Genomic DNA, 72,089 nt, shown 5'->3' on the forward strand with positions numbered 1-72,089 from the left:
ACTCCAAAAATGTACCAAAATAGTCACCCGGGTCCGTATCGGCTTCCACCACTTGGATGCTTAGAATGGGCTTTGTATCTTCAAGTATGGACATGCTCTGTTGAGATTGATTACCCTCTGTATAAATACTCCCAGGTTGCCCTTAAATTTCTTAATTTGAGCTCTTGTGATTGGCCTAGTCTTCATCCGTGTCGAGTCAGCACCCCAACGGGGTTATCGGTGGATCGGGCTCGGGCGGAATCACATCACTATGGGTCTTCCCTCTTGCATTAAGACAGCTCCAATACCTACACCCGACACATCACACTCAATTTCAAAAGTCTTAGAAAAATTTGGCAACACTAAAAAAGGTGCATTACACAATTTTTCTTTCAACAAATTAAAAGATTTTTCTTGTACTTCTCCCCATTTAAAGCCAACATTCTTCTTGAAAACTTCATTCAATGGTGCTGCTATGGTACTAAAATCCTTGACAAATCTTCTATAAAAGCTTGCCAAGCCATGAAAGCTCCTCACTTGGGTGATAGAAGTAGGAACCGGCCACTCTTGAATTGCCTTCACCTTAGCATGGTCAACTTTGATTCCTGCAGCACTTACTACAAACCCTAGAAACACAAGCTCATCTTTGCAAAATTCACATTAATGTTAGCAAACAATCTTTCCTTTCTAAGAACTTGCAAAACTTGTCTAAGTTGGTCCACATGGTCATCCAAATTTCGGCTATATATTAGAATGTCATCAAAATAAACAACCACAAATTTACCAATAAATGGATGCATTACATGATTCATAAGCCTCATGAAAGTACTAGGTGCATTGGATAATCCAAATGGCATAACTAGCCATTCATACAGCCCATATTTAGTTTTGAATGCGGTTTTCCATTCATCACCTTCTTTCATCCTAATTTGATGATAACCACTCCTAAGATCAATTTTTGTAAACATGCAAGCACCATGCAACTCATCAAGCATATCATCTAATCTAGGAATGGGATGCCTATATTTGATGGTAATGTTATTTATAGCCCTACGATTAACACACATTCTCGAAGAACCATCCTTTTTAGGTACCAACAAAACAGGAACAGCACATGGACTTAAACTCTCACGAATGTATCCTTTGTCAAGCAAATCACTTACCTGTTTTTGCAGCTCCTTTGTTTCTTCGGGATTGCTCCTATAAGCTGGTCTATTTTGTATGGCAGCCCCTGGAACAAAGTCAATTTAATGTTCTATCCCTCGAATAGGTGGTAGTCCAGTTGGAATCTCATTTGGGAAGACATCTCCAAATTCCTTCAAAAGAGAAATCATTGAACTTGGCAATTCAAGTTCTTCAAAGTTAGTTGATCATTAAAATAATTTTCTTTATAAATCATGAACAGCAAAGGTTTCTTACACTCAATAGCCTTATTAATATCCCCTAAACTCAAATAAAAATTGCTACTTAACCTTTCTTTTCTTTCTTTTTCTTTTTCTCTCTCAGATTGGAGCAAACCTTCAGATTTCCCTTCCTTCTCCAAGCTCTCGGGTTTTCCACTTTCTTTCCCCTCTATTTCAGTTTTTCCTTGATCTTTCCACTCAATATGAACCTTAGAAACCTTACCTTGGTCAGCAACCTCAACCTTACCTTCTTGAATGGATGGTGAAGCCGTTGGTGCCATGCTTGCTTTTTCCTTGAGCTTTTCGGCTTCTCTCCTTTGTTGCATTTGTAATTGGTCCTTGTAAACCTCTTTAGGAGATAATGGTTCTAGCTTGATCTTCTTCCCTTTAAACCTGAAAACAATACTATTTTCTCGACCAAAATGAGTAGCATCTTTATCAAATTGCCATGGTCTACCTAATAGTATATGTCCAGCAATCATAGGCACAATATCACATAAAACTACATCCTCATATCTACCTATATTAAATTTTACTTTGGCTTGTTTATTCACTTTTATTTCACCACTATCATTAACCCATTGTAATCTATAAGGTTCTGGATGTCTAATAGTTATTAAGCCTAATTTATCAACTACAATGTTACTAATTACATTTGTACAACTTCCACTATCAATAATCATACTACAAATCTTACCTTGAATTTCACATCGGGTGTGGAAGATGTTCTCTCTTTGAATTTCATCCTCATATTTGTATGCAGCAAGTACTCTCCTAGAAAGCAAGTTTAATTCAGCATTGGATGCTTCCAAGGTTTCGGGTTCATCCTCCAAGTCCTCCTCCTCTTGCTTGGCTTCATCCTCACTTTCTTCACTTTCCGATTCTAGCTCGTCATTGCCCCTTAACACCATGATTCTTCTATTCGGGTATTGGCTAGCCATGTGTCCTCCTCCCTAGCACTTAAAACACACAAAATCATGAGTTCTAGATGGTTTAGGTCTAATTTTACCTTATTCTTTGGTGCTTGGACAGATTCGGTTCTAGTCTCCTTCCTTGGCCAATTTGAACTTTCTTCTTTGGCTTTCGGCTTTGGCTTGCTTTCATAGATGGGATTGTTCCTCCAGCCACTAGAATTGGACCTTCCACTATTGGAAACACCTCTAAACCATGAGCTTACACCCCTCCTCTTAAATTGGTGCTCACGCTTAATGGCAACATGCAACATCTCCTCCAACTCCAAGTATTGTTGCAAATCTAGTTGGTTGGCTATCTCACGATTCAAACCACCAAGAAATCTTGCCATGGTTGCTTCTCTATCCTCATTCATGTTTAACCTCATCATAAGCATCTCCATCTCCTTGTAGTAATCCTCTATGGACATACTTCCTTGAGATAGGGATTAAAGCCTTTGATGCAGCAACCTATGATAATGTGATGGCACGAACCACTTCCTCATGGCTCCCTTCATTTGGCGCCATGTAGTGATCAAGTCATCACCAACTCTCCTTCGGGTGTTTTGCTCATTCGTCCACCATTGGAGTGAATAATGGCCAAACTCCATTACTGCCAACTTCACCTTTTCACCCTCCGAATAATTATGGCAATCGAATATCATCTCCATCTTTTCTTCCCACTCCAAATACGCCTCGGGATCACTTTTTCCCATGAATGGTGGGATGTTGATCTTGATATTTTCCAAATCATCATCTGTATCTTCCCTCCTATATCTTCCATGGCCAGCTCTATCTTGAACAGCAGAAGTTTCATCCATACCTTCCTCAAAGTCTCCACCGAATGGCTCCTCATCAAATTCCTCTCTTGGTCTCTCGCGACCTCCTCGTCCTCGGCCTCACTCTCCATGGAATTCTTGCTTATTTCTTGTATTCAGAATTCCTTATAAGGCTTCTAGTCTTCCCACTCTTTGATTCACATGCTCAACTTGAGCATTAACCCGCTGTATTGACTCCAAAACAGCTCTCATGTCCACTTGGTCTCCACTCCCGGCAGCTCGGGCATCGCCATGGAATGCTACGGACTCCTCCTCATTGATCCTCAAGGGTGGATCTCCTCTCCTCATTCTTGATTCTGTCATGTTAGTATAATAATGCAATAGAAATAAAATAGGACCTTACAATTTCACTCCCTTACGTGTTTTACTCAAATGAGAATTCGACACACGTGTTTGCACACTTGTTTCGGCTTTTTACCCTCTTTTAAGCTCAACACTCTTGCCTTTTTCCACTTAATGAATTATCTCAAAGTTCTAATTAAAACACCCACAAAACAGCAATTAGATCACTAGTATGTTTTAATTAAACTTATCAACAAAATAGTAGCAAAAAGTAGGCAATACCGAAAGAATCCAACAAATCCTAATTTTTTGGCTTTCTAGACAAGAAAACACAAAATAACGGGAAAACGTTGGAATTTTTGAAAACTGCACCAGATGGTAGTAGATTTTGAGTTCAAGAATAAAATTCCAGAAAAGAAAATCAATTACGAAGAAGAATCAAATTGAACTAAAATATAGAATAGTTGTTGGTTGTTGTGCTTTTTAATTCAAGTTTTGCATCAAATCCTTTAACTGATTTTAATCCAAATAATTTAAGCACCCAAAATCCAAATATCCAGCAGCAAAAATAATTTCCCAGCAACTCAAATATTGAAAAAATAATCAAAAAACCCAGCAGCTCCAACAAATTTCCAGCAAACAAATCAAACTCCAACAAACCGAAATATATTATTTTTTTTAGTCGGCTTTACCTGTTCTTTTTTTTTTTTTTCACTCACAGAACATAAACAACTGCAGTAGCAAGAATAATTACCAAAATTGCAATTCCAATTCCAAAGCAAACACCAAACCCGTGACCTCCAAATAAACACAAATGTGCAGTTTTTTTTTTTTTTTTTAAATGTTGCCGCAAACTTCTTTTTTTTTTTTTTTTGAATATATGAATGCAAATATTTAAGACTAAAACAGCAAAGAAATATCAACAAAAACCAAAATCAACAAGAACAATGATGAAAAACAACCAACAAACTAAGAAACAAAAATATGATAAAACTAGGAAACCTAATTCAACTAGGAATGATATTTTTTTTTTTTTTAAAGAGGCAGAACGTGTATGGGATGGATACAACCTTGACCTAATGCTAAAATTGCAGAATAACACACAAACAAATAAAGCAAATAAAGATAGATCAAACCTGAACAAAATTTAGCTCTGATACCAAATGATACGAACCTAGGATGACCTGCTCCTAAACTCATATTATATTAGCCCGGATCTCAATTAAGTTCAAGTTCTAATGGAATGGACCTCAACCCTAACCAACCTGTGGTTAGAAACCTTAGTATAATGTAGACGCCACAATAGGGGATGGAAAACCTATTGATAAGTCAAGCTAAAACAACCAATTCTCTAATGGTGTTTTAGATGTTCTCAAAGAACAAAGAGATAATTAATCTCACAAGTATTTTCTTAATCAAATCAAAGTTGTTTTCTTATTGATAGCTAAGCCTTTTTTATCAAGTTGACTTTGATCAATCTTTGACCTCTTTAAGCTACAAATCAGCTTCTAGATTCTTTTTAAGATGCCAAATAAGCTGAATATGAAGGCCCACACGTTGCCCATGCTTGGAAAAATAAGAAAAGGCTAATACAGTAAAATACAGTAAAGCCAGCAAGTAATACAGCAAATTCGGCCAAATTGTTGATGCTGTCTGTACAAGCCCTTTTTTATTGCATTTGAGGCTGATTTAACTTGATTCCATGACCTCTTAGGCATATGTATTGAACCCATAAAGCATTGGAACCATGCTTCCCGGACTCCAAAAATGTACCAAAACCGTCATCCAAGTCCTTATCGGCTTCCACCACTTGGATGCTTAGAATAGGCTTTGTATCTTCAAGTATGGACAAGCTCTGTTGAGATTGATTGCCCCCTGTATAAATACTCCCAGGTTGTCCTTAAATCTCTTAATTTGAGCTTTTGTGATTGGCATAGTCTTCATCCATGTCGAGTCAGCACCCCAGCAGGTTATCGGCGGAGCGGGCTTGGCCAGAATCACATCATGATGTCTGTCCGAGCTAAGTTGCATCCGATGTCCGAAGTCCAAGATCAGATGTCCGAGGCAAGGCTCCGATGTCTGAGACAAGGGTATCCAATATAAAATGTCCGATGTATGGGTATCCGATGTATCAGCCTCCACCACTTGGATACTTAAAACAGGTATTTTATCCTCAGGTATGGACAAGCCCATTTGAGAATGAATTACTCTCTGGATAAAGGCAGTAAGGTTATCCTTAAACCTCTTAGCTTGAGCCCTAGTGATCGGTCCAGTCTTCATTTGTATCGGATCAGTACCTCAGTGAGTTGTCGGTGGTGTGAGCTCGGGCAGGTTCGCATCATTGTCCATATCCAAAGAGCCAAGACCTGTTTTGAGCATACAAGCGGTTGCGGTACATTTAAGGGATCTGGGCAACATGAAATTGTTCCTATGCTTCATGGATTCAATGCATATGTTTAAGAGGATATGGAATCAATTCCAGGAAGATTCAAACCCATCCAAATAGGGGCTATACGCATAACATGAAGAATTGGCCGGTTTTGCTGTATTTTCTGCTGACTTTACTGTACTTTGCTGAGTTGGCTTTTTCTCTTGCTTCCAGGAAAGGGTAACATGTGGGACTCCAGAATAAGCTTATTTGGCATCCTAAAAAGCATATTGAAGCTGATTTGGAGTTCAAATTGGTCAAAGATTGGTCAAAGTCAACTTAGTCAAAAAGCTAGTATTTTAGTTTCCTAATTTGATTCTACTTTTTGTTTTAGGAAATTACCATTACTTTTTGGGTTTTATTTATTTATTTGCTGGAAAAATAAGTTTGGCAAGTTATGACTTTAATATTTTCATTGTATATTAATTAATTAATAATTCAAAATAAAGGAATTAATTAATCAAAATTAGATTAGGAAAGGAGTGAGAAATTTGACCACTATAGGAAACCACATGTATGGCCGGTTTTTCTCTTTAGTTTTTAGGTTTTTATTTTGTTTCCTTAGCCTATGTAAGGGCTTGTTTTTTAGGAAGAACACACCATTAATAATATTTAGAATTTATTTTGTGAGATTGAATTTCTCTTTGTTCTTTTAAACCCCTAAAACACCATTAGAGAGTGAGTGTTTTAGTTTTGACTTATCAATAGGACTTCCATCACCTATTGTGGCATCGTCATTATATACCAAGGTTTCTAATCACAGGTTGGTTAGGGGTAAATGTGACCATTAGAACTTGAATATAATTAGATTCGGGCTAAGATAATACGGGTTTCAGAGTAAGTCATCCTAGGTTCATATCATTTGGTATTAGAGCCGCCTTTTGTTCAAGTTTGATCTATCTTTATTTGTTTTTTTTTTCATGTTATTCTAGAATTTTAGTATTAGGTTAAGGTTCCTTCTATCATCATACACATTTTTCATATTAAAAAAAATAAATAAATTTCATTCCTAGTAAAATTAGGTTTTCCTTGTTCTACCATATTTTTGTTTCTTAGTTTGTTGGTTGTCTTTCATTATTGTTCTTGTTAATTTTAGTTTTTGTTGACTTTTCTTTGCTGTTTTAGTCTTACATATTTGCATTCATATATTCCCCCCAAAAAAAAAGAGAGAGGGGTTTGCGGCAACATATAAAGAAAACAAAAAAATTGCACATTTTTATTTTGTTGGTGGTCACGGGTTTGGTGATTATTTGGTGTTGGAATTGAAATTTAAGTGTTGATTCTTGCTACTGCAGTTGTCTTATATTCAGTTTAAAAAAACAAAAAAAAGAAGAAGAAAAAGCCGAGTTAGAAATTTTTTTTTTCCGATTTGTTGAATTTGGTGTTGAAATTTGTTGCTGGAAATTTGTTGGAGCTGCTGATTTGTTGATTATTTATTCAATATTTGGAGTTTTTCGAGAATTATTTTGATGCTGGATATTTGAATTTTGGGTGCTTAAATTATTTGGATTAAAATTAATTGAAGGATTTGATACAGAACTTGAATTACAAATACAACAACCAACACTATTCTATATTTTTGGTCGATTTAATTCTTGTTTGAGTTTGAAATTATATTTCCTAAATTTTATTCTTGAATCCTTAATCTCTTACCATCTGGTCCAGTTCTTCCTAATTCTGAAAATTTTCTTATTATTTTGCTTTAATTTTCCTAGAAAGCCAAAAAGTAGAATTTGTTAAATTCATCAGCATTGCTTGCTTTTTGCTATTGTTTTGTTGGTAAGTTTAATTAAAACATACTTCTGATCTAATTGCTTTTTTGTCAGTGTTTTAATTAGAACTTTGAGTTAATTCTTTGAGTGGAAAAGGGCAAGAGTGCGTGAGATTAAAATAGGGTAAAAGCCGAAACTAGTGTGAAAACATGAGTGGCGAGACCTTGATTGAGTGAAACACGTGAGGGAGTGATGTTTGGTGAGAATATATTTTATTTATGTATTTTTCATACTAGCATGGCCGATTCAAGGGTGAGATTGACACGAACCTAGGATGACCTACTCCTAAACCCGTATTATATTAGCCCGAATCGAATTATGTTCAAGTTCTAATGGTCACCTTGACTCCTAACCAACCTGTGATTAGAAACCTTGGTATATAATGAAGATGCCACAATAGGTGATGGATGTCCTATTGATAAGTCAAACTAAAACACTCATTCACTAATGGTGTTTTAGGTGTTCAAAGAGAACAAAGAGAATTCACTCTCACAATTAATTTTCTCTACAAAATTCAAACTCCCTTCTTATTGAAAAATAAGCCTTTAAATAGGCTACAAAGTCACAAAATAAAACCCTAAAAACAAAGGGAAAACCGGCCATACAAAGTAGTTTCCTATGGTGGCCGAAATTCTCACTCCTTTCCTAATCTAATTTGGATTAATTAATTCCTTTATTTTGAATTAGGAATTAATTAATTTACAATGAAAATAATAAAATAATAAATTTCCTAAACTTATTTTTCTAGAAAATAAATAAATAAAAACTAAAAAGTAATAGTAATTTCCTAAAACAAAAAGTAGAATCAAATTAGGAAACTATAATACTAGCTTTTTGACTAAGTTGACTTTGACCAATCTTTAACCAAATTGAGCGCCAAATCAGCTTCAATATGCTTTTTAGGATTCTAAATAAGCTGAATCTGAAGTCCCACACGGTTCCCATGCTTGGAAGAGGAAGAAAAATCCAACTCAGCAAAATACAGTAAAACCAGCACAAAATACAGTAAAAAACAGGCCAAATTTGAAGCTGACCGTACAACCCCTTTTTGAATGCCTTTGAAGCTGCCTTGACTTGATTCGATATCCTATTAGACATATGCATGCATCCATAAAGAGTTGGAACAATTTCATGCTGCTTGTTGTCCATATTTGCACCAAAACTGCTACTTGGGTCCGTATCGGCTTCCACCACTTAGATGCTTAGAATAGGCTTTGTATCTTCAAGTATGGATACGCTCTGTTGAGAATTGATTACCCCTATATAAATGCTCCCGGTTTGTCCTTAAATCTCTTAATTTGAGGTTTTGTGATTGGCCTGGTCTTCATCCATGTCAGGTTAGCACCCAGTGGGTTATCGGTTGAGCGGGCACGAGCGAAATCACATCATTCCCCGCCTTTTGAAAAGGATTTGTCCTCCAATCAAGATCATCACCTGCAGCAAAAGGAGTTAAATCAGCAACATTAAATGCAGCACTCATGTTATACTCACCCGGTAAATCAAGCTTGAAGGCATTCTTGTTGTTCGGCTCCAAAACTTGAAATGATCCAACCACATAAGACATAGGCTAGTACTTTTTTTGTTTGGGGAACCTCTTGTTTCTTGAGTGCAATCAAACCAAATCTCCTAGGTCAAACACTATCTCAACAAATAGTAGAAATACAAGTTCATCACACTTTTTAATATTAGCAAATAATATCTCCCAAATTTTTAAATTTCCACTAAGTAAAGCTTTTAATAATGCAGATAAAGTTTTATACAACAAAAACATTTTTAATTTCGCATCTATATAGTTCATAACCAGCAATGGTTTCTTACCCAAGATAGCCTTATTAACATCCCCCAAACTCAAATAAAATTTTTTACTTTTTCTTTCTTTCCTTTCTTTTCCTTTCTCTCTCTCGGTTTTCTCATCATTTCTCTCGAGTTTTTCCATTCTTCTCACCCCACTTTCGGCCTTCTCAAGGTTTTTCCACTCAATTTGTGTTTTAAAATGCTTACCTTGGACAGCAAGCTTGGACTTACCTTCTTGGATGGATGGTGAAGCCGTTAATGCCACACTAGCCTTCTCCTTGAATGTTTCAGCCTCCCTCTTTTGTTGGATTTGTAATTGGTCTCTATATACTTCCTTTGGAGTTAATGGCTCTAGCTTGACCTTCTTGCCTTTGAATCTAAAAACAATACAATTCTCTCGACCAAAATTAGTAGCATCTTTATCAAATTGCCATGGCCTACCCAACAAAATATGACCCACATGCATAGGAACAACATTACCCAATACAACATCCACATATGTATCAATGCTGAATTTTACTTTGGCTTGTTCATTTACTTTTATCTCAGCACTATCATTTAGCCATTGTAATCTATATGGTTCTAGATGTTTAATAGTTGTTAGGCCTAATTTATCAACTACCATGCTACTAATTACATTTGCACAACTTCCACTATCTATAATCATACTACATATGTTACTTTGAATTTCGCATCGAGTGTGAAAGATGTTTTCTCTTTGAATTTGTTCCTCATCTTTGTATACAGTAATGACCCTCCTTTCAACCAAGCTTAAGTCATCCCTTGAAGGCTGGAGTGTTTTGGGTTCCTCATGCTCATCATGTCCGACTTCTAGATCTTAAATTTCAGTTTCAGCATCACTTTCTTCACTTTCGGATTCTAGTTCTCCATTACCTTTCAACACCATAATCCTCCTATTCAGGCATTGGCTAGTGATGTCTCCTCATCCCTGGCACTTAAAACACACAATTTCATGAGTTTTAGAAGGATTAGGATCATATTTACCTTCACTTTTGTGTGCTTGGATAGATTCCGTTCTAGTCTCTCTCCTTGGCCGACTTGAACTTTCTTCTCCCATTTTTGGCTTTGGGTTGTTTTCAAAGGTAAGATTGTTTCTCCAGCCACTTGGAATTGATCTTCCACTGTTTGAAACTCCTCTAAACCGTGACCCTACACCCCTCCTCTTTAATTGATGCTCTAATTTAATAGCCACATTCAACATCTCCTCCAATTCCACATAATGCCAAATGTGTCCGAAGAAAAAAAGCAAAGCAAACGAAGCATGTCTAAAAGTAGACCAACCCCTCCGACTACTACAAAAAACACCGTCGAATTCAAAGTAGCAACATCTAATTCAAAAAGTTCACCCAATTGAGCATGTCTAGCATATTTTTTCATAGTACCAGGATCACTATAACTGACTCCATTGAGTTTGCTGCCATAGAACTGAATAGTTACACCTACTTATTTGACATTGTACTTCGATTCTGCCTTTCTAAAAGGAGCATCGACTCAACAACAATTTCGTCTCTATCTATAGAACAATCATAAATGTTTAAGCAAAAGTAGGTATACGATGTACAAAAAGTTCACGACCCTCTTTATCTCTAATAATAGGGTGTCCTAACCACCCAACAGCAATTCCATCCCCATTGTCCATTGAGCCCGCTTTGAATAAGCCATCTTTTGCTGGATTATTGCCGATGTAATCATAAAAAGCTAATTTTTCAGGAATTTTATACTAAGCTTTGGATAAACTTTGATTTTTGGCTAGCCCAGCACCAACTTGTCAATATATTTCTTGTTGAAAGTATCCTTGATCCCATTGACAACGAGTGGGACCAAATAATTCAATCGAGGTAGTTGCCGAACCATACCACATAGTTCCAACAACCACAAAAGCTACAAAAAAGACTGCAATGATACTACTAGAATGGACGGTTTCAATATTTCCCATACGTAATCCTTCGTATAAACGTTGGGGCGGACGGACGCTAAGATGGAATAGACCCACCAATATGCCCAAGGTCCCTACTCCAATATGATAAGAGGCTATTCCTCCCAGAATAAAAGGATCAAAACATTCCACACCCCACACCAGATTTACAGATTATACCATTCTGATTAGTCCATAAGGATTGGATACCCATATTCACAGACCATACAATCCTGTTACATGAAATGCGCCAAAACCAAAGCAAGCCAGCCCTGAAATAAATAAATGAATTCCAAAGATTTTGGGCAAATCCAAAGAGGGTTTTCCTGTATGTTCATCACAAAATATTTCTAGATCCCAATACACCAAATGCCAGATTCATTATAATCCTTCCAATGATAGTCTAACCGCCCCATGAATTGGTTATTCCTAAACGAGTCATGAAGAGTATAACAAACTGATACGAACCTAGGACGACCTGCTCCTAAACCCATATTATATTAGCCCGAATCTTATTACCCCTAACCAACCTGTGGTTAGAAACCTTGGTATAATGTAGACGCCACAATAGGGGATGAAAAACCTATTGATAAGTCAAGCTAAAACAACCAATTCTCTAATGGTGTTTTAGGTGTTCTCAAAGAACAAAGAGATAATTAATCTCACAAGTATTTTCTCAATCAAATCAAAGTTGTATTCTTATTGAAAAATAAGCCTTTAAATAGGCTACAAAGCCATAAAATAAAACCCTAAAAACAAAGGGAAAACCGACCATACAAAGTTGTTTCCTATGGTAGTCGAAATTCTCACTCCTTCCTAATCTAATTTGGATTAATTAATTCCTTTATTTTGAATTAGGAATTAATTAATTTACAATGAAAATAATAAAATAATAACTTTCCTAAACTTATTGTTCCAGAAAATAAATAAAGAGAAACTAAAAATTAATGGTAATTTCCTAAAAGAAAAAGTAGAATCAAATTACGAAGCTATAATACTAGCTTTTTGACCAAGTTGACTTTGACCAAATTTTTACCAAATTGAGCTCCAAATCAGCTTCAATATGCTTTGTAGGATGCCAAATAAGCTGAATATGAAGTCCCACACGTCGTCCATGCTTGGAAGAGGAAGAAAAAGCCAACTTAGCAAAATACAGTAAAGCCAGCACAAAATACAGTACAAAACAGGCCAAATTTGAAGCTGTCCGTACAACCCCTTTTTGAATGCCTTTGAAGCTACCTTGACTTGATTCCACATCCTCTTAGACATATGTATTGAATCCATAAAGAGTTAGAACCATTTCATGCTGCCCATTGTCCATATTTGCACCAAAACTGCTATCCGGGTCCGTATCGGCTTCCACCACTTGGATGCTTAGAATAGGCTTTGTATCTTCAAGTATGGCCAAGCTCTATTGAGATTGATTACCCCCTGTATAAATGCTCCTAGGTTTTTCTTAAATCACTTAATTTGAGCTCTTGTGATTGGCCTAGTCTTCATCCGTATCGGGTTAACTCCCCAGCAGGTTATCAGTTGAGCGGGCTCTGGTGGAATCAGATCATTCCCCTCCTCTTGAAAAGGATTTGTCCTCAAATCAAGATCATCACCTGCAGCAAAAGGAGTTATATCAGCAACATTAAATGCAGCACTACCACTATACTCACCTATTAAATTAAGTTTGTAGGTATTCTCGTTAATCCGCTCCAAAACTTGAAAAAGTCCATGAGCTTTGACTTTCTTTGTTTAGGAAACTGTTCCTTTTGTAAGTGCAACCAAACCAATTCTACTGGGTCAAACACTATTACAAAAAAATCTAGAAATACATGCTCCTATGGTAAAAATTACACTTTTTAAAGTTAGCAAACAATATTTTCCAAAATTTCAAATTTCCACTAAGTAAAGCTCTCAACAATGCAGATAAAGTTTTGTACAACAAAAGCATTTTTAAATTAGCATCTTTATAAATCATAACCAGCAATGGTTTCTTACCCAAGATAGCCTTATTAACTTCCCCAAAACTCAAATTAAAATTTTTACTTTTTCTTTCTTTCCTTTCTTTTCCTTTCTCTCTTTCGGACACACTCTTTTTATCATCACTTCCGGCTTTTTCTCTTAATTTCTCTCTTTTGGTTTTGTCTTTGTCTTTCTCCTCACCCTTGAGTTTAGAATACCAAGCAAGTTCGGTCTTGACCTCATGGGTAGGTGGTGTAACCATTGGTACCGTACTAGCCTTCTCTTCGAGCTTCTCGGCTTCCCTCCTTTATTGTATTTGAAGTTGGTCTCTAAATACCTCCTTTGGAGTTAATGGCTCTAGCTTGACCTTCTTCCCATTAAATTTAAATACAATGGCATTCTCTCTCCCATAGTGTATGGCATTCTTATCAAATCCCCATGGCCTTCCCAATAAAATATGACTAGCATGCATAAGTACAACATCACACAATACAACATCCACATATTTATCTATACTAAATTTTACCTTGGCTTGTTTATTCACTTTTATTTTACCACTATCATTAAGCCATTGTACTCTATAAGGTTGTGGATGTTTAATCGTTATTAAGCCTAATTTATCAACCACAATGTTACTAATTACATTTGTACAACTCCCATTATCGATAATCATACTACAAATTTTACCTTGGATTTCACATCGGGCGTGGAAGATGTTTTCTCTTTGAACATGGTCATCCTTGTATACAGAAAGTACTCTTCTAGACACCAAGTTTAATTCGGCATTGGATGCATTGAAAGTTTCGGCCTCATCCTCTAAGTACTCTTCCTCTTGCTCGGCTTCATCCTCACTTTCTTCACTTTCCGATTTCAGCTTGCCATTGGTCTTTAACACCATGATTCTTCTATTCGAGCATTGACTAGTGATGTGTCCTCATCCTTGGCACTTAAAGCAAATTATTTCTCCTGATCTTGAAGGTTTAGGATCATATTTTACCTCATGTTTAGGTGCTTGGACAGATTTGGCTTTGGACTCCTTTCTTGGCCAAATGGAGCTTTCTTCTCCTAGTTTTGGTTTTTGTCTTACTTCAAAGGTGGGATTGTTTCTCCAGCCACTTGGAATTGATCTTCCGCTGTTGGAAACTCCTCCAAACCGTGAGCCTACACCCCTCCTCTTGAATTGATGCTCCAATTTAATAGCCACATGTAACATCTCCTCCAATTCCACATATTGTTGCAATTCTAGTTGGTTGGCTATCTCACGATTCAAACCACCAAGAAATCTTGCCATGGTTACTTCTCTATCATCATTCATGTTTAACCTCATCATGAGCATCCCCATCTCTTTGTAATAATCCTCCACGGACCTAGCTCCTTGAGATAAAGATTGAAGCCTTTGATGTAGCAACCTATAGTAATGGGATGGCACAAACCGTTTCCTCATGGCTCCTTTCATTTGACGTCATGTCGAGATTAAATCATCATCAACTCTCCTTTAGGTATTGTTCTCATTGGTCCACCATTGGAGTGCATAATGTCCAAACTCCATTGCTGCCAACTTCACCTTCTTACCTTCCGAACAGTTATGGCAGTAAAAAATCATCTCCATTTTTTCTTCCCACTCCAAATAAGCTTCGGGATCACTTTTACCCATAAAAGGTGAGATGTTAAGCTTGATATTTCCCAAATCATCATCTGTATCTTCCCTCCTATATCTTCCATGGCCAGCTCTATCTTGGACAGCAAAAGTTTCGTCCATACCTTCCTCAAAGTCTCCACCAAATGGCTCCTCATCAAATTCCTCTCTCGGTCTATCGCAACCTCCTCGTCCTCGGCCTCGTCCTCCATGGAATTCTTGCCTATTTCTTGTGTTCGGCATTCCTTTTTAGGCTTCTGGCCTTCCCATTCTTTGATTCATATGCTCAACTTGAGAACTAACCCGCTATATTGACTCCAAAACAGCTTTCATGTCCACTTGGTCTCCACTCACAGTAGCTCGGGCATCGCCATGGAATGCTACGGACTCTTCCTCATTGATCCTCAACGGTGGATCTCCTCTTCTTATTCTAGAATCTGCCATGCTAGTAAAATACTACAAAAAATAAAATAAATCCTCACAATATTCACTCCCTCACGTGTTTCACTCAAACAAGGTCTCGACACTCGTGTTTGCACAATAGTTTTGGCTTTTACCCTCTTTCAAGCTCACACACTCTTGCCTTTTTCTACTAAATGAATTATCTTAAAGTTCAAATTAAAACACCCATAAAACAGCAATTAGATCAATAGTATGTTTTAATTAAACTTATCAACAAAACAGTAAGCAAAAATAAACAAATACCGAACGGAATGAAAATACCTATTTTCGGTTTTCCTAGACAAAATAAAGCAAATTAATGAGAAAACTTTGGAATTTTGAAGAACTGAACCAGATGGTAATAGATTATGAGTTCAAGAATAAAATTCTAGAAAAAGAAATTCAAATACGAACAAGAATCAAAGAGAACAAAAATATAGAAAAGTTGTTGGTTGTTGTTCTTTGTAATTAAAGTTTTTGTATCAAATCCTTTAACTAATTTTAATCCAAATAATTTAGCACTCAAAATCAAATATCCAGCAGCAAAAATAACTCTCCAGAAACTCCAAATATGGAATAAATAATCAACAAAGGAGCAGTTACACGAAATTTCCAGCAACAAATCAAACTCCTTTTTTTTTCTCTTCACTCACAGATCATAAAAAAAACTGCAGTAGCAACAATAATTACCAAAATTGAAATTCCAACTCCAAAACAAACGCCAAACCCGTGACCTCCCAATCAAAAATTCAAACTGTGTGAATTTTTTTTTTTTTATATATGTTGCTGCAAGCCCTTCTTCTTTTTTTTCTTTCTTTTTGAATATATGAATGCAAATATTTAAGACTAAAACAGCAAATAAAAATCAACAAAAACCAAAATTAACAAGAACAATGATGAAAAACAACGCACAAACTAGGAAACAAAAATAGGATAAAACTAGGAAATCCCAATTTAACTAGGAATGAATTTTTTTTTTTTTTTTAAGATGCAGAACATGTATGGGATGGATGCAACCTTAACCTAATTCTAAAATTGTAGAATAACACAAAAACAAATAAAGCAAATAAAGATAGATCAAACCTAAACAAAATTTAGCTCTGATAGCAAATGATACGAACCTAGGATGACCTACTCCTAAACCTGTATTATATTAGCCCAGATCTTAATTAAGTTAAAGTTCTAATGGAATTGACATCAACCCCTAACCAACCTGTGGTTAGAAACCTTGGTATAATGTGATGTGATTCCGCCCGAGCCCGCTCAACCGATAACCCGCTGGGGTGCTGACTGGACACGGATGAAGACTAGGCCAATCACAAGAGCTCAAATTAAGAGATTTAAGGACAACCTGGGAGTATTTATACAGGGGGTAATCAATCTCAACAGAGCTTGTCCATACTTGAAGATACAAAGCCTATTCTAAGCATCCAAATGGTGGAAGCCGATACGGACCCGGGTGACAGTTTTTGTACATTTTTGGAGTCCGAGAAGCATGAAATGGTTCCAATGCTTTATGGGTTCAATAAATATGCCTAATAGGTCATGGAATCAAGTTAAATCAGCCTCAAATGCAATCAAAAAGGGCTTGTACGGACAGCTTCAACAATTTGGCCGAATTTGCTGTATTGCTTGCTGGCTTTACTGTATTTTACTGTATTAGCCTTTTCTTATTTTTCCAAGCATGGGAAACGTGTGGGCCTTCATATTCAGCTTATTTGGCACCCTAAAAAGCATCTAGAAGCTGATTTGGAGCTCAATTTGGTCAAAGATTGGTCAAAGTCAACCTAGTCAATAAGCTAGTATTATAGTTTCCTAATTTGATTCTACTTTTTGTTTTAGGAAACTTCCATTACTTTTTAGTTTTTATTTATATATTTGGTTGACAAATAAGTTTAGGAAAGTTATTAATTTATTATTTCCATTGTAAATTAATTAATTCCTAATTCAAAATAAAGGAATTAATTAATCAAATTTAGTTTAGGAAACTTAGTTTAGGACATATTAGAATTCGGCCAAGTTTCCTAATTCCTATAGGAGTCCGGTTTTGAATTAATTTTTTAGGGTTTATTTTGTTTCTTTTAAAGCCTATTTAAAGGCTTATTTTTCAATAAGAAAAAAACTTTGATTTGATTAAGAAAATATTTGTGAGATTAATTATCTCTTTGTTCTTCGAGAACACCTAAAACACCATTAGAGAATTGGTTGTTTTAGCTTGACTTATCAATAGGTTTTCCATCCCCTATTGTGGAGTCTACATTATACCAAGGTTTCAAACCACAGGTTGGTGAGGGGTTGAGGTCCATTCCATTAGAAGTTGAACTTAATTAAAGATCCGGGCTAATATAATACGGGTTTAGGAGCAGGTCATCCTAGGTTCGTATCATTTGGTATCAGAGCTAAATTTTGTTCAGGTTTGATCTATCTTTATTTGCTTTATTTGTTTTTATGTTATTCTGAAATTTTAGCATTAGGTTAATGTTGCATCCTTCCTATACACGTTCAGCATCTTAAAAAAAAAAAAAAATTCATTCGTAGTTGAATTAGGATTTCCTAGTTTTATCGTATTTTTGTTTCCTAGTTTGTTGGTTGTCTTTTATCATTGTTCTTGTTAATTTGGTTTTTGTTGATTTTTCTTTGCTGTTTTAGTCTTACATATTTGCATTCGTACATTCAAAAAAAAAAAAAAAAAAAAAACAAGAAAAAAAAAGTTTGTGGCAACATTTAAAAAAAAAAAAAAAAAAAACTGCACATTTTGTTTATTTGGAGGTCACGGGTTTGGTGTTTGTTTTGGAGTTGGAATTGCAATTTTGGTAATTATTCTTGCTGCTGCAGTTGTTTATGTTCTGTGAGTGAAAAAAAAAAAAAAAGAAGGTAAAGCCGAATAAAAAACAAAAAAAAAAAAAAAAGAAGAAAAAAAATATTTCGGTTTGCTGGAAATTTGTTGGAGCTGCTGGTTTTTTATTATTTATTCAATATTTGAGTTGCTGGAGAATTATGTTTGCTGCTGGATATTTGGATTTTGGGTGCTTAAATTATTTGGATTAAAATTAGATAAAGGAATTGATACAAAACTTGAATTACAAGAACAACAACCAACACTTTTCTATAATTTTGTTCTCTTTGATTCTTGTTCGTATTTGAATTTCTTTCTCTGGAATTTTATTCTTGAATTCATAATCTACTACCATCTGGTGCAGTTTTAAAAAATTCCAATGTTTTCCCATAATTTTGTGTTTTCTTGTCTAGAAAGCCGAAAAATTAGGATTTGTTGGATTCTTTCGGTATTGCCTACTTTTTGCTACTGCTTTGTTGATAAGTTTAATTAAAACATACTAGTGATCTAATTGCTTTTTTGTGGGTGTTTTAATTAGAACTTTGAGATAATTCATTGAGTGGAAAAAGGCAAGAGTGTGAGAGCTTAAAAGAGGGTAAAAGCCGAAACTAGTGTGCAAACACGAGTGTCGAGACCTTGTTTGAGTGAAACACGTGAGGGAGTGAATATTGTGAGGATTTATTTTATTTTTGCAGTATTTTACTAACATGGCAGATTCTAGAATAAGAAGAGGGGATCCATCCTTGAGGATCAATGAGGAAGAGTCCATAGCATTCCATGGCGATGACCGAGCTACAGGGAGTGGAGACCAAGTGGATATGAGAGCTGTCTTGGAATCAATACAGCGGGTTAGTGCTCAAGTTGAGCATGTGAATCAAAGAGTGGGAAGACTAGAAGCCTCACAAGGAAGGCCGAATACAAGAAATAGGCAAGAATTCCATGGAGGACGAGGCCGAGGACGAGGAGGTGGTGCGAGGCCGAGAGAGGAATTTGATGAGGAGCCATTCGACGGAGACTTTGAGGAAGGTATGGACGAAACTTTTGCTGTCCATGATAGAGCTGGCCATGGAAGATATAGGAGGGAAGAAACAGATGAAAATCTTAGCAATATCATGATCAACATCCCACCATTCATGGGAAAAAGTGACCCCGAAGCATATTTGGAGTGGGAAGAAAAGATGGAGATGATATTTGACCGCCATAATTATTCAGAGGCTAAGAAGGTGAAATTCGCAGCAATGGAGTTTGCCCATTATGCACTCCAATGGTGGACTAATGAGCAAAACACCCGAAGGAGAGTTGGTGATGACTTGATTACTACATGGCGACAAATGAAAGGAGCCATGCGGAAGCGATTCGTACCATCACACTATCATAGGTTGCTGCATCAAACACTTAAATCTTTATCTCAAGGACATGGATCCGCGGAGGATTATTACAAGGAGATGGAGATGCTTATGATGAGATTGAACTTGAATGAAGATAGGGAAGCAACCATGGCAAGGTTTCTTGGTGGTTTGAATCGTGAAATAGCCAATCAACTAGAATTGCACCAATATGTGGAATTGGAGGAGATGTTGCATGTGGCTATTAAATTAGAGCATCAATTCAAGAGGAGGGGTGTAAGATCATGGTTTGGAGGTGTTTCCAACAGTGGAAGGTCCAATTCAAGTGGCTGGAGGAACAATCCCATCTATGAAAGCAAGCTAAAGCCGAAAGTCAAAGAAGAAAGTTCAAACTGGCCAAGGAAGGAGACTAGAACCAAATCTGTCCAAGCACCAAAGAATGAGGTAAAATTAGATCCTAAATCTTCTAGAACTCATGATGTTGTGTGTTTTAAGTGCCAGGGAGGAGGACACATCACTAGCCAATGCCCGAATAGAAGAATCATGGTGTTAAAGGGCAATGACGAGCTAGAATCGAAAAGTGAAGAAAGTGAGGATGAAGCCAAGCAAGAGGAGGAGGACATGGAGGATGAACCCGAAACCTTGCAAGCATCCAATGCTGAATTAAACTTTCTTTCTAGGAGAGTACTTGCTGCATACAAAGATGAGGACGAAATTCAAAGAGAGAACATCTTTCACACCCGATGTGAAATTCAAGGTAAGATTTGTAGTATGATTATTGATAGTGAAAGTTGTACAAATGTAATTAGTAACATTGTAGTTGATAAATTAGGCTTAATAACTATTAAACATCCAGATCCTTATAGATTACAATGGTTTAATGATAGTGGTGAAATAAAAGTGAATAAACAAGCCAAAGTAAAATTTAATATAGGTAGATATGAGGATGTAGTTTTATGTGATATTGTACCCATGATTGCTGGACATATACTATTAGGTAGACCATGGCAATTTGATAAAGATGCTACTCATTTTGGTAGAGAAAATAGTATTGTTTTCAGGTTCAAAGCGAAGAAAGTCAAGCTGGAACCATTATCTCCTAAAGAGGTTTACAAAGGCCAATTACAAATGCAACAAAGGATAGAAGCCGAAAAGCTCAAGAAAAAAGCAAGTATGGCACCAACGGCTTCACCATCCTTTCAAGAAGGTAAGAATGAGGTTGCCGATCAAGGTAATGTTTCTAAGGCTCATATTGAGTGGAAAGATCAAGGGAAAGCCGAAAGAGAGGGGAAAGAAAGTGGCAAACCCGAGAGCTTGGAGAAGGAAGGGAAATCCGAAGGTTTGCACCAATCCAAGGGGGAAAATAAAAAAGAAAGAAAAGAAAGGTTAAGTAGCAATTTTTATTTGAGTTTATGGGATATTAATAAGGTTATTGAGTGTAAGAAACCTTTGCTGGTCATGATTTATAAAGAAAATTATTTTAATGATCAAACTAACTTTGAAGAACTTGAATTGCCAAGTTCAATGATTTATCTTTTCAAGGAATTTGGAGATGTCTTCCCAAATGAAATTCCAAGTGGACTACCATCCAATCAAGAGGGAAAAGGTGAGCTTGCTGTCCAAGGTAAGTCTTCTAATACTCAGGTTGTGTGGAAAAATTTTAATAAAACCAAGAGTGAAAAATTTGGTGCAAAAGCCGAGAATGAGGAAGGTGAGATTGCCGTGAGTGAGAAAGGAGAAGGAAGACAAGAAAGGAAAAATATAAATTTTTATCTTAGCTTTGGTGATGTTAATAAAGTAATTATGAATAAGAAATCATTGCTGACCATGAACTTTAAAGATACTTATTTAAAGATGTCTTTATTGCATAAAACTTTATCTACATTGTTGAGAGCTTTACTTAGTGGTAATTTGAAAATTTGGGAAACATTGTTTGCTAACTTTAAAAAGTGTAATTTTTACCATAATGAGCATGTATTTCTAGATTTTGTTGTAATAGTGTTTGACCCAGGAGAATTGGTTTGGTTGCACTTACGAAAGGAAAGGTTTCCTAAACAAAGAAAGTCAAAGCTAATGCCGCCTATGGATGGACTTTTTCAAGTTTTGGAGCAGAATAACAAGAATGCCTACAAGCTTGATTTACCGGGTGAGTATAACATGAGTGCTGCATTTAATGTTGCTGATTTAACTCCTTTTGCTGCAGGTGATGATCTTGATTTGAGGACAAATCCTTTTCAAGAGGAGGGGAATGATGTGATTCCGCCCGAGCCCGCTCAACTGATAACCCGCTGGGGTGCTGACTCGACACGGATGAAGAATAGGCCAATCACAAGAGCTCAAATTAAGAGATTTAAGGACAACCTGGGAATATTTATACAGGGGGTAATCAATCTCAACAGAGCTTGTCCATACTTGAAGATACAAAGCCTATTCTAAGCATCCAAGTGGTGGAAGCCGATACGGACCCGGGTGACAGTTTTGGTACATTTTTGGAGTCCGAGAAGCATGAAATGGTTCCAATGCTTTATGGGTTCAATAAATACGCCTAATAGGTCATGGAATCAAGTTAAATCAGCCTCAAATGCAATCAAAAAGGGCTTGTACGGACAGCTTCAACAATTTGGCCGAATTTGCTGTATTGCTTGCTGGCTTTACTGTATTTTACTGTATTAGCCTTTTCTTATTTTTCCAAGCATGGGAAACGTGTGGGCCTTCATATTCAGCTTATTTGGCACCCTACAAAGCATCTAGAAGCTGATTTGGAGCGCAATTTGGTCAAAGATTGGTCAAAGGCAACCTAGTCAATAAGCTAGTATTATAGTTTCCTAATTTGATTCTACTTTTTGTTTTACGAAACTTCCATTACTTTTTAGTTTTTATTTATATATTTGGTTGACAAATAAGTTTAGGAAAGTTATTAATTTATTATTTCCATTGTAAATTAATTAATTCCTAAATCAAAATAAAGGAATTAATTAATCAAATTTAGTTTAGGAAACTTAATTTAGGACATATTAGAATTCGGCCAAGTTTCCTAATTCCTATAGGAGTCCGGTTTTGAATTAATTTTTTAGGGTTTATTTTGTTTCTTTCAAAGCCTATTTAAAGGCTTATTTTTCAATAAGAAAAAACTTTGATTTGATTAAGAAAATATTTGTGAGATTAATTATCTCTTTGTTCTTTGAGAACACCTAAAACACCATTAAAGAATTGGTTGTTTTAGCTTGACTTATCAATAGGTTTTCCATCCCCTATTGTGGAATCTACATTATACCAAGGTTTCTAACCACAGGTTGGTTAGGGGTTGAGGTCCATTCCATTAGAAGTTGAACTTAATTAAAGATCCGGGCTAATATAATACGGGTTTAGGAGCAGGTCGTCCTAGGTTTGTATCATAATGTAGACGCCACAATAGAGGATGGAAAACCTATTGATAAGTCAAGCTAAAACAACCAATTCTCTAATGGTGTTTTAGGTGTTCTCAAAGAACAAAGAGATAATTAATCTCACAAGTATTTTCTCAATCAAATCAAAGTTGTATTTTTATTGAAAAATAAGCCTTTAAATAGGCTACAAATCCATGAAATAAAACCCTAAAAACAAAGGGAAAACTGGCCAGACAAAGTAGTTTCCTATGGTGGCCGAAATTCTCACTCCTTTCCTAATCTAATTTGGATTAATTACTTCCTTTATTTTGAATTAGGAATTAATTAATTTACAATGAAAATAATAAAATAATAACTTTCCTAAACTTATTGTTCCAGAAAATAAATAAATAAAAACTAAAAATTAATGGTAATTTCCTAAAACAAAAAGTAGAATCAAATTAGGAAACTATAATACTAGCTTTTTGACTAAGTTGACTTTGTTCGATTTTTGACCAAATTGAGCTCCAAATCAGCTTCAATATGCTTTTTAGGATGCCAAATAAGCTGAATATGAAGTCCCACATGTCGCCCATGCTTGGAAGAGGAAGAAAAAGCCAACTCAGCAAAATACAGTAAAGCCAGCACAAAATACAGTAAAAAATAGGCCAAATTTGAAGCTGTCCGTACAACCCCTTTTTGAATGCCTTTGAAGCTTCCTTGACTTGATTCCATATCCTCTTAGACATATGTATTGAATCCATAAGGAGTTAGAACCATTTCATGCTGCCCGTTGTCCATATTTGCACCAAAACTGCTACCCGGGTCCGTATTGGCTTCCACCGCTTGGATGCTTAGAATAGGCTTTGTATCTTCAAGTATGGACAAGCTCTATTGAGATTGATTATCCGCTGTATAAATGCTCCCAGGTTGTCCCTAGATCTCTTAATTTGAGCTCTTGTGATTGGCTTAGTCTTCATCTGTGTTGGGTTAGCACCCTAGCGGGTTATCGGTTGAGCGGGCTCGGGCGGAATCACATCACAAACATCCCTTGTCTTCACATTGGATCCAGAACTGGTTAGAGGTATCAAAAACTGCTAATTCGTATGGAGCCATCGAACCGACCTAACCAGCAACCAGAGCTATATGCATTATATGGACAGCAAGGAAACAATTGAGATCATTCAATATGAAAGTATGAACATGATACCAAGGCAAACCCATGGATATACCCCTCTATCAACAAAAAATAGACACTATGTAACTTTATTACACTCGAAAAAAACTATACTATAGACCTTCCCTTTTGAGTGGATTATCTCAGGGAAAGGATTAATATTTGTTCTATTCTTTTAGTAATAATGGAACAATTTTGTTTGTAGGAACAAAAGGAAGCATACCTATTCTACACTCGATAAGTACCAATATGCAATGGTAAGAGGTTGATACCTTTTATATGAGTGATTGCATTTATATTTTTTTTTCCATAATTCAAAGGACCTATTTGAAAGAATTTTCCTTTATTATTTTTGTCTTCCTTTTTTATAAACTTATTAGATCTATGGACAAAATAGGATAAAGAACAATATTATGAAGACAATAATACATTGTTACTCTTCAACATCAAGTGAACTATAGTAATTAATTTTTATTTCATTTAATGCCTATTGGTGTTCCAAAAGATCCTTTTTGAAACTTTGGAGAGGAAGATGCATCGTGGATTGACGCGTAGTGCGACTTGTCAGATATATTTGGTCATATGGTATTTCTCCGTTCTCTTACACGATCGAGATATCCTCTCTTTCGCCCTAGAAAGGTTGATTGAATCATTAAAAAATTGGAGCGTAAAATACAATGAAGTGCAATTCAATCTATTTTTTAACGGGGTATACAGATTAATATTCTTAATTATAATAATTTATAATTTATGGTTGGCTTGGTTAGACCAAAAAAATTAAATATAATATTAATATACAGGCTCCGTTTAAAAAAAAAAAAGGGTAATATATCCATGATTACCACTTATATCATATTCTATTTATAAAGATTTTCCACTTATAATATATAATGATGATATATAATAATCTCAAATTGTTAATCAATCGAGTAAGGTGAAGAATGGATTGAATATTTACTATTTGGCGGGAGACATGGAATTAAAAAAAAAAAGGTAGTCGTAGCAAAAGGACGTGGTATTGGGGTATTTGTCCTATATGTGCAAATCCAAATCGGGCAGATCTTTACTTGGAGTAGAGCCTAAACCTAAAAAAAGTTGAAGAAGACCTTTTAGGAGCAAGAGAATTACATCGTGATTTGGATTGGATCCCGATGAAACAATGCATCAATGAGAAGTTAGTCCGATAAGTTTAGTGAATTTTTTTTATTTATTTATAGGCTTTTAATTTATATATAAATTAAAACAGGCCAAACTTCATCTTTCTTGAAAGATGAAAGAAAAAGCCCCTCTTTGTTACAAATTAAAAAGAGCCTGCTATGAATATAAAAAAAGAAAGAAAGCTGGAATCTACACATTGATTCTTTTTTTTTTTTCGCAATTTGTGTTGAACCGTATGCATCGAAAGGTGCATGTACGGTTCATAAGGGATACAATTTTATCCCAATCAACCGACTTTATAGAGAAAGATCACTTTTTTTAGGCCAACCAGTTGATAACGAGATCTCGAATCAACTTATTAGTCTTATGGTATATCTCAGTATAGAGGACGATACCAAATATCTGTATTTGTTCATAAACTCTCCTGGCGGATGGCTAATATCCAGAGTATCTATTTATGGTACTAAGCAATTTGTTCGACCAGATATATAGACAGTATGCATGGGATTAGCCGCTTCAATGGCATTTTTTATTCTAGTCGGGGGAGAAATTACCAAACGTCTAGCATTCCCTCATGCTTTGTGCCAATGAGCTTTTTGTTGGATTTGAGTGAAGACCATGCCTTCGTGCAATAGGAAATATAAGTATTAAGTAATAATAGCATGGCACTTCAAATTCAATATAAAAACAAAAGATTTTCAAAATACTTACATTATCTATCGAAAGAGTAGTATGAGATAAAGAAAGGGTATCTCCAATTTTATCTTATCTATTAGAAGATCTATTTCAGCGTCACAAACTTTTTTGTTTTCACACCGAAGATAACAATATTTATGTTATGAAGAATACGAAAAAAAAAAAAAAGTTAAAAAAAAATCTTATTTATTTGTATTGAAAAAAAAGAAAAAGAAACTGTGAGATTGCTAAATAACAGACGAAATAATAAAGCAACGGAGCCATCATAGTATTTTTTAACTCCTCAAAAAAGAAGGGTGGTTAGTGGATTGACCTATGTAAATTTGACAGACTCCAAAAGATAAAAAAAATAAGGATATAACAAGAAGTCTATAATATAAGAGTCTATAGACTAATATATATATTTTTAATATATTTAATACATATTAAAAAAATATTTAATATATATTAAATAAATAAATAAATATTATAAGCCTGTAAAGTATATAATAAACTAGAATATACTAAGTATGTATACAACATAATTAATGTAAATCAAAAGTGTAAATATGTAAATAAAATAAGTAAATAAATGGGCTTATTCATCTTTCTACGTGAAATATATGTATGATAATTCACTTTTTTATTATGTTCTTTATTTATTTTTATATCTCTTCATTTTTGTTTTTCCCTTCGCAAAAAAATTCATTATAATATGATTCGACAAAAGATATCCTTAGTAAAATTGGGGATTCTTGAGGGATATAGAAAGATGCAAGACCCCCTTGCCCAATTTCATGGACGAAAGAAACAGAATTTGCTCTTTTTATTTTGTTTGATAGAGATTTCCTGACTTGATTGTTGAAGTGTGGCAATTTTGCCACTTGATGGTGCATGTCACCGGCTAGCATGCACACCTTGGTATCAAATCCTTTCCTTTTATGAGTTTATATTTTTTTGTATGTTTTTAATTGATTCAAGGTATATTTTGATAATGTTTTGTGCCTAAGTTATGTATGCAAAATTATAGGCAAAATTATGCACAAAATAGTAGGAATGTTATGCTTGAAGTGCCTATGGTGCTGGATTCATAATTTCCAGCAACATAGTTCCACTATTTATCTTATATCTCAGGTTGTAAATGGAGTTTTGGGCTGAAATTTTGAGGGATGTCTACAGACATATATACAAGACTATGGTTCAAATTTCAGGGCCAAATGACATGGGAAAGTCCATTGTCTATTCCAAACAGATTGCTGTATCTGATGGGCCCAGTATGCAGAGTATGGGTCAGTTTTGGAGCTGTTTGGCCCATGATCCGGTTCCAGAACTTTCCTAGCTCTTGGAACAATATTTATTGATGACCAAGGATGCTTCAAACCAAGTTTCATAAGCAGATACAAAGGGGAACTAAGTAGGTGAAGCTAGTTTGGTTGTTTACCCAAACTAATTAAACAATAGGAACTTAGTTCAAACCATGTGCCACTTTTTACTATATTTGGAATAGACATGTTGCAGCTGGTTTTTGACTCTTTTGTGTATGAAAAGTTAGGTGTTGACCATTTTACTTTTTAAATTTCAAATACTTTACTCATTTTGTAAGCTCACATGCTTGGCATGTGTGAACTAGTTGTAATTTCAAGCTTATATTGTAAAATGAATGAAATGGCTACACATTTAAGCCTCATTTTTCAAAAGCAACGTGGTCCCCTTCTTCTTATCTCTTCTTCAACACCTTAGAACACTCTAGGAACCCTAAAAACCAGAAAACACCATAACCAAAACCTAAAAACACAACTCACACACAATCATTCCCAAGAGCATCACCAAAAGCTTGCTTGTTGCTAACACTTCAAGCTAGCTTGCTCTTGGTCATAACCTTCTCACCCCAGCAAAGTGGTATCAGAGCAAGGCACATTTTTGTGAGATTTGTGAGGTTTTTAGGCTGGTTCGTTCCTTGAGAGTGAAGAGATACTTGAAAGCACAAATATATTTTCATATTCCTTCATACTAGAAAGCAACATTCACATGGCTTCTTCAAGTTTTTCAACTCCTTCTCCTCCTATCTTCAATGGGGAGAACTACAACATTTGGAGTATCAAGATGCAAGCCTACTTGAAGGCTTATGGTCTTTGGGAGGTCACCATAAATCCCCAAGAACCCGAGCCTTTGAGACAAGGGGCAACGGTCAACCAAATCAAGCACCATGAGGAGGAATTGGCTAAAGGTTTCAAGGCTCTCACCGCCATTCATTCTTGTATTAGTGATACCATTTTCTCAAGGATAATGGCATGTGAGAGTGCCAAAGAAGCTTGGGACAAACTTCAAGATTTGTTCCAAGGGAGTGCAAGGACAAGGCAAATGCAAATCCTTAACCTAAGGAGGGAGTTTGAGACCATCAAGATGAAAGACAAAGAAACGGTTAAGGAGTTCACCACAAGGCTTCTTAATGTGGTGAATCAAATTAGGGTGCTAGGTGAAAGATTAAGTGACCAAAGGATTGTGGAGAAGGTTTTGGTCTCCTTGCCCGAGAGGTTTGAAGCTAAGATATCTTCATTGGAGGAGTCAAGGAACCTAAATGAAATTTCCTTGACCGAGTTGGTGAATGCCTTGCAAGCTACGGAGCAAAGGAGGAGGATTAGACATGAAGAATCAATGGAGGCTGCATTTGTGTCTAAACAACATCAAAAGACACAAAATCAAAAGAAGAACAAGCTTAAGGTCATAAAGGAGAAAGGTGAAACTAGCAAACCCGAGAGGAAGTCCTATGAACCTTGTCACCATTGCAAGAAGAAAGGTCATCATCCAAGAAGGTGTTGGTGGAGGCCGGATGCATTTTGCCATAAATGCCAACAAAAGGGTCATGTGGAGAGAGTATGCAAGGCAAACAAGAAAGATAAGCAACAAGCAAATGTTGCTAAAGATAATGCAAGTGATAGTGAATACGAAGAGTTGTTTGTTGCTACTTGTTTTAGTAGCATCAAGAATGATGAAGGATGGATCATTGATAGTGGAGCAACACACCATATGTCTCACAAGCATGAGTGGTTCACAAACTTGGATAGGAGCAGCCACAACAAAGTTAAAATTGGAAATGGAGCCTTGATGGAAGTGAAAGGCAAAGGAGATGTGGTGATACACACCACCAAAGGTATCAAAACTATCCATGATGTTCTCTATGTACCTTCTTTATGTGAGAACTTACTTAGTGTAGGTCAAATGCTTGAGAACAAATATGCATTACACTTCTCAAACATGACATGCACTATAGTTGATCCACATGGAAATGAATTAATGTGTGTTGGAATGAAGAACAAGAATTTTAGGTTGAATATGGATGATAATGGTGCATCGGTTGCATTGAACACCAAAGTTGAGAACACCTTTCATCTTTGGCATAAAAGACTAGGCCATGCTAGCTTTAAGTCATTGGTAGGCACACATGAACTTGTTAGAGACATGCTATTGGTGGAGAAGCAAGAACGTGTGTGTGAAGTGTGTCAAAAAGGAAAGCATACTAGGCTAGCATTTCAATCTTGTTCTTGGAGATCAAAGGAGAAGCTAGGACTTATACATTCGGATATTTGTGGTCCTATGAGTGTTCCATCCTTAAATGGCAGCAAGTATTTCATAACTTTCATTGATGATTACTCAAGAATGTGTTGGGTGTATTTCCTTGAAAGAAAATCACAAGCTTTGGAGAAGTTTGTAGAATTTATGAAGTTAGTGCAAAATCAATCCGGTTGCACTATAAAGGTGTTAAGGACGGACAATGGTGGGGAATACACAAGTGAGGCTTTCAAACAACTTTGTAAGGATCATGGTATAGTTCATCAATTCACTACATCATGGCTAGATGTTTGTTGTTTGAAAGTGGCTTGCCAAAGAAGTTTTGGGCCGAAGGAGTTAATACATCCATCTACATCCAAAATAGGCTTTACTCCAAGTCTTTGAGGAGTAAAACCCCATTTGAGCTTTGGTTTGGATATAAGCCTTCTCTTGATCATCTAAGGGTATTTGGAAGCATTTGTTACATCCTAGTACCACAAGAGAAGAGAGGAAAGCTTGATGAAAGGTCACAAGTTGGTGTTTTGGTTGGCTATAGTGATGTGACCAAGGGATATAGAGTGTATAACTTGGAAACCAAGAAACTTGTGATAAGTAGAGATTTGAAAGTTGATGAGGAAGCTAAATGGGTTTGTAGTAAGGAGGAGTTGGCTAGTATGGATGAAGACAATCGGCTTGAAGCTCATGATAATGATGAGGAACAAGGAAATGATGAAGGTGCTGCCCATGATGATGAATATGATGAGAATGAGCTAGAAATCTCCATAGGGGCTGATTTGGAGATTGGTGATGGTGTGAGCGGCACAAGACCTCTTAATGAGATTTATGAAAGGTGTAATGTGGCATTGAGTGATCCAATCAATGTCCATGAGGCTATGGTAAGAAAAGAGTGGAGACAAGCCATGCAAGATGAAATTGATGTGATAAACAAGAATGACACTTGGAGCTTGGTAACAAAACCGAAGGGAAAGAATGCTATTGGGGTGAAGTGGATCTTTAGGACCAAGTACAATCTGGATGGGTCCATAAATAAGCACAAGGCAAGGCTTGTTGTCAAAGGATATGCACAACAAGCCGGTGTGGATTATGGAGAGACTTTTGCACCGGTTGCAAGGATGGAAACCATAAGACTTCTTCTTGCAATTTCGGCACAAAAGTCTTGGAAAGTATATCACCTTGATGTGAAGTCAGCCTTCTTGAATGGAATATTAAAGGAGGAGGTCTATGTTGTGCAACCCGAAGGTTTTGTGAAGAAAGGAAGTGAAGAGAAGGTATACAAGCTACACAAGGCCTTGTATGGCCTTAAACAAGCTCCTAGGGCATGGTATGCCAAGATAGATGGTTTTTTGACAAAGCATGGATTTAGGAGGAGTCCTAATGAGCCTACATTGTATATTAGGACTCATGGTTGCATGGTGTTGGTTTCTCTTTATGTTGATGACCTTCTAGTGACCGGTGGTAATGAGAAAGAAGTGAGCAACTTCAAAGGTGAGCTAGAATTGAACTTTGAGATGTCTAGCCTTGGAGAGATGAAATACTTTCTTGGAATTGAAGTTGTCCAATCATCCAAGGGCATCTTCATATCTCAAGAAAGCTATGTGAAGGAGTTGCTCAAGAAGTTTGACATGGAGGATTGTAATAGTGTTGCCACACCTATGAATGAAGGCACCAAGTTGGTGAAGGATGATGATTCTCCAAAGGTAAATCCTTCCATCTATAGAAGTTTAATTGGTAGCCTTTTATGTGTATGCTCTACTAGACCGGATATCATGTTTAGTGTGGCTGTTTTGTCAAGATTTATGCATAGTCCATCACAAAATCATCTTAGTTGTGCAAAAAGAATCCTAAGGTATTTGAAAGTTACTAGTGATTTTGGTATATGGTACAAGGATGGCATGAATGAAGCTTTGCCTGGTTATAGTGATAGTGATTGGGCTGGTTCTTTGGATGATAGCAAGAGCACATCGGGCTACATTTACACTCTTGGAAATGGTCCTTTCTCATGGAATTCCAAGAAGAAACAAACCGTTGCACAAAGCACTGCGGAAGCCGAGTACATTGCTTGCTCAAGTTGTGCTAATGAAGGTGTTTGGCTTAGGAAATTATTGGAGGACTTGAGCTTGAAGCAAGAGGAAGCCACGGTAATATTATGTGACAATACTTCAGCAATAGCAATTGCACAAAATCCAGTCCAACATGGGAGGACCAAGCATATACCGGTCAAGTATCATTCCTTAAGGGAATTTGAAGGACGTGGTGAATTGAAGTTGGAGTATGTGACTTCCGAGGAGAACTTGGTGGATATCTTCACCAAGCCATTGGGAAAGAAGAGATTTGAGATATTGAGAGGACTTCTCAATGTCTCATACAAAATTGCCAAGGAGGAGTGTTGAAGTGTGGCAATTTTGCCACTTGATGGTGCATGTCACCGGCTAGCATGCACACCTTGGTATCAAATCCTTTCCTTTTATGAGTTTATATTTTTTGGTATGTTTTTAATTGATTCAAGGTATATTTTGATAATGTTTTGTGCCTAAGTTATGTATGCAAAATTATAGGCAAAATTATGCACAAAAGAGTAGGAATGTTATGCTTGAAGTGCCTATGGTGCTGGATTCATAATTTCCAGCAACATAGTTCCACTATTTATCTTATATCTCAGGTTGCAAATGGAGTTTTGGGCTGAAATTTTGAGGGATGTCTACAGACATATATACAAGACTATGGTTCACATTTCAGGTCCAAATGACATGGGAAAGTCCATTTTCTATTCCAAACAGATTGCTGTATCTGATGGGCCCAGTATGCAGAGTATGGGTCAGTTTTGGAGCTGTTTGGCCCATGATCCGGTTCCCGAACTTTCCTAGCTCTTGGAACAATATTTATTGATGACCAAGGATGCTTCAAACCAAGTTTCATAAGCAGATACAAAGGGGAACTAAGTAGGTGAAGCTAGTTTGGTTGTTTACCCAAACTAGTTAAACAATAGGAACTTAGTTCAAACCATGTGCCACTTTTGACTATATTTGGAATAGACATGTTGCAGCTGGTTTTTGACTCTTTTGTGTATGAAAATTTAGGTGTTGACCATTTTACTTTTTAAATTTCAAATACTTTCCTCATTTTGTAAGCTCACATGCTTGGCATGTGTGAACTAGTTGTAATTTCAAGCTTATATTGTAAAATGAATGAAATGGCTACACATTTAAGCCTCATTTTTCAAAAGCAACGTGGTCCCCTTCTTCTTATCTCTTCTTCAACACCTTAGAACACTCTAGGAACCCTAAAAACCAGAAAACACCATAACCAAAACCTAGAAACACAACTCACACACAACCATTCCCAAGAGCATCACCAAAAGCTTGCTTGTTGCTAACACTTCAAGCTAGCTTGCTCTTGGTCATAACCTTCTCACCCCAACATTGATCAGTAATCAGGGCTATCAATAAAAAAAAGTATCCACATAATTATTTTTCCAATTTAATCTTATGTTACCAAAGAAAAATCCAATCTTGGAATTTTGACTTTACTTCCTATAAACTAAATAACTAATTGGTTACCACAAAACAAGTAATATATTTAAAACAAGTAATAAATTTTTGAATTTATTAAATTAAATAATTTATTAAATATTAAATTAAGGATAAGGATATATGGCTCTCCTTAATTTTATTTTTGATTTCACTTTTTGATTCAAAAGAAACAAAGCATGGAGCTGAAATAACTCACTCAGAATGCCTTTGAAAGGATTACGTGGTACGATTGGAGCCTTTATGGAATAAATAGTTAGCCGCTTGTGCACCCTCGGGTACTGTCTTATTCAATGTTTGTTCAATTACTCTTTTACCCGCAAAGGCAACGTAGGCATTTGGTTCGTCAATAATGATATCTCCAAACATACCAAAACTAGCTGTCACCCCACCCGTAGTAGGAGATGAAAGGAATGACACATAGAATAACTTATTATTTGATTGATAATAATATAATGCAGTGGATATTTTAGCCATTTGCATCAACCTCAAACTTCCTTCTTGCATACGTGCTCCTTCTGAAGCACACAATAGAATAAGAGGTAAAAAATTATTGGTAGCATGTTCGATCAAACGTGTGATTTTCTCACCCACTACCGATCCCATACTACCCCTCATAAACTGAAAATCCATAATCTCGATTGCTACAGGAATACCATTTAGTCAACCTATGCCTATTTGAACAGCATAAGTTAATCCTGTCGTTTTTTGATTAAAATCAATACGATCTTTATAAGGTTCCTCCCGCGAATGAAACTTTTTGGGATCCCTAGAAACCATGCCTTCATCCAAAGGCTTCTAACCACTTGGATCAACCGAATTTTGATTCTATCTAAACTAGTCATGTTCAAATGAAGTCCACAATGTTCATAAATATTCATTTGAAATTTAAAAAATTTCTTATAATTTAATCCATAACAATTTTTGCATTGCACCCACAAATATTTGTATTTTTTAGTTATCTCTAAATCACTTTTTCTATTTCTTATTTGTATTTGATTTAGAGAAAATGCTAAATCATTTTTTCCTTCTCTTATTTCAGCTAGAGCTTTCTTTAATTTGTTTTCTATTAAAATTTTATTTAATTTTAATTTGTTTTCTTTTAGTTGAGTTAGAGCTCTCTCTAAATCCCTTTCTGTTTTTCTTATTTCAGTTAGAGCTCTCTCGAACTCTCATTTTCTTAGAGTTTTTGCATTATCATTTGTACTAGTTCGTATACTGGAACTCTCGCTTTTACTACTCTTATTGCTTTCGCTGTGAATGTAACTATCATTGGAATTTACAGCACTACTTAAAATATAACAATCAGTACTGATTTGAGAATGAAGATAACTGTCAATGCAACTAGTAATGTGATTATTCAAACTACATTTAGTATCATACATGTAACAATAATAATGAGGATTGTCACTCTTAGATACACTATTTGGATAATTAGAATTTTGATAACTATACAAAGAATTTTTGGGTGCACTTAGAAAAGAACGATCGGTGTCAGTCTCAAAAATTCAATTTTCAATATCAAAATATATGGAGTAATGGTCCCTATTACTATCCCGAAAGAAAAAAAGTTTGATTAGATAACAAATTTCAAATGTACCTCCTAACACCAACTAAATGATCAACATTACTGTACCTATAATTATTACTCTCAATCCCATTAGGGATTTTTTTATTCATATGATTTATAATCGGATCTTTATTTACACTGGTGTCTTCATTTTCAATAGGACCACCAAAACTATCCATTGATTTACTTAACCCACACCTGTACTCTAACCCCTTCCTAAACAACATCAAATCAAACTGATATTTTTCCATAGAGCTTTCTTGCCCCTATTTACATGAAAATATGATAGATGAATAGTCATTTGATAAAAATCATTTGAATATTCCGATTAGAATTTATAATCAAATAACACCTAGTAGAAGGACCCAATCTTGCATGAAATAAATACCGTAGCTTTGATCTTTTTAAATAAAATCATCACCTAGTAAATCAACAAAGCCTAAAGTGATGTCTCTTTCCCCTTCAAGTTTACCTACTATAGTACCAGCATGAATATATATGATCTCCACCAAATAGACATAATGCTTTAGCTAGTACATGAAAGTGCATACCATGATTTTTCCATCTATCAATAACTGCATGCATTGCACGGTGGATGTCAAGAAGTAGACCATTATCTCGGCAATAATGAGCCAAGCTAGTATTTGCAGTGAATCCCCCTGTTAAGTAATTGTGCATTATAATAGGAACTCCCAATTCTCTGGCAAATACAATCATTTTAATCATTTCTTTTCATGTGCCTGCAGTAGCATTCAAGTAATGCACTTTGCTTTCACCAGTTTCAGCCTGTGCTTTATAAATGGCTTCAGCACAAAATAAGAAACGGTCTCTCCAATGCATAAATGGTTGGGAATTCAAGTTCTCATCATCTTTGGTAAAATCAAGTCCACCGCGAAGACATTCATAAACTGCTCTGCCATAATTCTTAGCAGATAACCCCAATTTAGGTTTAATAGTACATCCCAATAGGGGGCAGCCATACTTATTCAATTTATCTTTTTCAACCTATATGCCATGAGGCGGTCATTGGAAATTTTTAGTATAAGAAGGAGGGATTGGCAAATCCTCCAAATGTAGAGTGCGTAGGGCCTTGAACCCAAAAACATTATCCACAACGGAAGTAAACATGTTAGTAATAGAACCTTCTTCAAAAAGGTCTAAGGGGTAAGCTACATAAGCAATATATTGATTTTCATCTCCAACAGCAGGCTCAAGGCCGTAGCATGAACCTTTGTAGCGATCAAGACTAGTAAGCCCGTCAGTCGATAGAGTTGACCATGTACCAATAGAAGATTCAGTAGCTACTGCAGCCCCTGCTTCCTTAAGTGGAACTCCAGGTTAAGGAGTTACTTGAAACGCTGCTAAGATATCAGTATCTTTGGTTTCATAGTCAGAAGTGTAATAAGTCAATTTATAATCTTTAACACCGACTTTGAATCCAACACTTACTTTAGTCTCTGTTTATGGTGACATAAGTCGTTCCTTACAACTCATGAATTAAGAATTCTCGCAATACGAAGGTCTATTCGACATGAATTAGGAGTTAATGAAACTTTCAATAAGAATCTTTCACAAATTTATCAACTAATCAGAACGATTCATTATTAGACTGTGGTATTTAATTCGCCAAATACATCATTATTGTATACTCTTTCATATGTATGGCGCAACCCACTATTTGTTTTTCTAAGTTTCTAATCTTTTATCTTTTTTTAATCGAAATATCTAAGAAATTCACTCTTGACAGTAATATATGTTGTATATGTAAATCCTAGATGTAAAAGTATGTAGAATTCATTCATGAATATAAATAAAGGGTATAGGTATAAAAAAGAAATATAATATTAATATAACAAATAATATAATAAATAATAGGCTAGGCATAAATTAATATGTTGAAATAGGAAATAGGACATGAAACAAGGGCCGATGAGATAGAAAAAAGGAATCATAAATAGAATAGAGTCCGGGCTCGAATTCCATAGATAATATGGTTCATATTGTTTGTAATGATAGGCAAATGAAAGACTTTCTGAAGATTTTTATTCATATACTTGATATTTTGAAAATGGATTTTGGTTGAACTTGAAAAATCACTCATTGAAATTGAATAAGTAAACAATTAGATTGCAATCGGTTGGACGGCCCCAACAAAGTCAAGTGAACATTTATTTTTTATTTCAATAATTTTCGCAAAAAATTTCAACATCTTTTTATTTTATTATGAGAATCAATGCTACTACTTCTGGTCTTGGGGTTCCCATAGTTGAAAAAAACAACCTGGGGCGTATTGCTCAAATCATTGGTCCAGTATTGGATGTAGCTTTTCCACCGGGCAAGATGCCTAATATTTACAATGCTCTAGTAGTTAAAGGCTAAGATATTATTGGTCAAAAAATTAATGTGACTTGTGAAGTACAGTAATTATTAGGAAATATTCGAGTTAGAGCAGTAGCTATGAGTGCTATAGACGATCTAACGAGAATAATGGAAGTGACTGACACAAGAGCTCCTCTAAGTGTTCTAGTTGGTGGAGCGACGCTAGGGTGAATTTTCAACTTGCTTGGGGTGCCTGTTGATAATTTAGTCCTATAGATACTCGCACAACATCTCCTATTCATAGATCTGTGCCTGCCTTTATATAGTTAGATACAAAATTATCAAATTTTGAGACAAGAATTAAAGTAGTAGATCTTTTAGCCCCTTATCGCCATGGAGGAAAAATAGGACTATTCGGGGGAGCAAAAGTGGGCAAAATAGTACTCATTATGGAATTGATCAACATTGCCAAAGGTCATGGGGGCATATTCGTATTTGGCGGAGTAGGTGAACGTACTCGTGAAGGCAATGAGCTTTACATGGAAATGAAAGAATCTGGAGTAATTAATGAAAAAAATATTTCAAAATCAAAAGTAGCTCTAGTCTACAATCAAATGAATGAACTACCGAAAGCTCGTATGGGAGTTGGTTTAACTGCCCTAATTAGGTAGAATATTTTTGAGATGTTAATGAACAAGACATACTTCTATTTATTGACAATATCTTTCATTTTGTCCAAGCGAGATCTGAAGTATTAGCCTTGCTGGGTATAATGCCCTCCGATGTGGGATATCAACCCACTCTTAGTACCGAAATGGGTTCTTTACAAGAAAGAATTACTTCTACCAAAGAGGGGTCTATAACTTCCATTCAAGCAGTTTATGTACCCATGGACAATTTGACCGATCCTGCTCCAACCACAACATTTGCACATTTAGATGCTACTACCATGCTATTAAAAGGATTGGCTGCAAAGGTATCTATCTAGTAGTAGATCCTTTAGATTCAATGTCAACTATGCTCCAACGTCGGATCGTTGGTGAAGAACATTATAAAACTATGCAAAGAGTTAAACAAACTTTACAACATTACGAAGAACTTCAGGACATTATAGTTATCCTTGGGTTGGATGAATTATTCGAAGAAGATCGCTTAACCATAGCAAGAGCACAAAAAATTGAGCGTTTCCTATCACAACCCTTTTTCGTAGGAAAAGTATTTAACGATTCATCTGGGAAATATGTTGGTCTAGTAGAAACAATTAGAGGATTTAAATTAATCCTTTCTGGCGAATTAGATGGTCTCCCTGAACAGGCTTTTTATTTGGAAAGTGATATCGATGAAGCTACTGCAAAGGCTATGAACTTAGAAATGGAGAGCAAATTGAAAAAATGACCTTAAATCTTTGTGTACTGACCCCGAAATGAATTATTTGGGCTTTGAAAGTGAAAGAAACATTTTATCTACTAATAGTCGATAAATCGGCGTATTGCCAAACCACGCGCTTATTGCTACAACTGTAGATATCGATATTTTGAGAATACGGCTTAATGACCAATGGTTAGTGTTGGCTTTGATGGGTGGTTTTGCTAGAATAGGCAATAATGAGATCACTGTTATAGTAAATGATGAGGAGACGGGCAGTGACATTGATCCACAATAAGCTCAACAAACAGTTGAAATAGCATAAGCTAACTGGAGTAAAGCTGAAGGCAAGAAACTAACAATTGAAGCAAATCTCACTCTCAGACGAGCTAGGACATTATGAGAGGCTATCAATGTGATATCATAACTAGGTGGTGGGTCCGAATAAGCAAAATAAGGTGTATAAAATGCATTAAGGACTATTCATGCTGGTATCAAACAAGTTCTACCTACCATTGGATTTGAACCAATGATTCCCGCCGTATGAAAGCAATACTATAACCACTGAGTTAAGTAGGTCATCTATCATCACAAAGAGAAAAAAGTGTGACCTATCATATTGATAGATTATAAATGGAATATTGTTTATAAGCAATACCAATCAAACAAATCAAAGAGATATGATGTTGGATCATGTAATATTCATCTTGACAAGAAATTTGATACGAACCTAGGATGACCTGGGCCTAAACCCCGTATTATAATAGCTCGGATTTAGTTATGTTCAAGTTCTAATGGTCACCTTGACCCCTAACCAACCTGTGATTAGAAACCTTGGTATGATGAAGATGCCACAATAGATGCTGGATATCCTATTGATAAGTCAAACTAAAACATTCATTCACTAATGATGTTTTAGGTACTCAAAACAACAAAGAGAAATTTAATCTCACAAAATAAATTCTAATATTATTAATGGTGTGCTCCTCCTAAAAAAAAAAGCCCTTTTATAGACTAAAAGAAAACAAAATAAAACCCTAAAAATAAAAGGGAAAACCAGCCAATAGGATTAGGAAACTAGCATGGCCGAATTTTCTCTCTCCTTTTCTATACTAATTTTAATTAATTAATTCATTTATTTTGAATTATGAATTAATTAATTTACAATGAGAATAATAAACTAGTAACTTTTCTAAACTTATTTGTCCAGCAAATAAATAAATAAAAACCAAAAGTAAAGGTAATTTCCTAAAACAAAAGCCAACTCAGCAAAATACAGTAAAGCCAACAGGTCATACAGCAAAACCGGCCAAATTGTCAAGTTGTGCGCACAACCCCTTTTTGGATGCCTTTGAACCTGCCTTGATTTGATTCCATGACCTCTTAGACATATGTATTGAATCCATGAAGCATGGAACTATTTCATGCTGCTCAGACTCCATAAATGCACCAAAACTGCTACCCAAGTCCGTATCAGCTTCCACCACTTGTATGCTCAAAACAGGTCTTGGATATTCGGGTATGGATAAGCCCTCTTAAGTATGAATTACTCCTTGGAAAAAGGCAGCAAGTTTTTTCCTAAACCTCTTAGCTTGAACCCTAGTGATCAGCCCAGTCTTCATCCGTATCGGGTCAGCACCCCAGCGGGTTGTCAGTTATGTGGGCACAGGCAGATTCGCATCATTCTCCTCCTCTTGAAAAGGATTTGCCTTCAAATCAAAATCATCTCCTACAAGAAAAGGAGACAAATGTAGCACTAACATTATATTCACCCGGCAAATCAAGTTTGTAAGCATTGTCATTTATTCGCTCTGAAACTTGAAAAGGTCCATCTCCAAGCGGCATAAGCCTGGACTTCCTTTGCTCGGGAAACCTCTCCTTTCTTAGGTGCAACCAAACCCAATCTCCAAGTTCAAAGACAATTTTTTTCAGCCTTGATTAGCATTCCTTGCATATTACTTAGTCCTCCTCTCAATTTTTGCCTTAGTCTTTTAATGAATCTGCTTCACAAAATCAGCTTTTTGTTTTCCATCTAAGTTAGCACATTCACTTAAAGGTAAATGTGTTAAATCTAATGGAGTCAAAGGATTAAACCCATAAACAATTTCAAAAGGAGTAAATTTAGTCACAGGATGCAAAGATCTATTATAAGCAAATTCAACATGTGGCAAACGTTCCTCCTAAGTTCTCAAATTTCTTCTAATTCATGCTCTTAACAATGAAGACAAAGTTATATTCACTACTTCGGTTTGTCCATTGGTTTGTGGATGACAAGTAGTTGAAAATAAAAGCTTAGTACCTAAATTAGCCTACAAAGTTTTCCAAAAATAAGTTAAGAACTTAGCATCCCTATTTGAAACAATAGTTCTAGGCATTTCATGCAATCTCACAATTTCTTTGAAAAATAAATTAGCGACATTAGATGCATCGTCAGTTTTATTACATATAATAAAATGTGTCATCTTAAAAAATCTATCCACAACAAAAAAAATTGAATCCTTACATGTCATTGACCTAGGCAAACCAAGAATAAAATCCATAGACAAATCTACCCAAGGATAAGAAAGAATCGGCAAAGGATGGCACAACCCATGCGGTTTCAATGTGGACTTGGTCTTTCAGCATTTCAAGCATCTTTCACATATTTTCTCAACATCCATCTTCATGTTAGGCCAATAAAAATGTTCTTAAAGTAAGGATAAAGTTTTAAAAACACCAAAATGACCCATTAAACCACCCCCATGACCTTCCCGACCTGTAACTCCCTAATGCTCTAATTAGGCACACAAAGTTTGTTTTCCCTAAGCAAATATCCTTTAAATATGTAAAATTTATTAAATCCATGTTTCAAACAGGATCTAAATATTTCTTCAAAGTCATTATCATGCTCATAAAGTTCCTTTAATTGTTCGAAACCAAGCAATCATCATCTAAAGTTGAAAAGAGAACATACATTCGGGATAATGCATCGGTAACCACATTTCCTTTACCTTTCTTGTAACAGATCACATATGGAAAGGTCTCAATAAATTCAATCCACTTGGCATGCCTTCGATTGAGCTTCCCTTGATGTTTAATATGCTTCAAAGATTCATGATCCGTATGAATCACAAATTCTTTTCGCATGAGATAATGCTGCCATGTTTCCAAAGCCATTTAATTTCTCACTAAAGTAGGCTATGGGCCTTCCTTCTTACATTAAAATAGCTCTAATACCTACACCTGATGCATCACACTCAATTTCAAAAGTTTTAGAAAAATTTGGCAAAACTAGTAAGGGTGCATTACATAATTTTTCTTTCAACAAATTAAAAGATTTTTCTTGTATTTCCCCCCATTTAAAGCCAACATTCTTCTTTACAACTTCATTCAAAGGTGATACGATGGTGCTAAAGTCCTTGGCAAATCTTCGATGGAAACTTGCCAAACCATGAAAGCTCCTCACTTGCATGATATATGTTGGTGTCGGCCACTCCTTGATTACTTGAACTTTAGATTGATCAACTTTTATTCCTGCAGCACTTACTACAAATCCTAGAAAAACAAGCTCATTTTGCAAAAGTCACACTTTTTCATATTAGCAAACAGCTTTTCTTTCCTAAGAATATTTAAAACTTGCCTAAGATATTCTACATTCTCATCTAAGTTTTGGCTATACACTAAAATATCATCAAAGTACATAACCACAAATTTACCAATAAATGAACACATAATATGATTCATAAGCCTCATGAAAGTACTAGGTACCTTAGTTAATCCAAAAGGCATGACTAACCATTCATATAGCCCATATTTAGTCTTAAATACGATCTTCCATTCATTGCCTTCTTTCATCCTAATTTGATGGTATCCACTCCTAAGATTAATTTTAGTAAACTTCCAAGCACTAAGCAATTCATCAAGCATGTCGTCTAATCTAGGAATTGGATGTCTTATTTGATGCTAATATTATTTATAGCCCTACAATCAACACATATTCTCTAAGAACCATCTTTTTCAGGCACTAATAAAACAGAAACAGCATATGGACTCACACTCTCACGAATGTACCCTTTATCAAGTAACTCACTTACCCACCTTTGTAGCTCCTTTGTTTCTTCGGGATTACTTCTATATGTAGGTCTATTTGGTATGGCAGCCCTAGGACAAAGTCAATTTGATGGTCAATCCCTCTAATAGGTGGTAATCCATTTGGAATTTCATCAGCAAAAACATCTCCAAACATCTCCGCTTTTGACTTTCTCATGGTTTTTCCATTCAATTTTTGTTTTAGAATGCTTACCTTGAACAGCAAACTCGGAGTTACCTTCTTGGATGGTTGTTGAGCCGTTGGTGCCATACTAGCTTTGTCCTTGAGTTTTTTGGCCTTCCTCCTTTGCTGTATTTGTAATTGGTCTCTATGCACTTCCTTGGGAGTCAATGGCTCTAGCTTGACCTTCTTACCTTTAAAACTAAAAACAATACAATTCTCTCGACCATAATGAATAGCATCTTTATCAAATTGCCATTATCTACCAAATAGAATATGTCCAGCATGTATAGGCACAACATCACACAAAACAACGTCCACATACTTATCTATGCTAAATTTTACCTTGGCTTTTTTATTCACTTTCATCTCACCACTATCATTAAGCCATTGTAACCTATAAGGTTTGAAGATGTTTAATTGTTACTAAGCCTAATTTATCAACCACAATGTTACTAATTACATTTGTACAACTTCCACTATCAATTATCATACTACAAAATTTACCTTAGATTTTACATCGGGTGTGGAAAATGTTTTCCCTTTGAACATGATCCTCATCCTTGTATACAGCAAGTACTCTCCTATAAACCAATTTTAATTCGGCATTGGGTGGAGTTTCTCGGCTTCATCTTCAAGTTCTTCCTCTCCTTGTTTGGTCTCACACTCACTTTCTTCACTTTCTGATTCTAGCTCACTATTACCCTTTAAAACCATCTATTCGGGAATTGGCTAGTGATGTTTCCTTGTCCCTGGTACTTAAAACAAATAATTTCTCTAGATCTTGAAGGTTTAGGATCAGATTTTACCTCATTCTTCAGTGCTTGGATAGAGTCAGTTCTAGCCTCTCTCTTCAGCCGATTTGAACTTTCTTCTCCAACTTTCGACTTTGGCTTATTTTCAAAGGCAGGATTGTTTCTCCAGCCACTTGGATTGGATCTTCCGCTATTTGAAACACCTCCAAACCATGAGCCTACACCCCTCCTGTTGAATTGATTCTCTAATTTAATAGCCACATGCAACATCTCATCCAATTCCACATATTGTTGCAATTCTAGTTGATTGGCTATCTCACGATTCAATCCACCAAGAAACCTTGCCATGCTTGCTTCTCTATCTTCATTCATGCTTAACCTCATCATAAGCATCTCCATCTCCTTGTAATAATCCTCCACGGACATACTTCCTTGAGATAAATATTGAAGACTTTGATGCAATAGCCTATGATAGTGTGATGGAACAAATTGCTTCCTCATGGCTCCTTTCATTTGTCGCCATGTAGTAATCAATTCGTCACCTACTTTCCTTCGGGTGTTTTGCTCATTAGTCCACCATTGGAGTGCATAATGTCCAAGCTCCATTGCTGCCAATTTAACTTTCTTGGCCTTCGAATAGTTGGGACAATAAAATATAATCTCCATTCGCTCCTCCCATTCCAGCTATGCCTCCAGGTCACTTTTTCCCATGAAAAGGTGGTATGTTTAACTTGATGTTGCCAAGATCATCATCTACCTCCTCTCTCCTATGCCTACCATGGCCTATCCACTTTTGGACAGCAAGCGCTGCATCCATTCCTTCTTTGAAATCATCTCCAAAATTTTCCTCTTCAAACTGCTCTCTAGGTCGTCCACGGCCTCCTCAACCTCGACCTCGACCCCCATGGAACTCTTGCCTCAAATTTGGTCCACCATGAAATATTTCTATTCTATCAATCCTTTGATTTATGTGGTCAAATTGAGCATTCATCTGTTGTAGTTGCTACAAAACAGCCCTCATGTCCGTTTGGCCACCACTCCCTGTAGCTCGGGAATTACCATGGAATCCGATGGATTCTTCTTCATTAATTCTTAGTGGTGGATCTCCTCTTCTTAAACTTGAATGCCATGTTAGTATAAATAATGCAAAATAAAATAAATTCTCACCAAAAATCACTCCCTCACGTGTTTCACACAATCAAGGTCTTGACACCGTGTGTTCACACTAGTTTTGGCTTTTACCCTCTTTTACACTCACACACTCTTGACTTTTTTCACTCAAAGAATTATCTCAAAGTTCTAATTAAATCACCCACAAAATAGTAATTAGATCACAACTTATGCAAAATAATGAACCAACCACTTATCTACGTTTACATAATCACAAACTTTAATTATATGAATACTAAAAAAACAGATGAAAATAGGTGACGTTTATAATAGAAAATGCGTCACTTAATATTTTATATGAAAAAAAAAATTTGAAACTCCTTAATTTAACAAACAAATTAGTTATTATTGCAAAAATAAGTTAAGTGGAAATTGCAAATCAAAAAATGGTAAACATTGCCTCGAAATTATTTTTTTTGTTTCAAGTACAGCATATTCGCTATTAAAATTTGCATGTCTATTAAAAATAATTTTTTTAAAATTAAGGTAATAGGCAACACATTCACATATAACCGCGTCGCCTGTACCTCCAATCATAATTTTTTTTTGGCTTTTTAATTAGTTCTTTATTGTTCATCAACAAATAAACACTAAAGATATTTTTTAAAAATGTGAAGGAAAAATACTAAGGTGGTTGTTTAATATCTTTGTTTTTCAAGTCAAGTTTATTTGCTTATACATTTGCAAGTCTCTTTCTTTTTTCATTTTCTTTTTACAAAAGAAGACAAACGACGCATTACCTTAAAAATGCATCGCCTGTTTTATGTGTCTTTTTTTTTTTTTTTGTGATTGTTCATCTTCAAATAAACATTTAAAATATTACTTAAAATGTTAAGAAAATTAATAAGCTGGTTATATTGCTTAAATATTTTTATTGCTCATTTGAAGTTGAAAAAATATCCTTTTTAAAGAAAAAAAATGAAAATACTATTTAAGATATTTGCAAGTTTAAACAGAAAATAATATGTACTTGGAAAAAAAAAATTATTTAATGAAATAAGAAAAATGAACAGGCGACACGAAAAGAAGTTGTTGCATCGCCTGTTCCTTTAAAAAACAAAGAATAGGTGATGCTAAACAAAGTAATTGCGCCGCCTATTCCCTTTTAAAAATAAAAAATAAAAATACAATTTAAGAGATTTGCAAGTTTAAATAGAAATAAACTGTACATGAAAAACAAAATAATTGAACAACCACCCCAGTTATATTGCTTAAATGTTTTCACAGATTATTTGAAGTTGAAAAGAAATACTATTTAGAGGAAAGGGCGACGCATTTTTCAACAAATGCATCGCCGTTTCTTTTTCTTTTTTTTCTTTTTTTTTATTTACACATGTACAAATCCATTAAAAAAATAAAATCAGATAGGTACATGCCAAGAATGAAACCCAAAACCTCACACTCTCAAGGAATCACCACACCACCAAACCAAATGACTTAGATATAATAATATAACAAGAAATAGCTAATATAGTATAAGGCAATGCATTCTTTTAAAAAAGAGTCGACAAGTAGAGGAAAAGGCGACGCATACCAAATGACTTAGATGTAATAATACAACAATAAATAGCTAATATAGTTTTAGGCAATGCATTGTTTTAAAAAAGAGTTACCAAATAAAGGACAAGGCAACACATCTGTTTCTTTTTTTAAATTTTTTTTTTATTAACACGTGTACAAACACATTAAAAATATATATATATATATATCAGATATGGCCATGCCAAGAATTGAACCTATAACCTCTTACACTCTCAAAGAATCACCACACCATGAGGCCAAATCACTAGGATGTTAAAATACAATAAGAAATAGCTAATATGGTTTTAGGCAATGCATTTTTTTGAAAAAAGAGTTGCCAAATAAAGAAATAGATGACACATTTTTTATGAAATGCCTCGCCTTTTCTTTTTTTTTTCAAGTTTTTTATTTATAGTGTACAAACCCGGCCATCAAAGAATTGAGCCAGGAACCTCTTACACTCTCAAGGAATCACCACACCACCAGATCAAATGACTTGGATGTAATAATGCAATAGGAAATAGGTAATATTGTTTTAGGCGATGCATTTATTGCACAAATGCATCGCCTTTTCTTCTTTTTTTCAATTTTTTTTATTTACGCATGTACAAATCCATTAAGAAAGTAAAATCAGGTAGGGCCATTCCAAGAATTAAACCCAAAACCTCTTACACTCTCAGGGAATCACCACACCACCAGACCAAATCGCTTAACTGTAATAATATGACAAGAAATAGCTAATATAGCTTAGGCGATGCATTGTTTTAAAAAATAGTTGCCAAGTAGAGGAAAAGGCGATGCATACCGAATGACTTTGATGTAGTAATACAACAAGAAATAGCTAATATAGTTTTAGTCGATTCACTATTTTGAAAAAGAGTCACCAAATAGAGGAAAAGGCAACGCATTTGTTTCTTTTTTTTAATTTTTTTTTTTTTGATTGACACATGTACAAACCCATTAAAAATATATATATATATATATCGAATATGGCCATGCCAAGAATTGAACCCAAAACCTCTTACACTCTTAAAGAATCACCACACCACGAGACCAAATCACTTAGATGTAATAATGCAACATGAAATAGCTAATGTAGTTTTAGGCGATGCATTTTTAAAAAAAAGAATCGTCAAATAGACGAAAGCGATAGGGCAATGCCAAGAGTTGCACGTTTACAAACCCATAAAAAAAAAATCAGATAGGGCAATGCCAAGAGTTGAACCTAGAACCTCTTAAACTCTTAAGGAATCACCACACCACCAAACCAAATGACAAAGATGTAAAAATACAATAAGAAATTGCTAATATAGTTTTAGGCGACATATGTTTTTAAAAAAGAGTTGCCAAATAAAGAAATAGATGACACATTTTTGAACAAATACATAGCTTTTTCATTTTATTTTTTTTTTCAATTTTTTTATTTAAATGTGTACAAACCCATAAAAAAAATAGAATCAGATAAGGCCATGCAGGAGTTGAACCAAGAACCTCTTACACTCTCAAGAAATCACCACACCACCAGACCAAATGACTTTGATGTAATAATGCAATAAGAAATAGCTAATATAGTTTTAGGCGACGCATTATTTTAATAAAAAGTTGCTAAATAGTGGGAAAGGCGATGCATCATCCCCTTTTCTTTCTTTTAATTTTTTTATTTACTCGTGTACAAACCCATAAAACAAATAAAATCAGATAGCGCCATGCCAAGTATTGAACCCAAAACCTCTTACACTGTTAAGGAATTACCACACCACCAGACCAAATGACTTGGATGTAATAATGCAACAATAAATAACAAATATAGTTTTAGGCGATGCATTCTTTTAAACTACAAAAATACAATTTACTTTAAGAGACTTACAAATTTTGGAGGATGTTTAATATAAAATGGGTGATGCTTTTTTAGAAAATGGTCGCCAAATATAGCAATAGGCAACCCCTTTTTTAACAAACAAGGCGCCTTTTCACCGAACCAATTTTTAACTTTATTTTAATTTGAAAGTTGTTTTTAGTAATTTTTTTTAATTGTGAAAATATGCTCTTTTTTTGAATTTATAGTTGAGTAATCAAAAAAACTAATTAAAGATAAAAATTAAAATAAAGCATGGAATAGGCGATGCTTTTGGATGGGATTGCACCGCCTGTTCCTTCAATTTTTTTGTTTTTTATTTCTTAAAAAAGCAATTTAATAGACTTTCAATTTTTAAAAACAAGTAAGCTTGTTGAATTAGAATACATGAAAGTAAAGGTCATTTAACATACTTATGTAGATAAATTGATCAATAAATGCTTGTTGAATTAGAATTCTATATTCGGTACCCTATCTCAAATTAGGTCTTGAGATATTTTGTGTCTCATCTATACACATGTATGTTAATAATTGAGAAGAGCATTGACAAAAATGTTTTCTATTTTTAGATCAATGGAATTTATGTTAATCGGATTGCTACATGAATATGTTTACAGATGAATAATTAAAAAACTATTTCAAGATTATAAAGAAAATAAAAAAAATGGAACAGACAATGCTTTTCGACCATAATGCGTCGCTTCATCCTACAATTCTAGAATGGGTGACCCTTCTTAAAGAAAATGCGTCACCTATTCTTTCAATTAAAAAAATAAAAATTTTAGAAGACATGCAAATTTTATAAAGAATAAACGTGTACTTGAAAAACAAAAAAAATAAATAGCAATCTTTGATATTTTGCTTCACATTTTAAAGAAATATTTTTAGTGTTTATTTATAAATGAAAAATAAAAAAATTAATCAAAGAAAAAGAATGAAATTGAGAGAAAAGGCAACACTTTTAATTGTAAATGCGTCGCCTATTCTCTTAATTTAAAAAAAAAAAACACATTTTAATACTTGCAACTTTTAAAAGCAAATAAATTGTACTTCAAAAGTAAATTAATAACTATTAAAAAAGGAAAAATAAAAAGTATCTAGCGACTCTTTTTGCTTTTTATGCGTCCCCTGTTCCATCAAATTAAGGAACTAAAAAAAAAAAAAAACTTAAAACAGGCGATGCTGTCTGTTATAAATGCGATGCTGTCTGTTGTAAATGCGTCGCTTATTCCCTTTTTTTTTTTTAAAATGAAATTTACAAGATTTTACAGTAAACTGTACTTGGAAAACAAAATAACTAAACTCTCACTTTGGTAATTTTGTTTCACATATATAAGAAATATTTTCAGCATTTATTTTTAAATGAAAAGTAAAAAAGTAATTAAAATAAATAAATAAAGACATTAATGGAATGGGTGACACTTTAAGATGTAAATGTGTCGTCTGTGCTCTTAATAAAAAAAAATAAATAAAGAATCTTCAAAAGGATCGCCTTTTTGCTATTTTCTTAAAATTTTTGCCATATTTTAAAAATTTCACATGCACCTTTGAATCCATTTTCTTTTCTAAAACTACATCAAGTACACTACGTAATAGATATTAGATTTGGAAGCAATCTAAGAGAAATTTTAACAGTGGGATATTTCGGGTTTCATTTTTCATTTTCCTATGTTGCCATTGGAAGCCTTGTTTCTCTGTGTCGCCTTCGTGGTTAGCTGGGTTTCTACTTTCTTCGTCTCCATTGTTTAGGTGAGTTTCCTTTTTCTTTGTGGTTGGCGAAGACATGTAGTGAGTTGTTTTTTTTTTTTTTTGCATTTTAACCGCAAGTTAGGTTCGTTGGATTTTCTTAATCTTGGTTTTGTATATATTTTGTTTGTGATATTACTTGACATTGTTTTGCTAAGTTCAACAAGCATTTTATGTTGAAGATCAACTTGATTCGAGATGGTCTGTTGTTTTAACTTCAACACAACATCGTACTTTTGTTGAAGAAGATGTTCTTGGAGATACTACGATGGCTCACAATCCATTTGTCATACAGTTGCCAAGTGTCAATGAATTTGATAATGAGAATGAATGTGAGAGTGGCTATGTTAGTAATCACTGTGAGGGGATATGGATAAAAAATATCTTCTAACTAAATTGGTACATAGATTTATTACTTATGTTTTCAGAAATATTTATGACATTTATTATTATTCATTTAATTAATTTTCTGATCCACTTCAATATGAGTTTTCCACTTTTAATCAGGAGAAATGTGTCTTGTCAAATCTTAAGAACAATAGTAATATTCTTTGAATTTTCATTTACTAAATTACATATTTAATAATAATTAATATTTATTTATTTCGCATAAGTGTTAATAGCTTTTTTAATTTTTCATATGCAGTATGAGGGTGTAATATCGTCAACAAGAGGACGTCAACTTCCATTTGGATGAGTATACATTCATGGAAGTTTAATTAATATTGAACTTGCTTTTGCATATACAATAGTTTACAAAATTATGTAAAAATATGTCAGTGAGATAATATTTAACTTATTTGATAATTATTTTGTTATGGAAATATTTATTTTAAATTTTTGTATTCTAATTATTTTGGATGAAGCTAATTTTAGTTTTTTTGTACTTTAATTATTTTAATATTTTTACTATTTTAATCAATTTTCACAAAATTAAAAATAAGCAAATTAAAAAAAAAAGGGCCACGCATTAAAAAAAACAATGTCGCCTAACATATTGGGCGACATTATTTTTCCATCTTTAGCGACGTTTTGCCGAAGAGTCTCCTTTCATTGGCTTTTTTAGCGACACCTTAAAAAAATATATTTAGCAACGCTTTAAAAAACAGTCGCTAAAAGATTTTTTAGCGACTCTTTCGTACAATGTCGCTACATGTTCAAGATAAAGGCTGACACTTTATAGAAATCCGTCGCTAAAAGTGGAACATCAAATCTAACGCATTTTTTAAAAGCATCGCTAAAAGGCGAATATAAAATCTAATGCATTTGTTAAATGTATCATTAAAAGTCATCTACTAAATTTGACACTCTTTTAAATGCATCGCTAAAAATGCAAATAGGTGACTCATTTTGGTAGCATTGCATTTTCTTTGAACATTTAGCAACACATTGTTTTACATTATCGGCCTTTTTTTAAGCTAAGGCGGCACTATTAATGCATCACATGTTGTCTTATGGATTTAGCAACAGGACATTAGGCGACGCCACATAATACATCGGTCTTTATTTTGTGCAACACATTAATTGTGTCATTTATCAATGCATTTCTAGTAGTGTCAAGATGTTTTTGTGAGTTAATATTGGTAGATACATATGGAAAACGTTGTTGATCAAAAACAACATGCCTATTGATGCAGACCCGATCGGTTGTTGGATGAAAATTGCAGAATCCTTTATGTTAGGAGCTATATCCAATGAAGATGCAAGGAAGAGTTTCCTTTGAAAATTTATTTATTGCATAATTCCAAACTTTGATATCTTAATGCCTTTTAAGTAGAAGAAAATATGGGGTTTCAAATTTTAAAACAAATGAGTGTAATCTGTTAATGAGAAAAGTTTGTAGTTAAGAAAGCTTCCACCCATAATTTCATGGGTACATTGGCATGGAGCATCATAGTTAAACCCATTTCCACCACATGCCTATGTTTCCTTTCAGCAACCCCATTTTGTTCTGAGGTTCCTGGACATGACATTTGATGAACAATTCCATGCTTACCTAAGTGTTCCTTGAAAGCTGAAGATATAAACTTACCTCCTCCATCACTTTGAAGAATTTTAATTCACCTGTCAAATTCGTTCTCTTCTATTCAAAACATTCTAATTCTTTACGCAAAGGAAATAACCAAATGTACCTAGAATAATCATCAATGAAAGCAACATAGAAATGGTATTTTTATGTGGAAAATATTGGGGCTTCGAAATATCACAATGGATCTTTTCTAAAAGAAACAATAAAATTTTATTAGATAAAGAAAAAGGAAGTTTGCAGCTTTTCCCTAATTAACAACTAGCAATAACACTAAGCTTATTTATCCAGCTGAAAACATCAATAATGTTATTGAAATGTAAACTCTTTAAAGCCCTTAAACTGGGATGTCCTAAGCGCTGGTGCCAAAGATCTGTCGAGGGCTTTGTTACACTTAAAGCATGATGCTTTCCTTCATTCAGAACGTACAACTTTCCCTTATTATACCCTATTGCTATGATTCTTTGATTGCAGTCCTTTATCATAAAACCATTGGATGAGAATTCAAAAATACAATCATTATCTGTTATTAGTTGACTATTGATACCAGGATCTTTTTCAATTATGGAACTACAAGAACATTTTGAAGATCTAAACATCCATTTTTAGTTTTTAGTTTAGCATTACCAATGTGAGATATTGCAAGGCTATTCCCTTTGCCGAAATATATACTATCACTACCTTTATCAGGATAAGAATTACTTATTTTACCATTGTCATTTGTCATGTGTGCAGTGGCATTGAATCTACATAGAAGTGGATTGGAGTTGTTTGCAACGTTGAGTGTTGCTAGCGCTTTTGGGATGTTATCCTTGATATATGAATTATCAAACCTACGCTAGCAATCTATGTCACTATGATTAAGTTTATCACATACACTACAAAAAATTTGGGCAACAACTACACAACTAATTTGTCACGTAAGGGCCATTTTTGTCACCTTATCACATTTAGGTGGCAAAACTAGATTGTCTTGTGTTTGCTGTGATAAACCAGTCACAAAGCAATTTAATGGTAAACTATGTAATTTATCATCAAAAGAGCATGTAATTATGACAACAAATATCTTTGACATAGATTGGAGCTTTACCATCACATCGGTTTTTGTCATTTAACCTTCCTCTTTTTGTCATTGTATCTACACATTTTATTACCAATACAGTTGTAAGAATTGGAAAAACTTATCCATCAATAACAATACATATAGTTAGGTGAAAAAATATTATTTATCAATTAAACCATCAGTGGCACATCTAATTTGTAACTTAAAACGTCAGTGACACATTTGATTTGTCATTGAGCCTTTCCAATGATAAGTAAACAACTTTTTATCACCGACTTGTTATGATATGACATAAACCATGGTTAAGTTATTCAATTTTTCACTGAAACTACCTTTTTTATTTGGTGACAACAGTTTTGTAACTAAAAATAATATATCAATTACGAATTTTATTTGAAAAAACTGTTTTTTATGAGATCTTACTAATTAATTATAATATCATTAATTATCATTTACAGATATAAAATAACACCTCTGAAATGCAGTTAACATAAAAGAATAATGCTTTATTGAATGTTTATCTTATACTACAAAATTCATTAAACACCAACTAATACTAATATAATGTGTACCAAATACAATAAGATTACATTAAAAGAAAAACATAAACGAAAACATATATATATACAAGATGGTTGCCTATACCCATTAAATCTTTACAATCTCCATCTTCCAATGCAGTTCATCAATATATTCTCCAAGGATCCTATATTATTAAAAAAAAAAAAAGAATCATTCAATAGAAATCTAATTTAATTAGCAAGGAGAAAAGAACAAGCTTAAGACTTCTTAAGTCCGTATAAGTTGGCAATCTTTTACCAGCCAAGCATTCCCACCTCTTCTTCGATGTGGGTCAATCTCATCCCATTCCATTGGTCCTTTACCTTTTCCAAAGGAATAATTATATTTAGCTATTAATGATAAAGTGTGAAAGTTACAGCTCATATTACTATATATGCGCTTGAATATATATATATATACTATGCAAGGTGTACCAAATACAATAAGCTTACACTAAAAGGGAAAAAATGATGAAAAACACTCTCTATTTCTAAGGGAGGGAACATAAACATGATTGTTGCCTATACCATCTAACTAATGTACATCTCCATCTTTCAGAGCAGCAATCATCTCCAAAGATCCTAAATAATAATAATAAAAAAATGAATGAAATACATAAAGCATATATAATTGACCTTCTTCATTAATGATGTTTCTTCACCATGTTCCTCAGAATCATTGAGCTAAACATACTCAATTGCATCTGGTCAATTACATCTAGAACTAACAACATATGTATATATAGTCATGGTAAAGAAATGAATTGAGCTTGGAGAAAACCAATAACAAAAGCATACAATATCATGCATTGAATACTATCATATATAGTTGGCAGTATCCTTGAATGAAACTTCCATTCTAATTCTAAGAAAAATCATAGTTCCAAAAAGGCAAAATCTTAAATAACCAACAATAATGGACAAACTCTATACCAAAGTGAAGCTTGTGAAGGGAGTAACAAGTCTATGAGCTTTATTTGCTCAACAATGGCTATCAGTGACCATAGACTTTGCTTTAAATTTGCTGTCAAAGTGGATTCCTTCATACTTTGTAAAATGAGCTAATTTCAAGCTAATCTAAGCTTCAATTTGAGCTCAATAGTCCAATAATGGTAGAAAATGTAAGCCCTAAGATTTTAGAACCACTGATTTCCAGTTATGAAACTAAAATAGTGATGGCTTGTGTTCAGCTCTTCCCCAATGCATCAGGTAGTCATTTAGAGTATTCTCACCGTGGTTTAGTCACTGGTAGACTGGGCTTGGTGGCTGAGATGGTTGTGTGGTCAATTGGCATCAAGATTGGAGCGATTTTTCCAATGGAAGTCCGGCCAACATGGGTTTTGTAAAGCATCGAGGCTTCTAGTTGGAGAAGAAGAAAGCTTCATCGAGAGAGGTATCCTTTATTTTATATTTATATTTAAATTAGTTACAAAAAATATTTGTCACCATTGTCATAAACTAAATTAAAAAAAAAAAGTTTCCCTCCAAAGAGCAATTAGTTACAAATATAGGTGACAAAGTAAGAATTTATTACTAATTAAATGACCCAATCATTAAATGTAATAACGGGAATTTTTCCGACTAATCACTTATATAAACTAACAAGTTTTCATTTGTCATAGTAGTATCTAAAGTTATCTATGACATCCAATATCTTTGTCAGCATTATCTTAGTAAAATTAGTTACAAATGTAAAACATTTGTCACCATTAACATCAAATAAATTCAAAAAAATATTGCCTTCAAAGGGCAATTAGTTACAAATGTAGATGACAATTTAAGAATTTATCACTAATTAAATGATCTAATCATTAAATGTGACAAAGAAAATTTTTTTCATTAATCGCCTATATAAACTGACTGGTTTTTATTTGTCACAGTAGTATCTAAAGTTATCTGTGATACCTAATATTTTAAATTAGTTACAAATATAAAATTTTGTCACTACTAACACCAAATTTATTCAAAACAATTTTGTCTCCAAACTTTAAAGGGCAATTAGTTACAAAAGTAGGTGACAAAGTAAGAATTTATCACTAATTAAATGACCCGATCACTAAACATGACAAATAAAATTTTTGTCACTAATTGCCTATATAAAGTGATAAATTTTCTTTTGTCACTAGGATTTTTATAGTCATTGCCCAGAATTTTTGTAGTGATATTTGACAAATAATTTTACCTTTACTATTTTGTCCAAAATTTCCTTCAGCATTGGTTTTGATTTCTATTTTCTTGGTTTCATTGGAATTCCCTACTAGTGTAAAGCCTTTTCCTTTTGAATTGAAATAGCCACCACCACGAGCTCTACAACTTCTTCCACGCCCATGTAGTCCAAAATAAGTTTGATTATCGTCATGTTCTTCATCTTCAATTTGCAACATGTGGCTATGACTTTGTAACGCAAAAATGGACTAATTGAACAACGTGCAAGGTGGTTATGCCAGTATGGCAACTCTAAAATCCTTATAATTACGACAAGCCCTCGAGCAAATGAAAATACCTTATCTACGTTTGAAACTGGAGCAGTATTGGTAGCAAGATTGTCATACACTTGTTTGAATTTTCTCAAGTATTCATCCATTGAGAGACCTTCTTTCTTAAGTGAAGCAAGTCTGTCCTTAAGAACATGTTCTTGTTCTTTTGTTGATGGCAACAACTGGTCTTCTAAGGATTTCTATAGTAAAAATGCACTATCGATACCTACATTCAAACTTGGAATTTCATTTAACATGATACAAAGCAGCCCAGTTGTCAACAACCCATCATTACTAATCCATGCATTATGGTTTGGATTTATAGTAAGGAATTCCTTTTCATCATGTAAAAGTTCATATGGTGGTTCACCGTTAATGACATGATGATATATTCCAAGACTTCTCACTAGTGGAATGATTTGTGAATGCCAAAGGAGAAAGTTTGAGGCATTCAAGTTAACTAAAATCAAATTAGTGCACTGGTGAAAAGATTGAGCGGTTACGATGGGTTCTTGTGGAATGAAAGCTCTGGTGCTAGTATTTGGCTGTGAAGAAAATTCATTTTGAGATTCCATAATAGTGCTATGTGTCGAATAATGCTCTAATACCATGAAGAAGGTCACCAACCATGTGTATTATTTCTTGTATGTTAGCTTTATAAAATGAAGAGAATTTATAGACGTGCAGTTTTAAGCAAAAAAGGAAGCTATGATCAAGAGGGAAGCTAATTAACATCTTCCTATATTAAACGAAATTCAAAAACATTAAAAGAGGCCAACTTATGTCTTAAAGGCATTTTCTGTCAATGGAAATCTTGCAAGTCTTGCCATATGAGAAATCTCTTGACTTAGAAAGTTAAAGTTGCTTCTTTGATGATTGAGCAATCGTAGCAGTGAATGAGGTTGATGCAATGGATGCAATGGATATGTCTGTGTTTGACTTCTCTTCTTTTTTATTACAAATTTCAAGGAAATTGCCATCAGTAATCGATACATGGGCCAAGTATCTATCATAGCTGTTAGTGTTTCGATTGAGAGGCAGATTTTATTTTATCACATTCCATTCAACGCTAGCTGGTGCACGAACTTCAGTGTATACCTACATTTCAATATCATAAGTACGTATAAATACAATTATATATGTCTCACAATTATTAGTATTATTTTTTTCTTTTAGGTTAAAATGACTAATATTGAATTTGATAAAACTAGTAGCATAATATATTCATATGATCATGTGTCTAAAATCTAAATGCTAAATGCATGCATATATGATTATATATATAGAGACAGATAGAGAAGTAAACCAGTATAATATTAACTTCAATATAAAATATATTCACTAGCTAGCTCAATTATCTAGTTACTTGGTTTTTTGGGACATTGGTTGTATTGTCCTATGCCACAATCCATTGAATCGGTCTTCCATTATCATTCACGCCATCATAGACAAAGCTCCTAGTGAATGTGCAAATGATTCATTCATGGTGAGATGAAGAAATGAATGTCGCTCTCCAATGCTAACATTTGGTGGGTATGGAACATTTCCAATGCCATCAAACCAATCATGGTGCTGCCCATTATACTTTATAAGTTGTTTAATGTTATTGAAAATTTGGCTAGATGTGAACAGATTGTGAGTGGCCATGCCTTGGATCTGCTAACTTAGTTATTATATTTTTTAGTACGTACCAAAAAAAAAAAATCAATTGTTCGTTGTTTGTCAAAACTACATATCTACATATATATATAGATATGTATAGAAAATTTGTGCTAGTGTCACATATTGAGCATGAGTTAGGCACGTGACATATAGCTATAAATAAGTGGAAGCACAAGTAATTGAGCATTAATTACTATATCAATATCTTTATATATATATATAGATACTAATGTATATGCTTACAAATAGAAAACTCTGGATCCAGCCTAGTAGCCAGGTGGGGTAATTAATTCATTGCGGCAAAATTTCCACACCTACCATACATCATAGTTTAAATTTACAATAAAAAAGTTTTCCATTATTTTAAATAGGTTATTATATTTATTACATGTAATTTTTATATTGTTTTGTTAAATTTAAAATATATTATTTTTATTTTTATTTTTCCTTACGATCAAATGTTGTATTCTACAATCTTTTGTGGTAAATTTTTTTTGAAAAAAAAATCTTGGCCTATAAGGCTCTGCACCTGGCTACATACATAGGAAGAATTGGTTCTCTAAATATTTGTAGACCAAATGATAATACAATTTACTAATATTTCATTTGAAAGACTATAGCATACAATAAAAGAGTTGACATATCATAAACTGTAACAGTAACATACATACATATATACTAATTATTACTGCATTAGCTAGGCAGCCTCAGTATAAGATAAAGTTGACATAAAAGGCCATGATAATATGCATATTATGGCATTTTATATTCTTTCTAAATAAAGATTACACATACTATAAATAAAGATATACTAAAATAATATTTTTCTTACTAAAATATCAATTATATACATACATACGTTGTTTCGGCAACTATAAATTATACATCTTTATTATTAAAAAAAAATGATTCATACATCTTTCTTAACAAAGAACGAACTATAAAAAACGTACAGAATATGTAACATCCACATTGGTTGGAAAGGGGAACGAAGCATGGCTTATAAGTGTGTGGATACCTTTCCCTTCAAGAGGCCTTTTAAAACCGTGCGGGCTGGGCCCAAAGCGGACAATATCTTGATGCAGGTGGTTTGGGCTATTACAGAAGATATATTTGATTTTGGATAATTTTTTTTTTTTTTGTTTTCATTTCTAAAATTAGATGCAATAATTTTTAAGGTGACGGTTGCATGGTAAAACAATTTAATTACTTTATATAAGTTTTTGATATGGTTGCATCGACAAACTACCTAATAAAATATGATATTAAAATTAATTAAATTGAAAAATTAATTTAAAATTATGTTAAAATTAGTGTAAGAGGAGTTGTGGCATGCATACATGTGAGGTGTGATGAATATATATTTTGCATTTTAATGCCTTAACTTATTTACATACATAAGCGTAGCAAAATAATTAATTTATGCATTTAATTTATTTGTGTTTTAATTTAAATTAATCATTTTTTAAATTAAAATAAAGTTTGAGAAGTTTGATTGCTTTAAAAATTGAATAGCATTAAACACACTTTTAACATCAAATGCATCGCCTATTATCTTAATTTTTGGAATTTTATTTAATTTTATGTTTTATTCATATGCATATAAACATTAAATAAATTAAGTAGCAGTAAGAAGAAAAATAATTAATATATGCATTTAATTTAATTGTGTTTAAATTTTAAATTAATAATTTTTTAAATTATTATAAAGTTTCATAAGTTTAACTATTTCAAAAGCATACCCCGTTCTATTAACTTTTAGTATTTTAATTAATTTCATGTTTTAATATTATGTATATAAAGATTAAGCATATTAAATAGTAATCTGAAGCAAAGTAATTAATCTATCCATTTAATTTATTTTTGTTATAATTTTAAATTATTTCTTTTTTAAAATAATAAAATTTTGACAAGATTAATTATTTTATAATTTACAAGGATTAGACAAAATTTTTGACATCAAAAGCATTATCTATTGTCTTAATTCTTTTAATTTTTTTTAATTTTAAGTTTTATTCATCTGCATATAAATATTAAATATATTAATTAGCAATATGAAGAAAAATAATTAATTTATTTATGTAATTTATTTGTTTTTCAATTTTAAATAAAATATTTTTTTACATTAAGAAGATCTTAACAAAATTAGATATTTTATAATTAAAAAGCATGAGACGACCATTTTAACATCAAAAGTATTGCTTATTGTCTTAATTCTTGAAATTTTATTTAATTTTAAGTTTTATTCATATACATATAAATATTAAATATATTAATTAGCAATATAAATCAAAATACTTAATCTATGTATTTAATTTATTTGTATTTCAATTTTAAATTAATGTTTTTTTTTAAATTAATAAAAAGTATAATAAATTTAAGTATTATAAAATTGAAAACAATCAGGCATCGCTTTTAGCATCAAAATTGCCGCCTATTGAGTTAATTTTTTGTATTTTAATTAATTTTTTATTTTATGTATATAAATATAAAACATATTAATTAGAAATATGAATCAAAATAACAAATTTATTTTTAAATTAATTGTCTTTTAGACTAATAAAATTTTGGACAAACTAATTATTTTATACTATAAGAACCCTAAGCGATGCTTCAACATCAAAAGCATCCCCTATTCTTTTAATTCTTGAAATTTTATTTAATTTTATGTTTTATTCATATATATGTATTAAATATATTAATTAGCATTATGATGCAAAATAATGAATCTATGCATTTAATCTATTTGTGTTGAATTTCAGATTAATGATTTTTTAAATTCATAAAATATTTAATAAATTTAACTATTTTAAAATTGAAAACAACCATAAACTTGCCTATTGTCTTAATTTTTGGAATTGTGTTTAATTTTTTGTTTCATTCACATGTATAAAAATATTCAATATATTAATTAATAATATGAAGCAAAAAAATTAATCTATACGTGTAATTTATACATACGTCAAGTTTAAATTAATTATTTTTTAATTAATAAGAGTTTGATAAAATTAAATATATAATTTAAAAGCATTAGAGGTCGCTGTTAGCAAAAAAAAACATTGTCTATTGTCTTAATTTTTGGAATTTTATTTCATTTTATGTTTTATTTATATGGATTTAAATATTAAATATATTAATTAGCAATTTATATGGATTTAAATATTAATTTATTTGTATTTCAATTTTAAATTAATGATTTTTTAAATTAATAAAATATTTGACAAATTTATTTATTTAAAAATTGAAAATAATCAGGCATCAAAATATCACTATCAAGTTAATTTTTTATATTTTAATTAATTATATTTTTTATTTTATGTATATAAATATTAAATATATTAATTAGCAATATGAAGTAAAATAATTAATATGTCATTTTAATTTTTTTGTGCTTCATTTTTTAATTAATTATTTTTTAAACTAATAGCATTTTGAAAAAATTAATTATTCTATAATTTAAGAACGCTAGGCGATGCTTTTAACTCCAAAAGCATTGTCTATTTTTTTAACTTTCTAAATTTTATTTAATTTTATGTTTTATTCATATGTATATATATTAAATATAATAATTAACAATATGAAACAAAATAATTAATCTATGCTTTCAATTAATTCGTGTTTCAATTTTTAATTAATAAATTTTTAAATTAGTTAAAAGTTTAATAAATTTAATTATTTTAAAATTAAAAAGCATCAGGCGACGCTTTTAGCATCAAAGGTGTAACCTGTTGTGTTAACTTTTGGTATTTTAATGAATTTTCTATTTTAATATTATATATATAAATATTAAATATATTAAATAGCCGCATGAAGCAAAATACTTAATCTATTCATTTAATTTATTTGTATTTTGATTTTAAGTTAATTATTTTTAAAATTAATAAAACTTTTAACAGAATTAATTATTTTATAATTTAAAAGGATTAGCCGATACTTTGAACATGAAAAACGTCACCTATTATCTTAATTTTTGAAATTCTGTTTAATTTTTTATTTTATTCATATGTATATTAATTAGTAATTTCAGGCAAAACATTGCCTATTGTCTTGATTTTCAGAATTGTATTTAATTTTATGTTTATTCATGTGGATATAAATATTAAATAAATTAATTAACAATTGGAAACAAAAAAATTAATTAATGCATTTAATTTATTTATGTTTCAATTTTAAATTAATGATTTTTTGAATTAATAAAATGCTTGATAAATTTATTTATTTTAAAATTGAAAACAATCGTACATCACTTTTGGCATCAAAAGTTTCACTATTAAGTTAAATTCTTTTTACTTTAATTATTTTATTTTTTATTTTATGTATATAAATATTAAATATATTAATTAGCAAAATGAAGTAAAATAATCATATATTTGTTTAATTTTTTTGTGTTTCATTTTTAAACTAATAAAATTTTGGTAAAATTAATTATTTTATAATTTAAAAGCGCTAGGTAATGCTTTTAACATCAAAAGTATCATCTATTCTCTTAATTTTTAAAATTATATGTTTTATTCATATCTGTATATATATATATATATATAATATATTAATTAGCAATATAAAGTAAAATAGTTAATCTATACATTCAATTAATTCGTGTTTCAATTTTTAATTAATGATATTTTAAATTAATAAAAAGTTTGATAAATTTAATTATTTTAAAATTGAAAAGTATTAGGCAACACTTTTAATGCTAAAAGTGTAACCTATTGTGTTAACTTTTGGTATTTTAATTAGTTTTTTCTTTTAATATTATGTATATAAATATAAGTATATTAAATAGCAACATGAAGCAAAATAATTAATCTATTCATTTAATTTATTTGTATTTCGATTTTAAATTAATAAAAATTTTCATAAAATTTATTATTTTATACTTTAAAAGGATTAACCAATGCTTTTAACATAAAAAATATTGCCTATTGTCTTAATTTTTGGAATTCTATTTAGTTTTTTATATTTAATTTTTTGTTTTATTTATATGTATATAGATATTAAATATATTAATTAGTAATATGAAGTACAACAATTAATCTATTTGTCTAATTTGTTTGTGCTTCAATTTTAAATTAGTTTTTTTTAAATTAATAAGAGTTTGACAAAATTAAATATTTTATAATTTAAAATCATTAGACGACGCTTTTAACATTAAAAGCATTTTCTATTGTTTTAATTATTGGAATTCTATTTAATTTTAACTTTTATTCATATGCATATAAATATTAAATATATTAATTAGCAATATGATGCAAAATAATTAATCTATGCATTTAATTTATTTGTGTGTCAATTTTAAATTAACGATTTTTTAATTTAACAAAATGTTTGATAAATTTAGTTATTTTAAAATTGAAAACAATCAGGCATCGCTCTTAATATCAAAAGTGTTGTTGTTAAGTTATTTATTTTGTGTTTTAATTAATTTTATTTTTTATTTTATGTATATAAACATTAAATATATTAATTAGCAATATGAAGCAAAATAATTAATATTTTTGTTTAATTTTTTTGTGTTTCATTTTTTAATTAGTTATTTTTTGAACTAATAAAATTTTGGCAAAATTAATTATTTTTTAATTTAAAAGAGCTAGACCATGCTTTTAACAATAAAAACATCGCCTATTCTCTTAATTTTTGAAATTTAATTTAATTTTCTGTTTTATTTGTGTGTATATATATATTTATTAGATATATTAATTAACAATACGAAGTAAACGAGCACATATCACTGATATTTCTTCCATTTTTTATCATCAACTGTACTGGGTTCACTAATGATGAGAACCCACTCGTACCTGTACAATCAACTACTCGCTGGGGTGCTGATCCTATGCAATTGAAGACCGAGCCAATTACTAGGGCTCAAGCTAAAAGGTTTAAGGACAATCTTGTTAGCTTCATGCAAAATGTAATTAAATCTCAAGAGGACGTATTAATATTAGAAGATTCTAAGTCGGTGTTGAGTATCCAAGTTATGAAGGTAGAAATAGACCCAGGAAGCTCTTTGGTGCATTTGAGGACTCCTGACAGTAAGGGGTGAGTTTGTTGGCCTATGAATGTGTTTGAGCTCATCAAGAGGCCATGAAATCATGTTAGGGTAGAAGCAAGGGCATCCAAGTATGTCATTAGCATCCAAGCTTCTATATTGGCCGGATTTAGCTAGTTTGGCGCTAGCAAGGAGCTTACTTGCATTCCTAGCAAGCTTTGATAATTTCAATCAATGGTAACATGTGGGAACCAGTTCTAATCCTACTGGGCATTCTACATGGCATGTTGAATCAGATTTGGAGTCTAAATTAGCTAGAGATTGGACAAGTACAGCTTATTGGGAAAATTAGTCAACTACTTTCCAAATATAAAATTTAACTTTTATCTTAGAAAATAGCTTTTAATTTTTTTTTATTTAATTATTTACTGGACAAATTAATTTAGGAAGGTTGAATTTTAATATTTGTGATTGTGAATTAATTAATTCCTCTTTAAAAGTTAAGGAATCAATTAATACAAATTAGATAGGAGAGACATATAATATTCGGCCACACCTTTTTTTTAGTTTTATTGGCCGATTTTTGCCTATTATTTTAAGGTTTTGATTTTGTCACTTTAGCCTATTTAAAGGCTTATTTCTCAATAAATGACACTACATTATTCATTCAGAAAAATTACTACAAAAAATATTTTTCTTTGTTTTCTTAGAACACCTAAAACACTAAATAGAGAGCGAGTGTTTTAGTTTGACTTATCAATAGGACAATCCATAACCTATTGTGACGTCTTCAACATATACCAAAGTTGCTAATCACAGGATGATTAGGAATCAAAGTGGCCATTAGAATCTGGACTTAATGTTTATCCGAGCTAATATAATACGGGTTTTGGAGTAAGTTGACCTAGGTTCGTATCATTTGGTATCGAAACTAAATTCTATTTAGGTTTGATTTGTCATATTTTCTTTGTTTTATTTTTGTGTTATTCTACAATTTTAACATTAGGTTAAGATTTTTTCTACCCATACATGTGCTGCATATTAAACAAAAAAATATATATATATTCATAGGGTATCTTTTTGTTTAGTTAAATTTTTGTTTGCTTCCTAGTTTGTTGATTGGTTTCATATGTTAGTTCTTAGTAATTTGGTATATTGTTGATTTTCCTTTGCTGTTTTTAATTGTAATTAGTTACACTTATATATTAAAAAAAATATGGAATTTCGGAAAACATATTGCAAAACCCTAAATTTTTTCAATTTGTTTTGTTTGGAACATGTATTCAAATTTGAGAAATTGTTAGGCATTGGAGTTGCATTTTTGTGGTTATTGTGCTTCTGGAAGTTGTGTGATATTATTCAGTTTGTGATAAAAAAAAGCTGAAGTTAAAAAAGAAAAAATGCTGGCACAACGGGGAGGAAGATGATATTTAGGTAATATCAAGGTCAGTATACCACCATTTTTGGGAAAGAGTGATCTAGAGGCTTACTTGGAATGGGAAGAATGCATGGAGATGATTTTTTATTGCCATAACTTTATTGCATTAAAGATTACAATATTTATCTCAAGGAAGCAGGTTGATAGAAGATTATTACAAGGAGATTGTAATGCTCAGGATGAGGTTGGGTTTGAATAAAGACCGAAAGGCAACAATGGCTAGGTTTCTTGGAGGGCTTAATCGAGAGATTGCAAACTAAGTGAATCTACGACAATATGTGGCGTTGGAAGAGATGCTGCACGTAGTGATCAAAATTGAGCACCAACTCAAGAGGGGGGTAGTAACACACGGCATGGAGGAGCTTCAAGTAGTAAGAGGACCGGTTCAACTAGTTGAAGAAGCAATCCCACGTTCGAGCCAAGACCAAAGCTGAAGCAAGAGGAAAAAAGTGCTATTTGGCCAAGGAGACATAACCAGGCTGAACCTATACAAGCACCAAAACCAAAGGGTAAAGATGATCCTAAACCATCTAGAGCTCATGATATTGTGTGTTTTAAATGTCAGGGCCGTGTACATATTGCCAACCAAAGTCCAAATAGAAGAATTATGGTGTTGAAGGATAATGGAGAGCTGAAATCAGATAGTGAGGAGTCAGAAGCTAAGATTAAGCATGATGAGGAAGGATCTGAAGAAGAAGAGCATGACGAACCCATGACTCAGAAGGCTTCAAGGGTTAAGTTAAGTTTTTTGGCATGTAGAGTCTTGACCGTGTATAAGGATGAGGAGCAAGTGCAAAGAGAAAATATTTTCTACACACTGTTGTGGTGGAGAAATTAGGCTTAACAACAATCAAACATCCAGAACTATATAGACTTCAATGGCTTAATGATAGTGGAAAGATGGTAAATAAACAAGCCAAGATAACGTTTAGTATTGATAACTATGTGGATGTAGTTTTATGTGATGTTGTACCTATGCATGTAGGACGTATTTTATTGGGAAGATCATCGCAATTTGACAAGAATACCATACACGATAATCGGGAAAATTCCATTGTGTTTCTATTTAAAAGTAAGAAATTTAAGCTTAAGCTTAAGCCTTTGACACTAAGGGAGGTGTTTAGAAATCAAGTGCAAATGCGAAAAAAAAAGGGAGACCGAATAGCATAGGTAGAAGACCATCATGCCACCCAAAACTTCAATAAGCAAATAAGAGGGCAAGGCCGAGCCCATCACTCGGATAAGCTTTCTAAACTTAAGAGTGAGAAGCAAAAGGAAGAGAAGAAAAAGATCAACTTATATCTTAGTCCAGGTGAGGTTAAAAAGGAATTTTTAAATAAGAAACCTATGTTGGTCATGGTATATAAAGATGCATTTTTAAATCATCTAGCTAACCCTAAAGAGCCTGCATTGCCGAGCTCTATTTCTTCTCTTTTGCACAAGTTTGATGACATTTTTCTAGAGGAGATTCCTAGTGGTTTATTACCTATTCAAGGAATTGAACACCAAATAGATTTCACCCCTGAAGCCACAATTCCTAATAGGCCTGCATACAAAAGTAATTCCGAGGAGACAAAGGAGCTTCAATGCCAGGTAAGTGAATTGCTAAACAAAGGTTACATTATAGAAAGCATGAGTCAATGTGCTATACCTTGATTGTTAATGCCTAAGACAGATTGATCTTGGAGAATGTGTGTAGATTGCAGGGCCATTAACAACATAACTGTCAAGTATAGGCATCATATTCCTAGATTAGATGATATGCTTGATGAATTATATGGTACATGCATGTTTTCGAAGATTGACCTTAGGAATGGGTATCATCAAATAAGAATGAATGAGGGAGATGAATGAAAGGTTGCATTTAAGATAAAACATGGTTTGTATGAGTGGTTAGTAATGCTTTTTGGATTAACTAATGCACCTGGTTCTTTCATGAGATTAATGAACCATGTTATGCGTCAATTCATTGGAAAATTTATGGTTGTTTATTTTTTATGATATTCTTGTATATAGTATGAATTTAGATAATATGTACAACACCTTAATTTGTTTTAGAAGTACTTAGGAAAGAAGGATTGTTTGCTAATCTCAAAAAGTATGATTTTTGTCAAGATGAGCTTGTGTTTCTAAGATTTGTTGTGAGTGCCGCAGGAATCAAGGTTGACCAATCCAAGGTCAAAGCAATCCAAGATTGGCTGAAACCTATTACTATTACCTAGTAAGAAGTTTTCATGGTTTTGCTAGTTTTTACAAGAGATTTGTCAAGGACTTTAGTACTATTATAGCGCCATAGACCGAAATAATCAAGAAAAGTGCGGGATTCCAATGGGGAGAGGCACAAGAAAAGTCTTTTAACTTGTTGAAAGAAAAATTAACTAATGCTCCTCTATTGGTTTTACCTAATTTTTCTAAGACTTTTGAGATTGAATATATGCTTCAAATGCAGGTATTGCAGCAGTGTTGATGCAGGAAGGAAGACCTATAACATACTTTAGTGAGAAGATGAATAGGGTAGCATTGAATTATCCAACCTAAGATAAGAAGATGTATGCTTTAGTTTGAGCTTTGGAGACATGGCAACATTACTTGATGCTAAAGAAATTTAGGACTAACACAGATCATTAATCTTTGAAGCATATTAAAGGCCAAAAGAAGCTTAATCGATGGCATAGAAGGTGGATTGAATTCATTGAGACTTTTTCTTATGTCATACGCTACAAGAAAGTTAAAGAAAATGTGGTAATCGATGCTTTATTATGTTTTATTTTCAACCTTAGATGCTAAATTGTTTGGTTTTGAACAAGTAAAGAAATTTATGAGCATGGTATTGACTTTGGTGAAATATATAGAAATTGTGCTAAACATGGTTATAGTAAATTCTATATATTTGATGGGTACTTCTTTAAGGAAAGTCAACTTTGTGTGCCTTGTTGTAGAATTAGGGAATTACTCGTTAAGAAAGGTCATGGTGGGAGTTTAAGGGAACACTTTGGTGTAGCAAAAACTTTGTCCATATTACAATAATACTTTTATTGGCCGAACATGAGGAGAGATGTAGAGAGGATTTGTGAGAGGTATATCACGTGTAGAAAGTCAAAATCTAAGCTAAAACCATACGGTTTGTATATGCCATTACCTATTCCTTTTTATCCTTGGATAGATTTATCTATGGATTTTGTATTGGGGTAAGGACTCTATTTTTGTGGTTATTGATGATTTTCTAAGATGGCACCTTTCATAGCATGTAATAGGATTGATGATGCATCTCATGTAGCTAATTTGCTTTTTAAAGAAGTAGTGAGACTTCATGGATGTTAGTGAATAGAACTTGTCATCCACACACTGATGGATAAAATGAAGTAGTGAATAGAACTTTATCTGCATTATTGAGAGAATTAATTAGTAGAAATTTGAGAACTTGGGAAGCATGCTTGCCGCAGGTTGAGTTTACTTATAATAGAACCATACATTCTGCTACCAAATATTCACCATTCAAAATTTTTTATTGTTTTAATCCTTTAACTTCATTAGATTTAACACCTTTTCTTTTATGTGAACATGCTAATCTAGATGGTAAATAGAAAACTGAGTTTGTTAAGCAAATTCATGAAAAGACTAGAGTAAACATTGATAGAAGGACTAAACAGTATGCTAAAGCTACTAATCAAGGTTGAATTAAGGTAGCATTTGAACCAGGAGGTTGGGTTTGGTTGTACTTGAAAAATAAGAGGTTTCATGAACAACGCAAGTCAAAGCTTATACCTCAAGGAGATGGACTTTTTCAAGTTTTAAGGAGGGTCAATGAAAATGCCTACAAGCATGATTTGCCCGGTGAGTATAACATGAGTGCTACTTTTAATGTTTCTAATTTATCTTCTTTTTCTACAGGTGATGATTTTAATTTGAAGGCAAATCATTCTCAAAATGAAGGGAATGATGAGAACCCACCCATACCCTACAATTAATTACTTGCTGGGGTGCTGATCCTTTGCAACTGAAGACCAGGCCAATTACTAAGGCTCAAGCTAAGATGTTTAAGGGCAATCTTGTTATCTTCATACAAAATGTATTTAAATCTCAAGAGGGCATATTAGTATCAGAAGATTCTAAGCCCGTGCTAAACATCCAACTTGTGAAGGTAGAAATGGACCCGGAAAGCTGTTTTGGTGCATTTAAGGAGTCTGAGCAGTAAAAGGGTGAGTTTATTAGCCTATGAATGTGTTTAAGCTCACTAAAAGGCCATGAAATCATATCAGGGCAAACCAAGGGCATCCAAGTATGTCATTAGCGTCCAAGCTTCCACATTGGTTGGATTTAGCTAGTTTGGCATTGGGAAGGAGCTCACTTGCATTCCACGCAAGCTTTGATAATTTCAATCAATGGCAATGTGTGGGGACTAGTTCTAATCTTACTAGGCATCCTACATGGCATGTTGAATCAGATTTGAAGCTTAAATTAGTTGGAGATTTGACAAGTACAACTTATTTGGAAAACTAGTCAAATCAAATTTAGAGCCTAAATTAGCAGGAGATTGGACAAGTACAGCTTATTTGGAAAATTAATAAACTATTTTCTAAATGTGAAATTTGACTTTTGTTTTAGAAAATAGTCTTCTATTTGCTAGACAAATTAATTTAGGAAGGCTGAATTTTAATATTTGTGATTGTAAATTAATTAATTCCTCTTTAAAAGTTAAGAAATTAATTAATACAAATTAGATTAGAAAAGACATGTAAAATTCAGCCACACCTTTTGTTAAGTTTTATTGGCCAGTTTTTACCTATTGTTTTAGCTTTTCGATTTTGTCACTTTAGCTTATTTAAAGGCTTATTTCTCAATAAATGATAGTACATTATTCATTCAGAAAAATTACTATGAAAAAGATTTCTCTTTGCTCTCTTTAGAAAACCTAGAATACGGAGTGGAGAGTGAGTGTTTTAGTTTGACTTATCAATAGGATAATCCAGAACTTATTGTGGCATCTTCGTCATATACCAAGATTTTTAATCACAGATTGATTAGGGGTCAAGGTGGCCATTAGAATCTAAATTTAATTTTGATCCGAGCTAATATAATATGGGTTTAAAAGCAAGTCGACCTAGGTTCGTATCAACTGGTGAGTTATATTTTTCAGCCATTTTTTGTTTTTATTTTATTTTATTTTTTTGTTTGTTTTTTTTATTTTTTTTGTTAGGTTACTATCATTGCTGGGTTTCTTGGTGTGTTTGTTATTGGTTTGCTGGATTGCTAGGTTACTGCTTGCTGTATTACTTATGTTTAAATAATTTATTTGTTATTATTGTTTTATTTGATTTTTTGTTCCATTGTCATTATATGTTTTCCATTGTTATTATATTTTTTTATTAATTATGTGTACATTCACAAATGCTTAATTTGCTTAATTAATTTTTTTTGTTATTGTTGTCAATTAATTTGTGCAAAATTTAGTTGTGCTTATTTAATTTATGAATTTGTTTTTTTTATTATTGTTTTAATTTATTTTTTGTTCTTATTCTTTTGATGTAGATTTATGGACTCGTTTGATCAACACGCCCTCCCATATAATGATGATGATAGATCATCATCAAGTAATGAGGTCGACCATATTTTGAGACACCCGAAGTATTTAAGCATCCACCCGAAATGTATCAATTCATAGTCCCAGAGATGTTGAATGAATTTTTAAAATAGAGATTGACAGAAGAGTTCAATATATATTTATAAGTATTTATCAAATGTACAAAAGTTAAGTACTTATATAATTATTTTGTCATTAATTACTCAAAAATATACTTAATTATTTAATTTTCTAATATGTATATGTGTTTATAATTTTGCAGAAACTAAGTGAGCAACAATTTAAAAGAAGAAAGTCAAATAAGCATCCCCATAGAATGGGTGTGTTCGGATATGCAAGATTGGAAAAAACTATGGTATGTTTTCTATTTTTATTTCCATTTAACTATATATGAATATTTTATTTTAATCACATGATATTATTAATATTTACATGTAACTTTTGCAGTAAATTGAAAGAGACACCTAAGAATACATAGAACATGAGGATCTATGGACATGGACACAAATGGGGAAATACGGAAAATATGAAAATGAAGAAATGGAAATTTTAGTGGGAAAAAAATTGTGAGTATTTTTATTTACATAAAAATGTATAATTGTAATGTTTAACTATTACCTTTTATCAAATATGATTAATTTTATAGTTTATATAATTTTTATGATTGAAATACGAATATTGTTGTTTAGTTTTTTAACTTGATATTTTTATTCATTTACATAATTTTGATTAATTTTATTATTATGGTTGCCATGCAAAATATATTATTTTTTAGTTCAATATTGTACTTAAATATTCATGTAATCATTTAATATATAATGTAAGCATAATTAATTATTTTTTACCACTATATATTGTTATGACTGAAATATAGATATTTTTGTTTAGTTTTCAATTTTATATTTTTATTCATTCACTTAATTATGCTTAAATTTATTATTATTGTTGCCATGCATAATATATTAATATTTAGTTAAATATTGTAATTTTATAATTATTTAATCATTTAATATATATTGTCCTAAGGAAGAAGGCAAAGGAAGGAGAAATTGAGTCTTCACCTCAGATGATATACTTACACAAGCTTTGGGGACCGATGAATATGAAGATTAGCTTAGGGGTAGATGGAAAGGTTATACAATGACTAATTTTTTTCACACACCTAAGTAAAGTTCACAAAAAAAAGGATAAGTGCGAGAAAAGTGAGAGAATTACCAAGCTAAAACACGTTGTTAGTGGTCTTTTGGGGATCATTCAAAAGAAAGGCAACATTCAAAAGATTAATGAGTTGGTATCTGCATGTGGTATTAACCTATAGTCTTAGCCTCATACACCTAGACAACAATCTACGCATGGAAAGGCATTGTACTTTTATACTCATACTTGGTCACCACGTGGAGACTATGCAATACATGACAACGATGTTGCTGATCTAAGGCCCTCATCTACTGCTAAGCTTGATGCTCCTCCTATTTATCCATCACATTTGATATCTTCAAAGGTATTATAAAAAAAACAAATTTTGAAATTTATATTTAGCATTAATATATATGTCTAAATGCTAATATCTTTATTCATTTTTTTATGTTTATGTTTGATTTTGTTATCATTATTGCTACAAGAAGTATATAAATAAATATATGTATATATTTCTATATTAATTAGTTATTCTAACTTTG

At 33.0% G+C, this 72,089-nt stretch overlaps 4 pseudogenes; 1 reads left to right on the top strand and 3 right to left on the bottom strand.

Moving 5' to 3' along the window:
- Positions 1-9,152: 9,152 nt before the first annotated feature.
- On the bottom strand, positions 9,153-24,184 carry LOC132799897 (photosystem II CP47 reaction center protein-like; annotated as a pseudogene).
- A 9,035-nt stretch (positions 24,185-33,219) lies between these two features.
- Positions 33,220-34,888, bottom strand: LOC132799848 (acetyl-coenzyme A carboxylase carboxyl transferase subunit beta, chloroplastic-like; annotated as a pseudogene).
- Positions 34,889-34,978: 90 nt separating this feature from the next.
- Positions 34,979-36,131, bottom strand: LOC125419219 (ribulose bisphosphate carboxylase large chain-like; annotated as a pseudogene).
- A 963-nt stretch (positions 36,132-37,094) lies between these two features.
- Positions 37,095-38,351, top strand: LOC132799898 (ATP synthase subunit beta, chloroplastic-like; annotated as a pseudogene).
- Positions 38,352-72,089: the final 33,738 nt, after the last annotated feature.

The sequence above is a fragment of the Ziziphus jujuba genome, chromosome 11 (genome assembly GCF_031755915.1).
Source record: "Ziziphus jujuba cultivar Dongzao chromosome 11, ASM3175591v1".
Lineage (NCBI taxonomy): Eukaryota > Viridiplantae > Streptophyta > Magnoliopsida > Rosales > Rhamnaceae > Ziziphus > Ziziphus jujuba.